Source organism: Xenopus tropicalis, chromosome 3 (genome assembly GCF_000004195.4).
Source record: "Xenopus tropicalis strain Nigerian chromosome 3, UCB_Xtro_10.0, whole genome shotgun sequence".
Lineage (NCBI taxonomy): Eukaryota > Metazoa > Chordata > Amphibia > Anura > Pipidae > Xenopus > Xenopus tropicalis.
The window spans coordinates 123897781-123969869 of record NC_030679.2 but is presented as its reverse complement, the minus strand read 5'-3'; the positions used below and the strand labels follow the sequence as shown (position 1 = coordinate 123969869).

General features: G+C 38.3%; 2 protein-coding genes across 2 annotated transcripts; both read right to left on the bottom strand.

Moving 5' to 3' along the window:
* Positions 1–30895: 30895 nt before the first annotated feature.
* LOC116409783 (protein spinster homolog 1-like) lies at positions 30896–57712 on the bottom strand. The gene is made up of 10 exons (XM_031899272.1): positions 57602–57712; positions 56794–56945; positions 56579–56648; positions 56073–56224; positions 55487–55639; positions 55052–55241; positions 54835–54900; positions 54527–54625; positions 54124–54316; positions 30896–31000 (listed from the first exon to the last, which is right to left on the bottom strand). The coding sequence occupies exons 2-9, from the start codon at positions 56901–56903 to the stop codon at positions 54143–54145; spliced, it is 1014 nt and encodes a 337-aa protein (XP_031755132.1). The 5' UTR covers positions 56904–56945; positions 57602–57712; the 3' UTR covers positions 30896–31000; positions 54124–54142.
* On the bottom strand, positions 31246–36040 carry LOC100487198 (protein spinster homolog 1). Its single transcript, XM_031899271.1, has 9 exons — positions 35649–36040; positions 35279–35344; positions 34404–34540; positions 33948–34099; positions 33733–33802; positions 33229–33380; positions 32634–32786; positions 31674–32388; positions 31246–31388 (listed from the first exon to the last, which is right to left on the bottom strand). Exons 1-8 carry the CDS (start codon positions 35764–35766, stop codon positions 32067–32069), a joined length of 1170 nt encoding a protein of 389 aa, XP_031755131.1. The 5' UTR covers positions 35767–36040; the 3' UTR covers positions 31246–31388; positions 31674–32066.
* Positions 57713–72089: the final 14377 nt, after the last annotated feature.

Here is a 72089-nt window from a genome sequence, read left to right as displayed (position 1 = left end):
CTTACATAGCAGATAACAAATAAAATACCATTGTATTCTGCAGAGCTTATCTGTTATCTGCTACATATATAACCTGTGTCTTTTCTCCTTTTGAATGGCTGCCCCCATGGCTACACAGCAGCTTATTTATATAAACTATAGTAGTCTTTCTGCAGCAAACACACCCATTTTACTGGGGCAGGGAAACTGTACATTATAGTTTAATTACTTTTATACATTTTCGTTTGTTGGTGTTACTGTTCCTTTAATGAAATCTACAGTAACCGAAAGAAAGAAACTGAGAGAATGGCTTGTAAGAACTATATTTAAGAACTTTATCCTGTTAAAACTATCCTATTTGCCTGTTTTATTAACGGTCATTATACTGTACAGTATGTCCTTTAGTGTGAACTTTCAAAAGCTGTAATTATACCGCTATATTTTCCCTGCACGTAGAATCATACTTTTGCTCTTGATCGCTGTATACAGTATGCTTTTAGGTACCAATACATACTACTTACATAGCTGGAATGTTCTAAGAGACTATGTTCAGAAACTGCAGGAGACTCAGGCTCAGAAAGAGTAAAGTTCCCTAGAAATGGCAGTGACTTCCTTTAGCCGCGAGTTCTCCCTGTATGGCCATGAATGAGGGTCACAGAAGGCCAAGCCAGGAACTCAAGACATGGATCGTTATTTCAATATTCCACACAAAAAGCCTGACAGAGGCTTATAAATGTTAACTTACTGCAAATATTGACAAGGGCTGTGATTGTTTTTGACTGGCATAAATAAAAGTAACCATTGTCAGCCTTTTGCTCTCCATATGACCCCATCAAACTAAATGGGAACTTCACAGCTCCTTGAAATTCTAGACTGAATTCTTGTCAGGAAAAGAATAGTAATGGGGGTGTGAGTAAGCTTTCTCATTGGTATAAGCCTCTGCAGTAATTATGGTTTTGGGATGAAGAAATAATTCAGGCCTGTGCTTGGAGATGGTTCTTGTAAAGAGTGTATTGGGTCTAATGTAACCAAATATTAAAGAATAATCCAACTGGATAATGATGTCAAGTTGGCATGGATTTCTGTGATTCTGAAGTCAGAAGCAGAATGAATAAAACTCCCTTGACTGCTACAAAATATAAGATTAGGGTAGGGCTGTCTGGAAGCCCATGGAGGTATACAGTATTTAGTTGCCCACAATTATTTGCCCCTTTATCACAGATGATTCTCTGCTTACATGTTACATACTCAAAGTGCAGTTACTGTACAGGTATGGGGCCTGTTATCCAGAATGCTTGGGACCTGGGGTTATACGGATAAGGGATTTTCCCATAATTTGAATCTCCATAACTGAAGTCTGCTAAAAATCATTTAAACATTAAATAAGCCCATTTTGCCTCTAGTAAGGAGTAATTATATCTTAGTTGGGATCAGGTACAAGGTACTATTTTGCTATCACAGAGAAAAAGGAAATAATTTGTAAAAATTAGAATTATTTGCTTATAATGGAGTCTATAGGAGATGGACTTTCCGTAATTCGGAACTTTCTGGATAATGGGTTTCTGGATAAGGGATCCCCTACCTGTACCAGCAAATAACTGAGCAGACCTGGGACCACATAAGTCAGTTACTTCATGGTAAGTGCAATCTTTGAATATCTTAGTGAAGTAAGAAAATGCAATAATAACACAATAACCAGAATCAGGGAATGAGGAAATGAAGAATGAAGCCAGAAATGGAGAGGAAAAGAGTAAGGAAAAGGAGGAGACCAAAATGGAAAGGGAGGGAGAAAAGAGATTAATAGGACATTGAGAGCTTCCATATTTATTTAGGATCTCGGCACAGTTGGTATTAACTCTGACCAACCCACATGAATTGGACATTAGACCCAGCATTGACCCTGAAATAGGTATGGGATCCATTATCTGGAAACCTGTTATCCAAAAAAAGCTTGGAATTACAGGAACGCCATCTCTTATAGGTTCCATTTTAATCAAATAATTCCGTTTTTTTTTAATTGACTTTCTTTTTCTCTGTAATAATAAAACAATAATTGTACTTGATCCCAATTCCTTATTGAAGGCTAAACAATCAAACTGGATTTATTTAAGGTTTAAATTATTTTTTAGTAGATTTTAGTACAGAGATCCAAATTACGAAAAAATACCTTATCCAGAAAACCAAACATCCAGGTCCCAAGCATTCTAGATAACAGGCCCTATTTCTGTACAAGTAAGGGACCTGTTATCAAGAATGCTCCGGACCTGGGGTTTTCTGTATAAGGGATATTTCCATAATTTGGATCTCCATACCTTAAGTCTACTAAAAAATCATTGAAGCATTAAGTAAACTCAATAAGATTGTTTTGCCTCCAATTAGGATTAATTATATCTTAGATGGGATCAAGTACAATGAACTGTTTAATTACTACAGAGAAATAGGAAATCATTCTCAAAAATTAGAATTATGTCATTAAAATAAAATGTAATTCAGAGCTTTCAGGATAATGGATCCCATATCTGATTTATCCGGTGTTTCTTGCTCCTACGGTCACACTCCTACATTTAGTTGTCAATCACATCCCTAGGTACTCAGGTAAATATTTTATTACCTACTGTATAATATTGATATTTGGAATGCATAATATCGGTTACCCAATTCCTTTCGTAGTTAACCAGATACTTGCTGAGTAAAAGTGCTCATCATGTATTCTTAGTGTAAACACTTCATTTATCCAGACTTTTCATTCCATCTCCTTAAGAGGGTTAATACATTTTAAATGAATATATTTTAGATAAAACTGGTTAGAAAAGGGGGGAAAAAAAAGAATGTTAATACACGCCTGAGAATAGCCTTATATTAGATTAGCTATATTCCCTGGTCTACATCATTCATCTACAACTTTAATTAACGGATCCGATGCCTGCTAGGCATCTTAATTAGTTCCCATAATGTCAGGATATTTTTACATGGCTAGCTAAAAAAGGACTGGGGTTACAAGTGGCAATATGAAGGGTGCACAGTGCGTACCAGCGTTTTGCCAGAAAGTAATTTGTGTTTTATGCCCATTTTCTTGGCAGTTGGTAGGGAACTGTCAGAGAAAGTTGAATAAATGATGGAAATCCAATGGTTTATTAATAATGTTTCCCTAACAGAAGGTAATTATAAGGAATATGTTGTGCCACAAAGCCAGCGTTAGATTAATGCTGCACTGTAAGGACACTTGAATCCTGTGTTTTTTAACCTGAAGGTCTGTTTGCCTTCTGCATATTTTTTTCTGTATATTTATATTCTGCATATTCTTTCTCTCTATATATTGATAAATGGAAACAGGGACTAATAATGAAAACAACACATAACGGCTGTCAGTTTCAAAGACATATCCGTCTATCATGCCTCTCTTTCTATTCAGGGCGGCAAGTAGATATCTTCTTCTTTTCAGAGCAGCCACTTACATGTCTATTGATACCCATGAATATCTAGGCTGGCATAGATGTATAATATCTCTGTAGAGGCTATGGGAAAAGCTAGTGAGATGTCCCTATTGTTTTTATGGCTGCCAGATCTCCTATGGACACATCTCTGGACTGCAAAGGAGGACTGTACAATGCATACTACAAAGTGAAGCTCAATGGCTTATCTTGAACAATGGCTTAAGGTTTGGTCAAACTGTAAAATACCAGGTAGTATATTTACTAAATCAGGATCTCAGTTAAGGTGCCCATACACGTTAAGATCCGCTCGCTTGGCGAGCTGAATCTTTTAACCTGCCTGATCGATATCTGGCCAATTTCAGGCCAGATATCGGTCGGGTATGGCCGTCATTTCTGCCCCTACACGGGCCAATAAGCTGCCGAATCAAAGGGACCGATATCGGCAGCTACAATCAGGCCGTGTATGGCCACCTTTAAAGTATTTACTAAATATCAAGGTGCAGTGAGCAAAGTACAAATGTCCATGTTTTTTCAAACAAAGCAGAATTTGTTTAAAGAATTCCAGCACAGTTGCAGTCTCCAGAATCTAAGCCTGATGCAATTGTAGCTGATGCATCAAAAGTAGTCCTGTAAATGGTATGAGAATAATGTATGTGCCTAATCCTTTAGGCGCAAATACACCACACCAATTGATGAGGGTGATAAGGAAGGTAGGTCTAGGGTTCTCCTACATCAATAGGTGCATCGGCATTTGGAACGGGACAGGAGAAGTGATGAGCAAATCTGTTCCGTTTCACTTTGCTGGAAAATTTGTGTGTTTTTCGTGTGACTTCCTTGTCACCCTCATCTTTTTTTTGTTGCTTGCGTCTTTTTTTTAAGCAACCGCACCTATTTTGAAGCGACTTATTTTTATGCGTGACTGATTTTTGCAAACCGAATTTTAGTGAACTGAATTTTAGCGAAACAGTTCGCCAATGGCGAAATGGGGAAATTTGCTGCAAATCCATGCCTGGTGAAAAAAATTGCTCATCGCTAGTCAGGAGGAAGACATCAGCTGTGAGCACAACTACATGGAAGTGCAAGGAGTGCATTATGATGCAATTATCTTTTATAAATGATGTTTTACATGCAACTGAAAACAACAAAAGTTTGGGCATACAGGTACTCAATGGATTCTTCAGGGGTCATATAGATAAAAAGTAAAAACAGGGGCACGTAATCATGGACTAAATCTGTACAACCGGAAGTAGTTATTTATAGGAAGCAACTGACTGGGGAAAAATTTGATTGAACACAACTACACTTGCAGTCGTCAATGACTCTTATTGTAACTGAATCATTGTGACCGAAAATACATTGCATAATTACTAATGTATTGTTCAAATGGCTAAAATAATTACAGTCATAGGAAAGCACTGCTAGTAAGGAATGTACCTTATAAATGTAATAGCTAATAATGCCGGCAAATAAATGCCATAAAACTATGATGTATGTGGGATATTAGCATGAAGGATATGACAAACAGTAGATAATAAGGTGCTAGTGTGACTGCACTGTCTTTATAATTGTAACTCGCTAGCCTGGACCTGACAAAATGACTTTTGCTGAAAAGCAGTGGTAAGACAGAACCAGTACTAGCACAAAATATTTCAAAAGTTTGTCAGTTGTCAGTGTCGAACTGGCCCACAGGGATACCAGGAAAAATCCTTGTTGGCCCAGGTGTCAGTGGGCCCTCCTGCTTCTAGTCATTTTGCCTAATTCATGGATATTCATTATTTTTCTATGGGAATAAAACAACTAAATATATAGAAGAATAGATAAAAGTTTACAAAGATAGAAAAAACTAGGAAAATATAGAGACTGAGTGGATGAAAAATAGTTTGGAGAGTGGGCCCATGGTCTGAGGTTTCCCGGGGGGCCCCTGGCATCCCAGTCCGACACTGGCAGTGGTGCAATTTGCTTTGGCAAAAAGACCTTTGCTTATCATTGTAAATTTCAAATATAGTTTATGTCTTACTTGCCCCTTAGTAAGTTACCGATGCCATAGTGGATTTTTGATTTTGGAGAAATTACATCATTTTTATTTTTTGAAAAGGAAAATGGGGCTTTGGCAACCTCTGGATATACAACTGGGTGTAGGGAAGGGTTGAGGCTGAAGGACAAATGTCTTTTTTTCATGCTATATAAAGCTGTAGGTAAGGGCCTGATGAGACACTCCTGAGCTCTGGTAGCACATACATTAAAATGCAGGATAGCACTAGGCACATATTAGTATTCAGCTCTGATTTGCATCATGTGCATGAATCTGATCGTGCGTAGCACTGACACATCCATAGATGCCATTAATATAGGTTGCTTGATTTGCTACAGTGTGTTCCTATGACATGATAATTAAATATTAGTCTACAGGATTGAGACTTGGGCTTCGGCCACAATTCTAGAGAGGTGCGCAATATAATGCACAATCAACTCAAAGCCACGCACCGGATCCAGCAATGTGAAATATTTCCAGAAGCTTCACTGGCGTTGAAATTAAATGTTCTGTAAAAGGATATCGGGATTTATGTCATTATCAACGTGATGCATTGTCCAAAGATTGTGAAGCATAATAATATTCACAGAACTCTACTTAAAAAATAAATTCCGGCAGCACTAGACACTCAAGGGAAGACATATGCTGTTTCTTTTGCTTTTGCATATCCACAGTGTAGCCGGGGCAACCAGTCAGCTAAGATTTAGCACACACTGAACCTTGAAATTCCAATGTGCATGAGGTTTTCTCTGCCTCAGATAAGAAGGGGGCATCAATTTGCTGGCAAGGTCTCAGAGGAGGAAAGCAAAAGAAGAAAGAGATTTACAAGTGATATCCAAAGAGCCTAGAAGCTCGGCCATACCAAGGTTAGCTGACACCAGCGCAAAAATGCAATAGCCATAAATTCAGCATCTACAGGATGTTACATCTCCGAAGAGAATCTATTTCATCTTCCAATAGAGAAATATCTGCCGGTATCATTAGATGCGCCTTGTGAACAGGACTTTGGGGAGGGAAGCAAGTCTAAAGGTCAGCATAGAGACAAAGGAATTAAGATATATTTCAATAAATATGATCTTCCCCTGTAGACAGTAGGTACCAAGAACATGGACCGGCGGAGACAAGTTAGCAAACCAAGCTAGGAGACTTTATACTCTTTATCAGGACATTTAAAGGGGTCTTTATGCTAAGTAAGAAAGAAAGTAAGTTTAAGAATGGAAGCTACAGCACATGACAGGGTAAGACTGTCTCTTCTGCTAATGTTTAAGGCTAGTGAGGTTTAGTATTAAGATGGGCAGGGCAGAGAAAAAAAGTGGATTTGGACCATTAACAGACAGGAAGGGCATCCATTTTTCAGAAGAGAAAATGAGTCCCACCCACCACCAGCCCCTATTCTTTATTTTCTAATGTATGTGAAGCCAGTTGTGTTAGTTATTACAAGCGTTTAATGGGGCAGTGGGTCACTAGCGGGAGGGTCCCTGGTAATAGAACAGGGGGTGCAAAAGTTGAGGATGTTCAGGTGAGTCATGAGGAGTTAATGGTAAGAGCAAAGGGGTCTCTGGGAAGTTGTGTGGTTACAGAGCACAGGCACAAAGCCGTGAGTACCCATCATGCTAGTAAAAAGAGAGTGACTGGTATGGTACTGTGCAACTTGGTGAGACATACTGTAATGCTCTTCCTTTCCCAGGGTGCCACAGCCATGTGACCTGTGCTCTGATAAACTTCAGTCACACTTTACTGTTGAGCTGCAATTTGGAGTGATATCATCCCCTCTCCCTTCCACACCCAGCAGCCATTTAGCAGAAGAATGGGAAGGTACTGTAGCAAGACAGCTGCCTGACACCTATATTGCTAAAATTGGTAGATATCAGAATAGCACTCAATAGTAAGAAATCCAAGTCCGGCTTGGGACTCCTCCAGTTACATGGGAGTAGGAGAAACAATAGGTTACATGAAAGCAGTTCTAATGTGTAGCGCTGGCTCCTTCTGAAAGCTCAGACTCGGGCACAATGCACTGAGATGGCGCCTACACACCAATATTACAGCTAAAAAAAAAATACATTTGTTGGTTTAAGAATAAAATTTTAAATGGTAGATTTTACATTTTAAATGATTAGCTATGTAAACACGGTAATTTAGAAGTAAAATGTACACCATCATGGCAGCATCCCTTTAATATTTTGTTATCAAGAAAAATGTTTATGTGACAGGAACTTAATGTTGTAATATAAATAAATATATTTATTTATATATATATATACGTTGTATATATATATATATATATATATATATATACAACGTATATATATATATATATATATATATATACAGTGGAGGAAATAATTATTTGACCCCTCACTGATTTTGTAAGTTTGTCCAATGACAAAGAAATGAAAAGTCTCAGAACAGTATCATTTCAATGGTAGGTTTATTTTAACAGTGGCAGATAGCACATCAAAAGGAAAATCGAAAAAATAACTTTAAATAAAAGATAGCAACTGATTTGCATTTCATTGAGTGAAATAAGTTTTTGAACCCTCTAACAAAAAAAGACTTAATACTTAGTGGAAAAACCCTTGTTTCAAGCACAGAGGTCAAACGTTTCTTGTAATTGATGACCAAGTTTGCGCACATTTTAGGAGGAATGTTGGTCCACTCCTCTTTGCAGATCATCTCTAAATCCCTAAGGTTTTGAGGCTGTCTCTGTGCAACTCTGAGCTTGAGCTCCCTCCATAGGTTTTCTATTGGATTAAGGTCCGGAGACTGACTAGGCCACTCCATGACCTTAATGTGCTTCTTCTTGAGCCACTCCTTTGTTGCCTTTGCTGTATGTTTTGGGTCATTGTCGTGCTGGAACACCCATCCACGACCCATTTTCAGTTTCCTGGCAGAGGGAAGGAGGTTGTCGTTCAGGATTTCACGATACATGGCTCCGTCCATTTTCCCGTTAATGCGAATAAGTTGTCCTGTGCCCTTAGCAGAAAAACACCCCCAAAGCAAAATGTTTCCACCCCCATGCTTGACGGTGGGGACGGTGTTTTGGGGGTCATAGGCAGCATTTTTCTTCCTCCAAACACAGCGAGTTGAGTTAATGCCAAAGAGCTCTATTTTGGTCTCATCAGACCACAGCACCTTCTCCCAGTCACTAACAGAATCATTCAGGTGTTCATTGGCAAACTTCAGACGGGCCTGCACATGTGCCTTCTTGAGCAGGGGGACCTTGCGAGCCCTGCAGGATTTTAATCCATTGCGGTGTAATGTGTTTCCAATGGTTTTCTTGGTGACTGTGGTCCCTGCTAATTTGAGGTCATTAACTAACTCCTCCCGTGTAGTTCTAGGATGCTTTTTCACCTTTCTCAGAATCATTGACACCCCACGAGGTGAGATCTTGCGTGGAGCCCCAGAGCGAGGTCGATTGATGGTCATTTTGTGCTCCTTCCATTTTCGAACAATCGCACCAACAGTTGTCACCTTCTCTCCCAGCTTCTTGCTAATGGTTTTGTAGCCCATTCCAGCCTTGTGCAGGTCTACAATTTTGTCTCTGACATCCTTGGACAGCTCTTTGGTCTTTCCCATGTTGGAGAGTTTGGAGTCTGCTTGATTGATTCTGTGGACAGGTGTCTTTTATACAGGTGACTAGCTAAGACAGGTGTCCTTAATGAGGTTGACTAATTGAGTAGAAGTGTCTAACCACTCTGTGGGAGCCAGAACTCTTAATGGTTGGTAGGGGTTCAAAAACTTATTTCACTCAATGAAATGCAAATCAGTTGCTATCTTTTATTTAAAGTTATTTTTTCGATTTTCCTTTTGATGTGCTATCTGCCACTGTTAAAATAAACCTACCATTGAAATGATACTGTCTGAGACTTTTCATTTCTTTGTCATTGGACAAAATCAGTGAGGGGTCAAATAATTATTTCCTCCACTGTATATATATATATATATATATATATATACGTTGTATATATATATATATATATATATATATATAGAGAGAGAGAGAGAGAGAGAGAGATTTATGTTACAGTTGTTGGATTGTTTGTATTTCAATAAAGCTGTGTCCAATAATTATTCCATTGAAATTTAATGTGTTTTTTTTGGAGAAGGTAAAAAAAGGATGGGTACTAGTCTCTGCCTATGTCATGTATTAGTAAGTACAAATAAATGTATCTATGTCAAAAATGTGGGAGGACGCAGGCGACTTTTCTTTGTCGTGCAGCGAATTTTCCTGCTGCAAATTTTTGTGCCCTTTTCGAGAATAAATCCGCCAATGGCAAAACAAATAATTTCACTCATCACTATAGGAGACACCATATCTAAAGGCACAAACATAGCAGTGCATAGCAATGTAGACCTTATATAGTAAATCACATAGTCAAAAACACAGTCAGGTCCATAAAGTTCAGCCTCTGCAAATAACTCCCAGTGCACACATAAACATTACACTTACTTATACAGACCTATGGATTTACTTACATATATACAATTATATATACACATACCTTTACTAAATGAACTGTAGATCTATAGATTACTTGCTCAAAATATAATCCAAGCCCCTCTTAATGGCATTAACAGAATCTGCCATCACAACATGACCCAGCAGGGTATTCCCCAACCTCACTGCCCTCACCATGAAGAACCATTTTTGGTGCTCCGAGTGAAAATTCAGTTCAGTCTAAACAGGGAACTTTTGTTCTTAATTCTTTGCTATGTGAAAAAAGACCCCCCCCCCCCCAATAAATAATAAAAAAACAAAACACTCCTACTGTTGATAACCTTGCATTGCCAGAGACATAGTACAAGGGGACATCAATGTGCCAGATGTTGCATTTTCCAAGATCTGCAGAGAGAAAAAAGTTGGCTCCATCACCGTTAGCTGTATTTATTTTATTCACAATAACCTTGAATATTTTCTTTCTCTCTCTCAGATAGAAGAGAAACATTATTGTGTTAATGAATGAGGATTACACTCCAGACAAGATGGTGCATTGATTAAAAGGTCAAGAAATGCTTAAAATCAACTTGCTCTGATCTGCTATAATAATGACTTCCCCCAAACAATAGATTTTTTGTTTTCTCAGTTAAAACTGTGGCCTGCTGTTTGCAGGTGAATATTTTTAAATGTTCATGTTATGTTCATGAGTTAACCCTAGTAAACAGGGAAAATGCAAGAGCCTTTTTTCCCTTCTATAGAAGTGCCTGTGTTTCATTTGCTCCAATGCCTGCCATAGGGCAGGTGGTATATATCACTGGTGATACACTGTGTCCGATATGAATAAAGAATAACTTTTCACAAAAACTGGAGTATGGGTCCATTACATTCCGATATAATTACTACTTTGACCAAGCACCCAGTGATTACAAGTATTAGAATTGAGTGCAGATACTTGGAACTGCTTATATATTTATATACATGTGAGTGTATTGATAGGTCTCTCTATGTATGTATGTGTGTATATACCGTTTTTCACCCGAATTAACAGTGTAACTATGAATAGACAGTGAACAAAGGTATCAAAGCTATGTAGAATTACTGTACAGTATATCAATGGCCACATCAATACTCACCACTGTTATAGACATTTACTGCCACTCTGGGTCACTCTTGGATCATCTTAGGGAAATACCTCTTCTCCAGTCTCAGTGGTCCTTGACCCATTGGCCCTGACAAAGAAGAACAAACACAAGTAATATCCTTGACAACAGGCCTCGATTTGTGGCGAGGTCACAAAGGCCGGGGCATAGGGCGGCACAAATTTTGCTCCCATACGGAGCAATGGGGACTTCTTAAATGTTTAAACGCCTGTGCTTGCGGCAGACGAGAGAACGGCGGGGGCGCGAATGGGGGGGCGGCCTCGGGTGCCCCGATTTGAAATCCGGCGCTGCTTGACAGTGCTGGGATACAGTGTATTTAGTGCACGAAGATTTTCTAGATTGTAGTCCTGCATAAGGTAATACTGACTGAGGCTCAGCTGACATTACCATTCCGTATGAGCATGTTACAAGACAGCTGGGTAAACTTCCTAAAGATCCCCCATACCTCCTTCTTAAGAAAAACAAATCCTGCAAGATGGTTTTTAAGGTGGCCATAAACAGGCCGATTCTAGCTGCCGATTTTGGCCCCTTCAGCAGCTTATCAGTCCTGAAATCGTCCAGATCTCATTTGGGCAGGTTTGGTTTTTCATCGGATCAGGGACCACATGGGTTCATGATGCAGTCTGTGAAGCAGGGGGTTCGTATACCTGCTGTTCTAATTCGATCATTTGGCCCCAGGGCCAAACGACCGAATTAGCCCAATATGACCCACCTGTAGATGGGGATATCGGGAGAAGATCGCCAAGCGAGCAGATTTTAGTGTGTATGGCCACCTTTACTCAACAACTTAGGTCCTTCTATTCTTATAGTTCAACTACTTTATACACTGGACAACACTTATATTAATATTGTAATTCCTTTAGACAAGCCAACAGACTACCCTGATATAAGAACTTCAAAGAAACATAATGCGAAAGTACTAAAAATCTTTTAAAGGACCAATGTTAGACTGGAGGCGCTTATTATCAGTGTACTTGCCTTTTAACTATTAATTCTGACCTTATAGTCAATTCAAATAATTCAGCCTAACCGAGCATTCTGCCTTTTCATTTCTGCATTATAATTTACATGACAAGATGTACCCTTAGATACAGAAAGCTTATGAAAAATGCATAGCATATAATTGTGCTAGTTGTTTAAATAATCTTTAAGGTAAAATCTGATCAACTGAACTACATTACAAAATGTTGATAACCAAACTTGAAAATGAGTTCTGTGTAATAAAATGACCTCGCTGGCTTTTTAAAGTCTGAGGACCCCCTGTTATGGATTGTAAATCTGTAGGAGAAACATTTTCACTGTTGTTTTCATCTCCTCAACATGGATATTTGTTGGAATTATTATTATTATTATTATTAACATTAATTTAATAATAAAGTTAAATAAAGTGCCAACATATTCTGCAGCACTGTACAATAAGTGGGTTTCATACATTGGACATACAGAGTAACATATAAAGCAATCAATAACCGATACAAGAGGTGAAGGGAGCCCTGCCCAAAAGAGCTTACAATCTACAAGGAGAAAGGGTTGAGACACAAGGTGTGGGAATGGGCATGACCAGAGTTGTGAGAGGTGGGGCACAGGGTGTTGCTAAACTAGATTAGGGTAAGCTTCTCTAAATAAATGCATTTTTAGAGATCTCTTGAAGATTGGGAGAAAGTCTGACAGTTTGTGGAAGCAAATTCCAGAGAACAAACTACAGTAATGGCCATTCAATCCAACATTTATGGACTTTTCTCCAGAAAGTGCTTTTTAAAAGTCTTAAATGTTGGGTGTCCTGCCATAGTGTCACCCACACTGGATACCAGTTTATCCTGGGAGACCTTCTAGGGGACCAAGGGGCAGTGAAATACTAGCATATGTCTTCATGGTCTGTAACCAGGCCCAGACTGGGATTCAAAATAGCCCCTGGCATTTCAAGTACACAGAGGCCCAAACAGCCCCCACCAGCCCAATAAATAGTGACTGTCTGTGGCATCTTACAGCAGCCCCTCTTGCATTTGCCAGAATCCATAGATTGCCAGTCCAATTCATAAAAAATGTACCCCTGTGTTTGTGTGTATGCCTTTTTAATTAAAAATTATAAAACAGGTATAACCTTTTATATGACCATGGAGCTATAATAATATGTTGTAAATTAAATACAATACAACTGTATCTGAAGCAGAAGCTAAATATAACAGGCATGGCAATGTTTAATTGGGATCTTGTAACCCATAGCAGCCAATCACGTTCGCTTTGATACAGCCAGCTTTCATTAAAAGCTGAAGCACCACAGATGGGCATCCTTGTGCTAATAGTCTAGAATACTCTTGGTCAAGTAGCTCCTTTATAAGAAAAATAATTGGTTTGCTCTCAAGTAAACAGTCTTTTCTAAGGGTGAATTTACAGAGCGTCATCAAAAAAACTACAAGAATTAGTAACAGAAATTATAGCTTGGTCAGGGATTTTTATTTTGAGTGTAGTCGGATTCAGTCTTCTAAGGAATGACACAAGACCTTGGAGGACACGTGCACAGTGATCCTTAGATCTGCTACAGGAACACTGCTGTCAGACGCACTCCGTGGACCGCGGATTAAATTACTTTCTGAGCAATAGGAGTTTGACCCAGTAATTCAGACATCATTAAAGGACACCTGTCAAACATATCATAAGCTGCTCTACTTTTTTCGAGACAGGGACTGCAATAATAAAAGCATTAGAACATCTCAACTATTTTCTATAAAAAAGTAGGCTTTACTTTTTTTAATTATTTGGGCAGCAAGATATGTTGGTAATAAAGCCACTCGAGGGATGTCAGGTTCGTGACCCAAGACCTGAAATAAATCTCTTTTTACTGTGATGTCCCTTGATTAATCAGTCGGTACCTGACCAGCTTCACGACTTAAACCAATAGATAAAGAAAGTTGAGTTACTATTTTTCTATAGGGGCAATGTAACAATAAAACAGACTTTGCAGTACCAGTCCGCCTAATTACACTAATGTCCTACTTCTTCTTATGGGACTATGTAGGCAAGGCCATATTAATAAATATAATAACAAGTGATGAGAAATTATTTTTGGCCAGGCATAGATTTCCTGCAAAATTCCGCATTTCTCCATTGGCAAATTTTTTTGCTCCAAATTTTGGGCAAAGTGAAATGGGAAAGATTCAGTCATCACTATATACAACATTAGTTTTAAACAGTGCACTAAATACACATTCACACATATATATTTTTTTTATTAGTAACCCCATGTTTCAATTACGCAAGTTCCATTCTAACACCAGACATGACTACATTAATGTGTCTCCTCGCTCTTTTTCTTTGTCTTTTATGTCACTTGAATAGAGAAATCAGAAGTCTATAATGACTGAAGTAGTCTGTAAGCTCCTATCCGCCTGCGACATTTCTCTTGACCTTTTCAGCATTCTGTATTTAGGCTGCCATCCAATTTCCCTTCCCCTACAGGTTGGGCTGACTGGGAGCTGGATTCTGGAAAGCTATGCTAAATTAGCCATATTAATAAGGTCAGGACTCTCTGGCACACTATGTGTGACTTCTCATATCAGAAAATGGATATCTTTTCATCTCAGACTTAACCTGGAGATATGAAAGCTGCCAAATGTATCCTTTATCCATTTTTATTCACATGCATCATAGATTTCCTGGTTTCTGAAGGGCACGTAGAACTAAGAATAACCATTTGTACCAAAGTAATGCTAACGCGAATATTTAATACCTGACATAAAATACTTGCCGTGGGTTGTGCAGTTAGTTATATAAAATCAAAAGAGACCTGACGGTTTGCCTGCGGCCAGTATTTTCTGCATTCTCCGGAGGGCTGGTGTGGAATACCATATTGTTAAATGCCACTTAGATGCTGCTCTGGTTTAGATGAATGCAGTTTAGGCTTATTTTACAATCCCACTATTAGGTGTCAAAACTAAACCTTAGTGCTATGTAAAAACACCATTAGCAATAAATATAAAATGAAATATGTTGTGAGGTCCCTTTTTGGGACTTACCACTGCTGTTGTTGTAGGTCTACAATATTAGGCTGTATTCTATACTATGATACACAAAAGGGGGTTGTGGGAGCACTCCAAGGCTAAATAAAATATACAAATACAATGGAAGTGCGACTGATCTGGCCAAATTAGCTACAAGCATACAAAAAAGAGAGGGGGATTGATCAATGCACATTCCCTGGTCCCCTGTTTCATAAGTAAATTATCAATGCTAGTGCATGTAAAAGAGGGGTTTTTAGTAATAAAATTATGATCATAAGATTGGTAAGCCACCATACCACGTCAAGGTAAACCCCGTATGGTGGTCCTATCTATTTACCTCTGGTCATATTTTTCAAAGGCTGGCACTTCTGTGCACTGCTGCCATTCTTGACCTGGGTGCTGGTTTGAGTCAGAGGGCTTATTCCACCCCCATGCCTTCAGCTTTTATAGAGAGAGATTGCCAGGACCACAGAATTGGTTCTACAGACTTCCTCCTCCCCCGCTCTGCCCATTAACCAACACCCATACTATACTAAAATTGTCACACGCGTAAAAAAAAGTTTCACGAATATTTCACCATTTTTTTTGACAGGCAACATTTACACCATTAAACATGAATTTCTCGCGAAGATTCGCGAAACGGTGAAAAATTAGTTTGCCACTATTTGCCAACTAAAACCTGGCAGAACTAAAGAAGTCAGTGGAAGGTGTAAAAGCTGAATTAAAAAAAAAAAAAAATCTCTTGTTTACTGAAGATGGAGTTATATTTGAACTCAAATTTGAATGAATCCTGCACCAGGTGTATACTGCCCCTTTAAATGTGCTGAGACTAGTAATATAATTAGCCCTATTAACACTTATCCTCCAAGTATTTGTGCATGCCTGTGTCTTCTAATGTGACGTCAAATATGAAAGTAATAATTGCTTTTACCTCTTATTGCTACTTGTCTACACGGTTTATTTTCTGTATTACACATACACACGGATATATATATTTGTTATATCGCTTTTTATTCAGATATTTATAGAATCCCTTGATTGCAGACATTTATGTCGATGTAGCCATGCAGGTAATAGTATTTTTAGGACATACTTTTCGAGGGCTGCATAAGTTTCTGATCGAATACGCAACCCCAAGCTCCCGAGCAAAAGGCCAGAAATTGGTCCATGTATTCCTACATTGCGCTGAACTTCAAAGAAAATCCAGTGCGGCAGCACATCAAAGGGATGAAGAATCGCCGTGCATTATTATCAGCTGGCTGCAAACTTCTCATGGAGAGCTGGAGGGATCCGGCATTAAGGAAAAATAGAATATATATATATATGTACAGAATGTGAAGAAATCTATTTTATAGGAACTTTGTATAATTATGCATTTACAACAAGTGATGAGCGAATCTGTCCCGCTTTGCTTCGCCAAAAAATTTGGGAAACAACAGAAAAACTTGCAAAACGCCAAAAAAAGGCGTAACGGTGAAATATCCATTATCGCGCCCACTTTGATGCAACTGTGTCTTTTTTTGATGCATGACTAATTTTTCAGCGGTGAGTTTTCGCAGGAATTATGTTGATAAATGGGCCTCAAAGTGTTCACTTGTGCCTGAAAACAACAGGGAAGATGTATGACTGCTCAAGCCTTTCTACTCAAGCCTTTCCACTCAAGCCTTTCAGCTCAAGCCTTTCCGCTCAAGCCTTTCCGCTGCTCAAGCCTTTCCACTCAAGCCTTTCCGCTGCTCAAGCCTTTCCACTCAAGCCTTTCCGCTGCTCAAGCCTTTCCACTCAAGCCTTTCCGCTGCTCAAGCCTTTCCACTCAAGCCTTTCCGCTGCTCAAGCCTTTCCACTCAAGCCTTTCCGCTGCTCAAGCCTTTCCACTCAAGCCTTTCCGCTGCTCAAGCCTTTCCACTCAAGCCTTTCCGCTGCTCAAGCCTTTCTACTCAAGCCTTTCCACTCAAGCCTTTCCGCTCAAGCCTTTCAGCTCAAGCCTTTCCACTGCTCAAGCCTTTCCGCTGCTCAAGCCTTTCCGCTGCTCAAGCCTTTCCGCTGCTCAAGCCTTTCCGCTGCTCAAGCCTTTCCGCTGCTCAAGCCTTTCCACTCAAGCCTTTCCACTCAAGCCTTTCCGCTCAAGCCTTTCCGCTGCTCAAGCCTTTCCGCTGCTCAAGCCTTTCCGCTGCTCAAGCCTTTCCGCTGCTCAAGCCTTTCCACTCAAGCCTTTCCGCTCAAGCCTTTCCGCTGCTCAAGCCTTTCTGCTGCTCAAGCCTTTCCGCTGCTCAAGCCTTTCCACTCAAGCCTTTCCGCTCAAGCCTTTCCACTGCTCAAGCCTTTCTGCTGCTCAAGCAATCATAAAGAAGACCCCATGTGAGTTAAAGAACTAAAGTTTGGTCTCGGGCAAAAAAACTTTGTTAGTTGAGGATTTTCCCCATGCTTGCTTTTTTTAAATAATAAAGTGTTTGTCAAGATTAGGCAAGTTATATCATCTTTTCTGGACATGCCCCCATATCTCTCTATTTTGGGAGTAGGTGAAGAAGGTGCTTGAGCAGGTCACATGCAAGGATGTGCCTAAAGATCCACTAACATTTTTACTGGGGGAACCAATGAAAGGCTTCTCAAGGACCTCAAAATAATTGATAAATCATATCCTAATGGCTGCCTGCATAGTGATAGCAGTGAATTGGCAAAGACCCCAACAAGAATGGAATTAATCAACAAATATGAACATTGAAGGGACAATAGCATAAGTGCAAAAGAAAGTGCCTGCGGATATAGACACTTGGACACCCTATGAACATTTGGAGAAACCCTCTAGCTCCTCCTCTCTCTCTCAGTCTGACTTGACTCCCAATACCTATGCTTGATGACCATTATGACTTCTAATGCAAATGGGTGCTACATGACACCATGAGGCTCTTGTAATATCAAAAACATTCCTTTTGTACCTTTTCAGCTTCTAGGTGCCAAACTCGCATGTATGGGAAAAAACAGTTCAACTTTTTACCCAAAACCCTGCATGAGTTTCTTAATCTGCCCCAATGTAATTGTGTATAAAGTAGTATCATTTGAGGTAAAATGCTTTTATTTTATTGATGGTAGAGCTTTTGGCTTGCCAGTCTTGGATGGGGGATACATTTACTGGTACACATGTAACATTTTAATTTCCCAGTCTTGTTTATGGCAGGGATTCTGAATATAGTAGCAAGATCAGAATTTATTTTGAGACAAAGCTGGATCAAGTATCTAAAAAGGCTTATTAAAATGTACAAAACTGCTGCTTGATGGGTTAGTGACCTTTCCAGTACAGGCAGTATGACGTATTTCCCAATTGTATAAAGATCTGGGATAGAGCTCTACTCAGTCTCTTGGCTTCCCCTCAGTAGGGAGAGTGGCATCAAAGCTGAGGGCAAAAATTTGGTTTTGTTCTCTGAAGTGTTCAGAAGGATGGGACAGTGAAGGCTAGAGGCTAGTGAGCCTGCCCAAGTCTCATAAAGTGGGTTACCACCAAAGTGTTAAGCATATTGTAATGGTTATTTCCTTTAAACAGTTTCAGCAGACCCCGCTGTGGACCATGGCCACAGTGTGGCGATCTCTTTTTTTATGCACGCAACAAATTTTACGCATGCACAACAATTTTTTTATGTGTGTTACTTTGTTCTCACTCCAAATACATTAAAGGCAATTTTTTTGTTGCGCCACAAATAAGTAGCATATTTGGGAACAATTGTGTCACCAATATCTTTTCAGTTCCCAACATTACATCAAGAGTTTGAGTTATTGTACCTGAAGCTAAAACCTAACTAAAGATGTAAAACAGATGATTTGGTTGCTATAGATTTTGTCCAGGCTTTCAAATGAGCAGGTGTGATTTTTCTTTCTTTCTTTAGTCTTGAACTTAACTAGCACCTAAATATGTGCTAGTGATGGTGCTCACTGCCAGGATATTACCTAGAAACATCCATGCTAAGTCAAAAAATTATATACAAGACAGGGGACATTAATAAAAAAAATACAAAACTTTATTAGATCAAAAGCATAACTCAATGTGTCTCGACCATTAAGGCCATCATAAGGGGCACAGTTTTACAAAAAACAAGACTCCGACTTCTCCTGAGCAGCTCTGGACTGAAATACAAAATAGGCCCTGAAATTTCAAGTACACAGAGACCCAAACAGCCCCCCCCCACCTGCCCAATAAATAGTGACTGTCTATGGCATCTTACAGCAGCCCCTCTGGCATTTGCCAGAAACCACAGATTGCCAGTTCTGGCCTGCTGTTTTTTTTATAGAGTAATATTTAGATTTCTACATAGCACATAAATACATTAAACTGCCCTCCGTGTGAAACTGAGATACAAATGGTATAGCACAAGTTGAATAGAAGTGCAGTTTATCTGAAGGAACTCTGGACTGAGTTAACCAACAGGATACCTTGGTTCTGCTAGTTAAAAGAATAGAGATAATCCTTTCCCATAAAGTAGTCAAATAATAGATACCGGTATGCTAGAGCTTATGGACGCAGTAATGGGCACTGCTAGTCAACTAGATTTAATATTTAGGCATCCAGTTACAATTAGGTTACATCAGTTTTAGTCCTCGATAAAAGATCCTAGCAGTGTCCTACGTACAAACTAATCATCAACAAAATGAGAGAGTTGGAAAATTTGTTTGCTTGACATGGCGCTGCCTTTTATGTAATTCATCATATAATTTTCTATACCATTAAACCCATTGAATCCCACTGCAAGACACTTCTACTGACTGTGCTGAATATTATAAAGAGTTTTAATTTTCTTTCCCTTGTGCCTTATCACAGATTATGAACATCCCACTGGTTAAAAAAAACATATGTAAGTATCTAATTACCTGCTGGGCTCCCTGGCTCTCCTGCTGTCCATCTACCTGCTTACACCTGTTTTTTACATATTTCACAGAGGAAGGTATAAAACTCCCAGACAGAACAGTTGATAACTTCAATCCAATTATCTCTAACCTTTAAACTGTAATCCAGCTCACAGGGAATTCATTTTTTCACTTTGCTGAACTACAGTTCTCTTATCTCTATTGCTCGTATCAAGCTATTTCAATGATTTCTCCTTTCTCTAGAGAAATAAAGCGGCAGGCAAGAACAGCTTAAGCTGGCCATACACAGGCAGAGGCACTTTTGTTTCAAAACCATCGAACGAGTGGATTTGTACTGAGTTCGGCCACCAATGTGTTGGGCCAATTGGGCTGATTCAGTCAGATCATACAGAAGGGCCTACAGAGACCTGCTGAACAAAGAATGTATCAATGTGCCAATGAACGCCTCTTCTGAAGGGATTTACAAACCTGCCCAATTGATATCTGTCCAATTTTTAGCCAGAAATCAGTCTAAAAGGTCCCATACAATAAACTTCCAACTTGGTGTGGAGGAACAGAGTCTGCAGATTTTATCGGCCTTATCTGCTTCAGTTTGGCAATGAAGTGCACCAATACCGTAAGCCCAGCACAACTTGTGTTAAGATGTCCATACACATTTAATTAACATTTTATTTAACTTTTTCATTAATGACTTAGGGGTATTATAAGTAATGTATCAGTGATTGCAGATGACACACAACTCTGCAGCACCAATCAATTATATGCAGGATGTAGCATCCTTGCACCAGGATCTTGACCAACTGGCAATCTGGGCGGCTAAATGGCAGATGAGATTTAATGTGGATAAATGTAAGGTCATGCACCTGGGATGTAAAAATATGCAGCCACTTATACCCTTAATGGGACTGCGCTGGGCAAATCCATAATGGAGAAGGACCTTGGAGTCCTTGTAGATAATAAACTTGTCTGTAGCAAGCAATGCCAGGCAGCAGCTGCAAGGGCAAACAAGGTTTTGAGCTGTATCAAAAGGGGTATAGATTCACGGGAGGAGGGGGTTATTCTTCCCCTTTACAGAGCACTGGTAAGGCCCCATCAAACGGGACATTATTGAGTTAGAGAGGGTCCAGAGAAGGACTAACTGGTAAAGGGTATGGAAAGTCTCAGTTATGGAAAAAGAATGGGCAAGTTGGGTCTGTTTACACTGGAGAAGAGGCGCTTAAGGGGTGATATGATAACATTATATATATATATATATATATATATAAGGGATCATATAATAATCTCTCTAAAGCTTTATTTACCAGTAGGTCCTTCCAGCAGCCACAAGGGCACCCACTCCGATTAGAAGAAAGGAGGTTCCATCTAAATATTCGGAAGAGGTTTTTTTACAGTGAGAGCTGTGAAGTTGTGGAGTTCTCGCCCTGAATCAGTCGTACTGGCAGATACATTAGATAGCTTCAAGAAGGGGTTGGATGGCTTTTTAGCAAGTGAGGAAATACAGGGTTATTGACCTATTACTACAAGTTGATCCAGGGACTGGTCCAATTGCTATATTGGAAGAATTCTTTCCTCCTCTGTGGAAAATTAGAGCGGCTTCAGATGTTTTGTTTTGCCTTCCTCTGGATCAACAGTAAGGCTGGTTTTACAGGTATATAGGCATGTAAGGTTGAACTTGAGGAACATATGTCTTTTATCAAACTAACTTACTATGTTACATAATAATAAAATCATATGCATTTGCAACAACTGATTATGACCACTCCAAGTTAAACAGTTTGCACTGTACTATGAATAGTGACACAATGCTTGTGCTGCTCCTACAGCCTGTCTGGGACATGAACAGGTGAACAATGTGGTACTTACAGTCTGAGTCTGAGGTCCCATAGGTGTAAACAATGCAGGAGCTTACAGAATGAATCTGAGCTGTGAATATTGCAGGGGGGGCAGATAATCTCAGTACTGATACCATTTAAAGCTTACAGAAGGTAAGCAGTCACAGCAGCCAGACAGATGGGGGGCCACACGAGAAGGGGCTGCATGCCAGATGTGGGCCCATGGGCCGCAAGTTGGACATCACTGGTCTAATGTACTTGAAAAGGGTAAGCATGTCCCCTTGCAAGCTCCTTTTCTCCAGAGGAAGCAACACTAACCTTGACAGTCTTCCCACAAGGCAGTGCTCAGCATGCACATTGAACATATTATGTCCAATTTACATTAATCTGTCCAGTTGCAGGGCCACTATACCATAAGTTTTTATTTTCCCAATAGATTTGACTAATAGAAAATGTAAAGAAAATGTAGAAAAAATCCAATTTACTGGAAGACCATATCCTAAACTAATATGTACTACATAATTCACTCCCCCTCCCATCAGAATGTGTGATCTGAGCTACCAGCCACTAGAGCTACAGCACGGAAGCTACTGAGACCAAACCAAAATAGCAGCTGCTATCTTAAACAAACAGAGGGAGCTTCTAGGGCTGTCAAAATGCCTTTCCTTCTCCTTTAAAGTAAGATTGTAAACAATACACAACAATATACTGATGCACTCTGAATTTAGTATAAAAAAATGTATCTTATGTTTAAGTCAATATTTCAATGTCACAAAAATATGCATATGCTCACGGTTCCCTCAAGGATCCACCCCATGGGGCAGGTTCAGGTTCCAAATTTACCACTACAAAAACTTCCCATCAATCACACAGATAATTAGTAAAAACAATATATACATATATATATATATATATATATATACACAAAGGATGGCACACCGCTACATAACATACCTCGGGTGCTCGGTAAAGGGTTCCGGGAACTCCGGGATTTCTTGTGAAAAATCAAAACATATATTCAAAGTAGCATAAACAGCCGACGTAATGTTTCGGTCCCCATCGGGACCTTTCTCAGGGCATCCATGCCTTGTAACACACATCTTTAAATCACCAAAAACCAGTAAACCAATAGCAAGTGACATCACAGTGTACTGCCATAAAGTGGCTGAAGCCATAAAGCAAGTGAAAGTGCTGAAAAGTGTTGTAAAGTGTTCAGTGCTAGGCAACATCAGCCTAATAAAGTGTTAAGCAGCATTAACATAATAAAGTGACTTAGTGAAGACTGTTAGTCCAAAAATTACAGGTATGCATAATATCATATACAAATTCATATAAAATTTCATACAGTAAACATTTACAGTGAGAGGTTAATGTGCAACATAAAGTACTTTTTCAACCATATATCGACATATATACAGTGCATATAAAGTGCAAGTGCAAAACCTGTTGCTACATTAGAATCCAAAGTTAAATACATCCTTTATTACACTGCGCAAGCTGATCAACTAACCTCACTATCCTGGCAATTGGGGCCCCCAATTTAATATAGTTCAACTACTTAGTCTACACTAGTTGACACATATCTTAATATGCCAGGTACTAAATGACACTTATAAAGCAAGAAAATATTAATACGAAAAAACATACAATGCAAGTAGTTTAAAACAAACAGACCTAAAATCCATGCTCATCTTAAACGTTTGTAGGACTAATTGGTTCACAAAAAACAGCTTAAAGGACCCAGCAGCAGAGACCAGCACAGCGCCCGTGACTTTTTTAGAGAGCGAGCAACCAGGAGGGGCTGGAGCCGAGCGAAGCACCAACGTGGTGGCCGGAAACCCAGGAAGAGAGAGGACCCATGGCAGGCCACCCCACCGGGGCAGGTTACCTCAGGGCAAACGGTTATAAACCAAATACCAGCTAACAGCATGTGAGGTAAAGGTTGTCTCCAAGGGTCTATCCTATGTTCCATCTGCTATAACAAATAATTTTAATGTTATTACGGACAATTATAAGTTTTCCCACAACTTAAGACTAAAGGAACATATTAAACAAAATGTTACGAGTAGAGCTCCAACTAAAAGTGGCAACCATGCGCAGTTGAAAGCAAGGAGTGATTTTGACCCAGTTAACCCTAATATATCTTTATGCACGTTTTCACGAATGCTTGATGCATCAGTAGCTGATTTTCCCAGACACTTACAACACAGGGGTAACCTTACAAAGGAGCAATGGGATACCCTTAGGGGTTTACGTGATAACCGGAATATAATCATTAAACCTGCGGATAAGGGTGGTACGGTGGTCATCCTGGATTATGAGTATTATAAATCGGAACTGTTAGTTCAATTATCCCAAATTGACCTTTGACCCTATCTCTAAATTTCAGTTGCAACTCAAAAAACTGCTGGGTGAGGCCTGTTTACAAGGATGGATTACAGAGACTCTGAGAGATGGACTTTACGTGGAGCATCCAGTAAGACCAGTGATTTATTCCCTTTCAAAAATACATAAGGATTTGTTGCATCCCCCGGGTAGGCCAATTATATCGGCTAGGGGGTCATTAGCTGAAAAAATAGCTAGATATGTAGATGGGCTACTGCAACTGCTGGTTAAGGAATTGGGAACTTACCTGCAGGATACAATGGACTTTTTGAGGTTGATTTTGTTTTTATTCGTGACCATGGATATCCGCAGCCTGTATACGTGTATTCCACACGAAATGGGGGTCCATGCGGTAAGGGTCCTTCTAAGTAACAATTCCATGTATGAGGGCCCACCTACAGAATTTGTTTTATCTCTCCTGGAATTTGTATTATATAACAATTACTTCAAATTTGAGAACAATTTTTACTTACAGCTGGCAGGAACGGCGATGGGTTCTAATGTAGCGCCCACATATGCCAATACTTTTATGTATTGGTATGAGACATTGAATTTACTAAGCCATCCACTTTTTCGTAAACATGGCGGCTACTATAGGCACTATATAGATGATCTTTCTGTTTTTTCTGTGGTACGGCTCTGAGGGTGACCTTACAGCTTTTGTGGATGATCTGAACAGGTAGCCATCCACGATCAGGTTCACAGTACATAGAGATTTTCACAGTGTTAACTTCCTGGATGTCACAGTGTATAAGGATTTGACATTGCGGCAATTGCACACAAAGATTTATCAGAAGCCAACGGACAGAAATACGTTGCTACATTATACTAGTAGCCATCCCCGGCACCTGTTGGACTCTTTGCCTAAATCCCAGATGCTTCTGGGGTTTGGTTAACAAGTGAAAGGGATGAGAGAATGGAAGCTCTAGATATAATGGCAACATGATTTCTGGAAAGGGGGTATCCAAACAAGCTGATCACGGATACTAAAATTTGGGCCAAATCCCTGGACAGGGAAGCATTGATGAGTAATACAAGTAAAGCTCAGGATAGCAGGAATGATGACTTTGTCTGACATTGAGTTAACAGCAATTAATCGTAAAAGGATCAAGTTTGGTTACAGGAGGAATAGGAACCTCAAGGAACTCCTCTCCCCAGCTAACCCTGTGAGTAAATATAAAATGGGGGTTTATAAATGTGGCAATTGTGTCATGTGCAACACACTGATTACTGGGGACAAGTTCTTTCACCCGCATACGGGAAAGAGCTATTCCATTAGACATAGGCTGACATGTACCTCCCGTAACGTAGTGTACATTATTAAATGCCCATGTGGACTTCTCTACTGTGGTAAGACATGCAGGCAATTAAGAGAGAGGGTCAGTATGCATCGTGCAACAATTAGGGCGGCCCTGGACCCCAATTTAAAGAAGAGTGAGAAAAAAGAGGGTAAACAAGATATCTCTAAGCAGCCAGTTGCACAACATTGGCTTCAAGCCAAACATCCGGCCTCCGCATTTAAGTGTATGCCTATTGACTGTGTTGCAGATCTACCGAGAGGTGGGGACCTAGATCGGATTTTACTACAAAAGGAATCCTTTTGGACATATGAACTGAACTGTGTGGCCCCTAAAGGTTTAAATTGCTCATTATTTTTAAGCTGTTTTTTGTGAACCAATTTGTCCTACAAACGTTTAAGATGAGCATGGATTTTAGGTCTGTTTGTTGTAAACTACTTGCATTGTATGTTTTTTCGTATTAATATTTTCTTGCTTTATAAGTGTCATTTAGTACCTGGCATATTAAGATATGTGTCAACTAGTGTAGACTAAGTAGTTGAACTATATTAAATTGGGGGCTCCCAATTGCCAGGATAGTGAGGTTAGTTGATCAGCTTGCGCAGTGTAATAAAGGATGTATTTAACTTTGGATTCTAATGTAGCAACAGGTTTTGCACGTGCACTTTCTGTATATATGTCGATATATGGTTGAAAAAGTACTTTATGTTGCACATTAACCTCTCACTGTAAATGTTTACTGTATGGAATTTTATATGAATTTTTATATGATATTATGCATACCTGTAATTTTTGGACTAACAGTCTTCACTAAGTCACTTTATTATGTTAACACTTTATTAGGCTGATGTTGCCCAGCACTGAACACTTTACAGCACTTTTCAGCACTTTCACTTGCTTTATGGCTTCAGCCACTTTATGGCAGTACACTGTGATGTCACTTCCTATTGGTTTACTGGTTTTTGGTGATTTAAAGATGTGTGTTACAAGGCATGGATGCCCTGAGGAAGGTCCCGATGGGGACCGAAACATTACGTCGGCTGTTTATGCTACTTTGAATATATGTTTTGCTTTTTCACAAGAAAATCCTAAAGTTGCAGGTCTTTTTTATACTATATATATATATATATATATATATATATATATATATATATATATATATATATAAGGACAGAGAGCCGCACACACAAGGACTTAACAATAAAGTGAAAAAAATTATTTAAAAAGGATTTTTTTCAATAAATTTTTTCACTCTATTGTTAAGTCCTTGTGTGTGCGGCTCTCTGTCCTTATATGTCCTTATTTTGGCCAGCACCCAAGGCATTTAAACCTCTATAGGGTGTGCTCCACTCTTCCTTGTATATATAAATATATATATATATATATATATATATATATATATATATATATACTCTACGATGTCTGGTGGAAATTTCCCTACAGTAATATTTGTGCAGGGACATTTAAGCATATACACACAAAAATCAGTGTAGCATGTGTATATCTACCACTATACACCAGGATATGGATGTGAAAACCTGTCCCCCTCAATCATTGAAAACAATGAACACCTTGTCCTTTACCTGCCAGATCCAGAAGAACAATATTTGGCTGTATCTGCGAATACCAGTAAATCTCTCAAACCCCTTGGTTCTATATAAATCATCATTGGTTTTGTCTGATAACATTACATAATGTTATATTACTCTCAGTAATTTCCCAAATTTCCACTACTTGTTTCATGATATAAAAAAAGGGTTAATAAAGACTGAATAAAGGGAACCCCTTTGGACCTCCCCCTGGTCTCTGATTCCCACAGTAAATATTAAGTTTTGCTCTTTCCAAGCCAGAGCTGGCCCAATGCATAATAGCCCCCTGTGCAAACCCCATCATCACATGCCCCCCCATTTCCCAGCCTGCCCCACACGCTTGCAGCTTGACACTTCTCCTTGGACCAAAAACCATGCTTTTTTATTACCCAATGCAATGAGAATATATATATTTCATTACCACCTTCACTCCTGACAAGAAACAGCTTATTAACTCTATTTATATAATAACTATTTTATATCACTGGTCTGTTGTGGAAAAAGATAGGACTCTCCCTCCCATCTTTAGGACACCTCCATGGATCGCATACAGAAGAGGGAGGAGTCTACGTGACCTCCTTGTATACATGGCTCTCAAATACATGGCTCCCTCAGATGAAACTTGGTTGCTACAAGTGTCCTAATTGTACCACTTGCAATTCTCTCATGAAGGGCCCTTCTTTTAATCACCCACATACATATACCAACATCTGCATTTTACACAGACTGACTTGTACTTCTGAGTTTGTAATTTACTTCATTAAGTGCCCTTGTGGCTCTTCATTGGGAAGACCATAACTACTTTTAGGGATCTTATGGCAAACCACAGGTCTGCAATCTGTTCGGCATTAGCAACAGGCAAAGCTCATTTTCTACTACATGAACATACTTTGGCAAGTTTACGCTGTATGGTCATTGACTATATATCCCCCCCTGTCAGGGGTGGGGACCGTGAGACTACTTCTCAGAAGAGAACTGAAATGGATGCACAGATTGAATACTGTTAACCCATATGGACTGAATGAAAGTGTGTCTTACTCATCCTTTTATTTGCCATGATCCACTAGCAGTGGTTCAGATTTTCTTAATATGCTCTTGCCAAGCATTCCCTGATAACCTTTTATATTAAACTTGGACAACCGTATGGTTGAGAGTGATAGGACTATGAGAGGGTTGCTGTTAATTGTTAAACTCTGTAATTACTACCCTGTGTTTAAATATGTTACGCCCAGGCAGTGTATCGGCTTTGTGACATAATGTTTTTTTTTTTTTGCTACATTATTTTCTCTACTCTGCTATTTTTTAGTAACATTGTATTACCGGTTGCTACAGCCCCATAACCTAAGGCCGACTTAGCCGTTCTCCAACAGGCCATATATACACTTTACCAGTATATAATATGGTCAAACTTGATCTTACTGTTTATTTTGTTGTCTTTATACTTTTCCTGTATATTTCTTTCACTATTCCCTGCTTTCTCTCCTGGACTGTGATTCCACAACTGGACAACCTAGCTGTAGGCAACATCTGCAAATGTGACCCACCACTAATGAATTTGATAACCAGATTGTTCATTAATTCCCGGCCAGTTTTAGTATACAAATCCACAAAAAAATATTTTAATAGACAGATTTATTCCTGTACCTCACGGGGTAATGACAGGGGCACAGTACCAGGATGATAGCTACACCACAGCATACTAGTGAACACTAACTGGTCTATGGGTCCGCTGGTATGGACGGATTCTGCGATCTTTAAAGTGAACCAGCCATGACACGCTCCCTGGATGAGTAATTATGATGCCAAAGTTGGCTGCATATGTACATTTAAATACACTCTTTTGATTTGCACAGAAATCCCAGTGTTGCTGGTCTTTTTTATATGAGATATATATATATATATATATATATATATATATATATATATAAAAATGGCACCTACAGATTCTATTGTTTTTCATGAATAACAGGTTAATCAGGGTTAATTCTTGGGTTTATCCTTGAGGGAATACTGAGTATATATGCTATAAATGTTTGTTGAGGAAGACAACCCATTTGTGAATCAGCAAAGTGTTGACTTATAAACGTAAGATGCATTTCTGATATTAAATCCAGTGTGTAAGTAATTTTTTTAAAATGTTTAACTGGAATATTTTGGGAAATGTTGTGGGTTTTCCTATCAGACTTGCATCTGGAGAGTAAAGCATAACAAGTGGAGTCTGATTGTAATGAGGTAAATCTCTACTCTTTATTTCCCATATTATAGATACCTCTCTAATTGCCACATACTCAAATGTAGTAGTAGGAGAATTGTCAATTACTGGAATAATTATACTAGGCTTCTTAAAAGCTACATAAACATTATTCTGCCCATGGTTAGGATTATCTATAAAATGCATTTTGAGCTTTAACCTTGTAGTTAATCAGAATTTACAAACACAAACTTCCCATTAAGTGTTATGATAATAGAATATAAATGAGTATAAAACAGGGTTCACATAAAAGATTTTTTTTAAATTTTATTTTAAATAGTAAATTTTATACAAAAATAGAATATACAAAAATATATCTCTATACATTTTTTTTACAAATAATATCATAAAAACTACATACAATATAAAAATATAAAATTTTCTAGAAAAATAAAATACAAAAATAAACCTATAAGATTTTCTAGAAAAATATTAAAATAAAGATATAAGATTTTTTTTAAAAAAATAAATACATAAGATTTTCTAGTAAAATACAAAAATAAACCTATAAGATTTTCTAGAAAAATATAAAAAAATAAACAAATTTTTTTAGAAAAATAAAAATTCAATATTTTCTAGAAAAATATAAAAATAAACATAAGATTTTTTTTAGAAAAATAAAAAATAAGATTTTATAGAAAAATATAAAAATAAACAAGATTTTTTTAGAAAAATAAAATACAAAAATAAAAATAAAAGATTTTCTAGAAAAATATAAAAATAAACATATAAGATTTTCTAGAAAAATATTAAAATAAACATATAAGATTTTTTTAAAAAAAATAAATACATAAGATTTTATAGTAAAATACAAAAATAAAACTATAAGATTTTCTAGAAAAATATAAAAATAAACAAAAATTTTTAGAAAAATAAAAATTCAATATTTTCTAGAAAAATATAAAAATAAACATAAGATTTTTTTAGAAAAATAAAAATATAAGATTTTATAGAAAAATATAAAAATAAACAAGATTTTTTAGAAAAATAAAATAAAAAAATAAAAATAAAAGATTTTCTAGAAAAATATAAAAATAAACAAGATTTTTTTTTAGAAAAATAAAAATTAAGATTTTATAGAAAAATAAAATGCAAAAATAAAACTATAATATTTTATAGAAAAATATAAAAATAAACAAGATTTTTTTAGAAAAATAAAATACAAAAATAAAAATATAAGATTTTATAGAAAAATATAAAAATAAACAAGATTTTTTTAGAAAAATAAAATATAAAAATAAACAAAAGATTTATTTTTTTTTTAGAAAAATACATACATAAGATTTTGTAGAAAAATAAAATACAAAAATAAAACTATAAGATTTTCTAGAAAAATTTAAAAATAAACTTTTTTTTAAAAATAAAAATTCAAGATTTTCTAGAAAAATATAAAAATAAACAAGATTTTTTTTAGAAAAATAAAATAGAAAAATAAAAATATAAGATTTTATATAAAAATAGAATATACAAATGTATATCTGTATCATATTTTTTTTACAAAAATACATTAAATAAAGAAATAAGACTCTAAAATAATAAAAATCAAATTATAAGTATAAAATGTTATTTTAAAAAATATTTCATAATTGTATATATATAATTTTATCATAAAAATAAAATATTATCTATATATATATATGATTCTTCGGGTGCCCGATGCCCTGTCATTATCCGTGGCAGGTAGAAGCATTTCAATTGGAGTAGACAAGATCAACACTTTGTATATATAGCCCTGTATGTTTGTCCAACAGGCCTGCAAAAAAAGTAAAATGGTATTGCTTTAACAATAAAATATACAGGGCACATAGTACAGAGCCACTATAATACAGAATAATGTATAAAATATGTATTGTTTAAAAGTATAAATAGATGCAGTGATATATCTATTAGAAACAAAAATAGTATAAATGTGGATGATTTAGTATCAGCACTTCAAGCACACCCCTACCTGTTTCCTGGGATGGGAGTTATTTCTGGCTGATAACAGCTTCAGGGCCTGGTTTTGCTGCCATTTTCTGTTTTAGGAGATATACAGTAAAAAATACTATCCCTCCAATCATTGCCACTAATGGAGCCAATGTCAACGCAAACTGCACACTACTGAGCCGAGTATAATTGTGCTTTAGGATTGCTTCAGAAATCTGTATGACAGAAAAAGGCAGAGATAAAATTTTGCTGCAGATTATGCAGGAACATTTAAAGTAAAAACCAATGATTTTAAAGTAGCAACCTGAGGAATTCTGATGCAGAAACCACACGTGGGTTTAGGAACTCATATGTGGTTCAAGAAACAAAATTCTGGAGCCCAGAGGCTCAAGCATTAATACATTAACCCCCCTTCGATTCAAGGTTTAAATATCTTGTTAAAAATAGAAAATAAAGGTTTACTAGACATTACAATAGAAAGGATAAAATATTCTACTTACCAACATTATAAAGTATATGCTCCCTACTTTTCCTATCAGCTTAGCAAATAACATTTGAATAGAACTAGCTGTCCCACGTAGTCCTGGGCTCACTAAGTTCTAAAGAGAGAAGACAAAGGGTTAGGATCACCCATCTACCACTGATTATTTTCAGAAGTACTTCAAGGCACATAAGGCTAGAAAGACACATTTTCTAGAATCTGCAGAGCTCTTAATTCACTTCTATAGGAACTAATAGACAAGAAGCATTTGCTGTACAGGGGGTAAATAGTTTGGGGGTAAATAAAGCACAGTAAAGGTTACACTACCAGTTTCATGTTAACCATCGGGACTTGGCATATTGCTTGTAATATCCTAGAGATGGCAATGAATCCCTGAAAAAATAAAGAATTATTAACTATTATTTGCAGAGCAATCAAAGTGGGGGAATATACAGTCTACATTATTACTATTATATGTTAGGTGTTGCAAATCTGTGCCATAAATCCTACTAATTATATTGTGTGCTAGATTAATAGTACTTACATAGGCAGCAGGCAGATTGATTTCTACAAAGAATATAAAGAGCACAAAGAAAGGTGCACAGAAGAAAAGCCCTATTCCGCACAACAGTGCGTCGACATTAGGATTCTTCTTCTGGTAACGCTTGCTGATTTCCGTGCCAATAACAATTCCAATTAGGTCAGAAGCGCATTTGATGATTCCAAAAATCAGGCTAGAAATGGAAACAGTAAATAAATATGGTGTCAGAAGGAAAGAAGAAAATCCAGCACAAATCAAGGACAGCTAAATTCTTTTTTTAAATGGCCCGTATGTTGCTACATGGTCTGCAATAATGGTTTGTGTGTACCTGTGTTGGAGAGAAATGTCTCTATTGGCGATGTTATACACATGAAACATCTACATGCAATATGTAGAGCAGTCTGGATCAGAAGTTTAGTTTAATAAAGTGGAACTTACTTATCATCATAGCTGCAGTCTGTGGTCCAACAATATACCTCGATAGGTACATCTTTCCGGGCTTGTCGAATTATTCTAGGGACCCAAAAATATTTCGCACCAAGCACATAAGCATAGCATAATATGCCAGCTGTGAAGGTGAGAAAGTGACAACTGAAAGAGGAAAGCTGAAGTTAGTGCCAACATTTTCTAAATCTTCCTGGTTAATATTTATCTCATATTAAAGGACCAGTTAGAATAGTTAGAATAAGGCCAGATAAAAAATATAATTAGCAGTAAAATACCAGTTTTGATTCTTATTTCAGTGTGTTTTCTGCAATGCTAACAAAACTACAGCATTCAGGGTCATGTACAAAATACTACAGTGGGGGCACCTGGGGCATTTGGAAGCCATCACACACTCTTCATTAATTCTCTAAAGTACACTGGCTTCCCTGGTATTGGTTATGCATTGCTTTTATTACTGGCCTTTTTTTCTCTAATTGGCATTGTGACTAAATGGGTTTACTAAACTAAATATCTCCTGCTGGAGCTGCCAAGGATTAAAACGCCATTCCTTGTCTCTGATTGCTAGAGAGGTAGAAGATACACTTACCTTTTCAGCAGTTGTTTCAGGTTAGTATAGCAGGAACAATTTAATTTAGTTCCTTCATCCCCATTTTTGTCATCTTCCATTCCTCCTCGTTCAGGTTCCTTCATAACAATTATTGCCAGTAATAGGCCAAAAAGGCCAAACCCTGGGGTTATCTGTATTAGAATTAAGATACTTGATATTAGTTTTTATGGTTGTACAGAGTTATTATTTTAGCTGACATCTTACTATGTACTCCTACCAAATGAAACAGGCCAAAAGAGGTGTGATATTTCTGGTCTGTTTCAGAGATTTCCGTAGATGAATTTAATGATCACTTTAGCTCTCAACAATAGAAACTTTTTTCTATGTATTTGTGCTTTTAACTATCATTTTTATAATGTATACAAAACTAAAACCTATTATTCCATATACATATTATATGATATATATATACTTTGTGTTCAGATATTTGTAGCTCCACTACCAAAAAAAGTATTTTTAAAAATCAAGTTGTGTGTCACTTACCCGCAGTGCATTGCGCCAGTTCAAACCTGCCAGGTTAATTACTGGTGTTCCAAAGCAGCTAGCAATGATACTGTAATAAAAAGATAACAATTAAAAACCAGACATATGTATCACTGTTTATCTCATAGTTATTACATCAGTGGGGTAATGGCCTACACATGCATTCATGAGAGGAGCCTTTGGAAATAAACACAAAGTTATGATCTACTACATACCAGAACACTGCCTTAGTGCACATGTATAAAGCTAGGATGCGTGTCCTCTTCTCAGGACCGAAAAGATCCGCAATCAGCGAAGGTACTGGGGTCAAGCAGCTTTCCGCCATGGCTGAAACAGCTAGTCGCGCAAGCAGGAAGATCCAGAACCCCTAATGTTGGAAAAGACATTAATAAGACAAAACTCTATTAAGTACCAGACTGAATGACAATGAAGAATGTTACTGTAGAGGAAAGATTATGAGTAAAATCAAGCTAAACCTAAACCTACTCCTAAATGGCTCAGCCAGGAGAGTGTCTGGCCCATCTGAGCCAGTAGAGCCCACACCTCTCCCTGCTGGAAAGGATAGTGCAAAAAGTGCAATTGCACTCTAAACTAGATAAGAAAACAACTGAAAACTGTCTAATTACAAAATGTAAGATGGGTTGAATGAATAACAAATAAGCAACAGTTACCTGCTTGGGAATGTATGTGCATCCAAAGGCGAAAAGGGAATAGAAGAATAATCCAATGCATATGACCTTCTTACGGTTATAACGATCTGAAGCACAGCCGAAAAATGGTGCTAAGATCGCTCTAGTGCATATAAACACTGTTGGGGAATAAAGAAGATTGTGAGAGAAGATAGTGACACAGAAATTGTCAAACTTACATGTAAAAGATGTTTGCTTTTAAAGGAAAACTAAACCCCCAAACAGTGTAGGTCTCTTTAAAAATATATTGCATAAACAAGCTCATATGTAAAAGCCTGTTTCATCTAAATCAACCATTTTCATAAAAATATACTTTTAAAGTACTATGTGCTATTGGGTATTCCTAAATAGAAAATTGCCAATTGGCTGCCCCCTGGGATCACAGGATTCAAGCAAAGACACACATACATGCTAGGCCCCATCAGCCAATTAATAGACAGAGTTCTGTCTTTTACTCCCACACTACTTCCTGTCACAGTTAAAACTGCATTATTTCCTGTCAGCTGATCTCTGAGGGAGCACACAGTCCATCACTAAATGGTGGCTCAAGGGAAAGGATGTCAAAAGGGCAATATTTACTGATATATATATATATATATATTCCAGTTTGGCAATATTCTTTAATAGGCCACTTAACAAAATATAAATATCTGTTGGCTAAGTATTCATTCTGGGGGTATAGTTTTCCTTTAAAAAGGTGACCAGTAAATTCTACCTGCTGACTTTTGCTATGAGTTACTGCGTCTGGGCAAATATTATTTTTTTATTACATATGGGTTAAGTTCAAAGGAAAGAAAAATTACAGGGAGTGGGCTTATAGACAGACAAAGAGAACAAAAAAAAAAGTTTTGCCATACCTATAGTTATTACTCCTATTGTGATAGTTGCTACCTGGAACTCCTTTTTTATAATAGGTAAAAGTCCTGTAAAAAGAGAAAAAATACATTTTTAATACAGATACTGAGGGCCACTTTGGCCATAATGCAGCCTGTCCATGACCTCTCCTACCACTAACACATGAAAATGGGGGATGCAGATAGTGTAGCTAGTGCTTTCCTACATTAAAAACCCATAATTAGTGTTGCGGTGACGTTTCAGGGGTAATCGCCCCATAGAGTAAAGCAGTAGAACATGCACACAAACTAACTGGATAATGCAGGAATCTACTTGTGTCAGTAGGTTTGTCCTAATACACACATTGAGCACTAAATTGGATGAACTGCTTACCTATGAAAATGAACTGGTCCATAAAGTCAACAAAACTCAGGTAGATATATAAGAAGACTGTAAATAAAGCACGCCTAAAGGAGATCTGAGGTGGAGCATTCTTCTCTACACTCATCATGTCTGTCTTCTCTTCATTGTCAATGTTTCTCTCAATGTCCCTTTCTTCAGGACATTGTTGAGAGTTTTTAGAACGAAAAAATAAGTTGAATAAAATTTTGAATACACTGAAATGACAAGAGAGGTGATAATTATTAGTTTTATCATTTTGAAATATGACATTTGATATGTTGAGGGTATGTTAAGGGTTAAGGCACTTTATAAACACATTATTAATAATAATAAATAGAAAGGGAAGTTTGAGAACAAACTTCATGTTAGGTTGAAAAACATGACGTCACTGAATGGGCTCTGCCCACTTTCTCTGATCTTGTCCCACAGTTATATAGTAAAAACCACTGTGCAAAGTTGGGGACCCTGGTTTTAATAGTGTCTGAATGGCAGCAACTTAAATTTCCCCACTGAAAGTCAACAAGTGACATCTGATTGGCGGTTGGTGGCTCCACCCCCTTTTTCTAACCTGGAACTGCAGTTACCCAGTGACTAACTTTGCAAAGTTTAGGGACCCTAGGATTAATAGTTAAAGAACGGCAGCATTTTAAATTTAAACCAATAAAATTCAATGGATGAAATCTGATTGGCTGTTAGTGGCCCAACTCACTTTTCCTATTTTTGAACTGCAGTCTCCCAGTGACCAACTTCGCAAATTTTGGGGACTCAGGCATAAAAATTGTGAGACTGACAGCATTTTAAACTTCACCATTGAAAGTAAATAGATGAAATGTTATTGGCTGTTGTGGCTCTGCCCACTTTTTTGGAATTTTGAACGGCAAATACCCAGTGACTAACTCTGGAAACGTTAACAACCCTGGAATTAATATTTAAATAATGGAATCAGTTTAAATATAAACCAATGAAATCTAATGGGTGGAAATGGATTTGCTGTTGTTGGCTCCTCCCACTTGTTCTAGCCCTGAATATGTAGTCATCCAGTGACTGACTTTGCAAAGTTTGGGAACTTTGACATAAATAGTGTGAGAAAGGCAGCATTTTAAATTTAAACAAAAAAAATAGGTGAAATCTGATTGGTTGTTGTTGACCCCGCCCACTTTTCTAAACTTGGAACGTAGTCACCCAGTGACAAACTGTGCAAAGTTTGGGGACCCTAACATTAAACATGTGAGAATGGCAGCAGTTAAAATTTCCCCAATGAAAGAAATGTGATTGGCTTTTGGCGGCCCCGCCAACTTTTTCTAACCTTGAGTACGAAGTCACGCAGTGACTGAATGTGCAAAGTTTGGGAACCCTGGCATCAATAAAATGCAATAGGTGAAATCTGATTGGCTGTTGGTGATCCCGCCCACTTTTTCAAAACTAAAACTGCAGTCCTCTAGTGACCAACTGTGAAAAGTTTGGGGACCCTGTTGTTAATACTGTGAGAATGGCAGCAGGTTGAATTTTCCCATTGAAAGTCAATAGGTAAAATCTGATTGGCTGTTGGTGGCTCCACCCACTTACAAAAATACAAAAAACCTTAAATGCGTAAAGTAGTCACCCAATGTCTGACTATGCAAAGTTTGGGAACCCTGGCAACAAACCAATAAAAATCAATAAGTGAAATCTGATTGGTTGTTAGTGGCTCCGCCCACTTTTCAAAACTAAAACTGCAGTCCCCTAGTGACCAAGTGTAAAAAGTTTGGGGACCCCGGTGTTAATTTTGTGAGAATGGCAGCAGATTAAATTTCCCCATTGAAAGTCAATAGGTAAACTCTGATTGGCTGTTGGTGGCCCCACCCACTTTTTCTTACCTTGAACCACAGTTACCTGGTGCCTAACCCTGCAAAGTTTGGGGACCCTGATGTTATTACTGTGAGAATGGCAGCAGGTTGGATTTCCACAAGTCCATAGGTAAAATCTGATTGGCTGTTCACAGCTCCACCCACTTTTGGGCATTCAACAATCATCATATTTTCATTCAGGCTGACCCCATGACTATGTGATTCAAGTTTGGGGAGTGTAGCCTCAAAGCTGTAAGATTGGCAGCAGTTTCAATTTTCCCATAAAAGTCAATGGGATTGGCTGTTGTTGGCTCCTCCCACTGTGCGGGTTTTTATAAAAAACTTGAATGCGTCGTCACCCAGTGACTGACTGTGCAAAGTTTGGGAACTCTGGCATCAAACCAATAAAAATCAATAGGTAAAATTTGATTGGATGTTGGTGGCTCCGCCCACTTTTCAAATCTAAAACTGCAGTCCCCTAGTGACCAAGTGTAAAAAGTTTGGGGACCCCGGTGTTATTACTGTGAGAATGGCATGAATGGAATGGTTGGATTTCCGCCAAATCAATAGGTAAAATCTGATTGGCTGTTCACAGCTCCGCCCACTTGTGGGCATCCAGCAATCATCATATTTTCATTCAGGCTGACCCCATGACTGTGTGATTCAAGTTTGGGGACTGTGGCCTCAAAGCTGTAAGTTGGCAGAAGTTTCAATTTCCCCATTAAAGTCAATGGGTGAAATTTGATTGGCTGTTGCTGGCCCCTCCCACTTTGGGGTCATCCAACAAATGTTGCTGTTTCATTCGGGGTGACCCCATTATTATGTTATTCAAGTTTGGGGGGTGTAGCTTCAAAGCTGTAAGAGTGACAGCAGATTGAAAATCTTCCCTGTCAAAGTCAATGGGAAAATTGACAAATTGTTTGGTGAAGCAAAATGGGGCAGATTCACTCATCACTAGTTTTTAATAATAAGGAATGGCGCGGTGTTCCACTAAAGGTGCTAGCCTGACATAGTGCTGGCATATTCTGCAGCGCTGTTATAGAGATTACACATCAGTCCCTGTGTCAGTGGAGCTTACAATCTAAGGATCACATTCACACACATGGGGAGTATTTATTTTTTTACAGCAGTAATAATAATAATAATAATAATACTAATGAATTCAAATTTTGGTTAAAAAAAACATGAATTTCCATTATTTATTAAGCAAAAAAAAAAAAACCCCATGGTCACGCAGAAGTCAATGGGAGCTGCCCCAGGCACAATGTAAACTATTTAACCAGAGTATTTAAAAAAAAAATGTAACTTGTAATGAGTAAGTTACGAATTGTGGTTAGAGTTTTTTGTGACGGTTTCTTTTGCATTTATTTGAAGCGGAAAATTGAACAAATATGAAGTTTGACAAATCAGTTATAATAACCCCTGTAACTCTATAACTGAGAATCTTCCAACAGAGAAAATATTCTTACAATGGGGAATCATAGGGCAAATTCCCTACAAGGTAGAGCAAGGAATATATTATATAATTAGCCGTCATATCTCTCACTTACCTGCAAGACATCGTGTGCCTCACAGTATGGCTGCTAAAGTGCAACTGATCTGTTGTTGATAAGCTGTGTCAACAACCTCAGCACACTTTGTGACATCACTGTGATGTCACAATGCAAGCAGTGGAAAGAGCACTCAGTGCAGTGATCAGTAATGAGCAAATGAGCACTGTGAGAAAGCAATGACTATTGTGATGTTATATAGTGAAGTGACCAGTAATGAGCATTGTGTGAAAACAAGGACTATTGTGATGTTATATAAGAAATCTCCACCCATATAAATAAGACAAAATTACATTTTTTTAAATAAAATATAATGTAATTCTATAATCTTAATATAATAAATCAGCCTGATAAACGCTATAACTCTATAACTAAAGGTCCCCATACACTATAAGATCCGCTCGCTTGGCGATGTCACCAAGCGAGCGGATCTTCACCCGATATCCCCACCTACGGGTGGGCGATATTGGGTAGCGAGTGGCTTTTAAAAAAAATAATCCGATCGTTTGGCCCTGGGGCCAAACGATCGGATTACATTTGCAGCCATGGGGCAGTCGGTTCGGGGACCGCATCAACGAGCCGATGCGGTCCCCGATCCGACTGGATTTTCTAACCTGGCCAATCGAGATCTGGACAATTTCAGGCCAGATATCGGTCGGCCAGGCTGCTCTGTTCTGCCCATACACGGGCCGATTAGCTGCCGAATCAGTCTAAGGGACCGATATCGGCATCTATAGTCGGCCCGTGTATGGGGACCTTTAGAATCTTCCAACAGAGAAAATATTCTTACAATGGGGAATCACAGGGCAATTTCCCTACAAGGTAGAGCAAGGAATATATTATATAATTAGCCGTCATATCTCTCACTTACCTGCAAGACATCGTGTGCCTCACAGTATGGCTGCTAAAGTGCAACTGATCTGTTGTTGATAAGCTGTGTCAACAACCTCAGCACCCTTTGTGACATCACTGTGATGTCACAATGCAAGCAGTGGAAAGAGCACTCAGTGCAGTGACCAGTAATGAGCAAATGAGCACTGTGAGAAAGCAATGACTTTTGTGTTGTTATAAAGTGAAGTGACCAGTAATGAGCAAATGAGCATTATGTAGGGGACCTCCACCCATATAATAAAGATAAAATTACATTTTTCAGAATCAAATATAATGTAATTCTATAATTTCAGTATAACCCCTTCAGTCCTGATAACCCCTATAACTAATAATCTTCTAATAGCGATGAGCGAATCTGTCCCATTTCGCTTGCCCAAAAAATTTGCGAGACCGCGAAAAAATTAATAAAACACGAAAAATGAACAGTGTAAAAAAAAAACAAAAAACATTTTTTTATCGCTTGCATCCCACTACAATTTTTTTTACAGGTGTCACTTTTTTGACGCACGCACCTTTTTTGTCATTTGTCAATTTTTTTCCACAGTGAATTTTTGTGCCCTTTTTGCGAAAAAATCTGGCAATGACAAAATACAGATATTTGTTGCAAATCTATGGCTGGTAAAAATTTTGCTCATCGCTATGTTCCAACAGTAATGAGCAAAGCACAGAAAACAGTTACTTACAGAAATAAGAATAGAAATGATATCAATGTCCATATAATAAAGACAAATTGACAAGTTGCATCATGAAATATCCAATGTAATTCTGAGTAACTTTACAATATCCATTCATTTCATGTTTGAACAGATTTATAATAAGAGCAGTGTGTCTGTTCTACTCTGCCCCTTTGCACACTTGCGCCTAAAGAATCATGCACAGACACCGTTATGATGCAGAGTGGCCATCATATTGAAAACATACATTTTAGGAAAAAATTGGGACAAAAATGTCAAAAGTGCCAATGTGCACTGTTAGAAAATAGTAGGTTATATAAATGTGAATCACAGCACTGGGAGAAAAGCAGCACTTGAACCACAAAAAAGAACCCCCAACCATGCTGTACAAAGGCTGGGGGGGAGGCCCAATAAGCTGCACCCCTGCTTCAATCCCCAGTATCCTGACATCTTTGGCCTCATTTTAATCCAAAAAACAGGAGCACCAAAAATGTGGTGGCGGGAGGGGGGGTGGGATTGATTTTTAATGAAAATCTTGGCTCAAAATGTATTACATGCATCAAATTTCTCCTTTTTTTTTTGCAATGTAGCACTCTTCTTGAGTGCACTAATTAAACATGCCCTTCTAAATACCAAAACTAAAGCTCCATGCAACTTCAAATGTGACCCCAGGAAATATGAATAAATGTATGGATATATATACAGTTTAAAATAATACAAAAGAAAGGGAGTTAATGTGCATCAGGCCATAGGTCATTAATGTATAATGTCTTGGGTATCTATTTCCACTCCCCCTGTAGAGGTCACTGATAAGCCCATCCCAGGATGTAGTTTAAACACAGAGAGCTGTTTTCTTTCAGTTGACAAGAAGCAGCAAACCAGTAACTGTGACTCTGTGTCTCAATTTATCTTCTTAATCAGGTATGTACCTTACTGCCTGTTCAGCACCAAAATATATTGGTACAGGTATGGGACCCATTATCCAGAATACTCGGGACCTGGGGTTTTCCGGATAAGGTTTTTTTTCGTAATTTCGATCTCCAAACTTTAAGTCCACTGAATTTAAACATTATTAAACCCAATAATTAATTATATTTTAGTTATATCTTAGTTGGGATCAAGTACAATGTTCTGTTTTATTATTACAGAAGAAAGGAAATCATTTTTAAAAATCAAAATTATTTGTTTATAATTGAGTCTATGGGAGATGGCCTTTCTGTAATTCGGAACTTTCTGGATAACGTGTTTCCGGATAACGGATCCCATACCTGTACAATATGCTTATATAAAGCATAGGTTACTTTAGAGGCAGCAAGTGCCTTAAAATGCTCTTCTATGTTATCTTAACATGGTAACTGAAACAAATGACAAAATGGTGGCTAAAGCAACACACATATGTGAATATATGTATGAACATATATGAATGCTTATGTACATTCTTAGATTAGGGAACTTTGGTTGTGGGATATGTTTTACAAACCAAAACAAAGTTTCTGTTAATCAGTCTGTTGCTAGTTAAACAGATTGGCATGCTGGAGCCATTTTGTCTTTTAAGACAGCATCAGCCTGTCTGCCTGCTTTATTTTGATTCTATACTAGTGTAGGGACCCATAGGGTTAAGCTCCCTATGGCTTTACCCCTACCTTTCACATCTTTGCTGTTATTGGGCAGAGCCCTCTATACTCAGGTTACAGTTAAAACACTATTCCCTATAGGTTTAGTCTGGTTGTACACTCCCCCTGCAGACTGATATAGTGTCTAACAGGAGGGAGTGTCTTCTTCTTTTGGCTGCATGCTGTGTCCTAGGCAGAGCTCCAACTGAGCCTGGGACCCAGACATAGGCCCAGAAGCCAATTTGTACCCTAGGGGACTTCATACCCTAGTGAAAGTCGGGGACAGGGCCCCGTGAATGAGAAGTAAGTCAGCACAGTCAGATTTCTGTTACTAGCACTTCCTAGGAAAGTGAGCTCAGCCAGCTTTAGCTAGAAAGGGCAGCCATAAGCCCCACCAAAGGAGTGATTAGGGCCAGGAGTAGTCTCCTATCTGACAATGTTGCCTCAGTGCAGGGCCACAGAGTAGAAGTAGGACAGGCAAGTATAATCCCTGATCCACTCACCTGTATGACTCATCCACTAGAGGTTATCAACTGTACAGAGTACTCACTACCTGGACTACCTCCTCAGGGCACTGGTTGTATACACCTATTAACTTGATGTGGCACTACCTGCTGAATTAATCTGGTTGGCGCTTCCAGGAGTCCTGAGCCCCGCTGACTATGGGGGAAGCAGGGATTTCTTGGATAATTGGCGTGCCTCCACCCAGGGCTCCGTTATGGGAGAACTAAAACTCCCTCCCTGGGACGTGATGCTTTGGTGTAGTGCTGCCTGAGACCTCACACAACCCCCAAAGGGAATCCCCTCCCTGGGGTATCCACTTACTGGTAGGTAGGTGCTCCTTGAGGCAGACACGGTGAACACACAGTTGTGATGAAACAGTTGGTTGTTTATTTAGGCAGGACCTCTCCAGGAGTGGCAATACAAATACAGTGCAGGGGACACTCTCCTTCCTTAACCCTTCAGAGTACCTACCCCTGTTGGGTATCTTATCGGTACTCCCGCCAGGATGATCCCTTATAGATGTCCTCCCGGTACTACACGCCAAGAGACCCTCTCCAAGGGCTCTCCCCGGTACTCTCGCCAAGACGGACCACCTCCAGGACTCATCCCCGGTACTCACGACTAAGTACCCTCAGAGTAGTACCCTTCTAGCGGCAGCCTAACCACCTACCTAGACTCTTGGGTCCCTACACTCCAGCTGATGTAATGCTGGGGGAGCCTACTCCCTCTACCACTCCTGGAGGGGCTATTTCTGCCTATTCTAACTGTGCCCTAACTACATAGCACTCCTAGAGTGACCTGACACATGAAATCTACTAACTACCTATGGGGAGGATACCTCTGCTCTCTGGCCTACAGCACATGGCTGCATTCCCCTTATATGGGCCTATGCACCACCCTGTGGCCATAACCCGAACTGTTAACAAAATGTTAACTATAACTATACCAGCTCTACCCACTATCCCATGACCAGCACCACCCAGGGGTCTGCATAGAAAGGGTCTCTATCCTAAGGGCCCAGATTTGGTAAACCCCTACATGTGTTTCCTGGCCCAGACTCTACCAAGAGGTGGGAGAGACTGGTGCACAACTTCCCTTCTGCTAATGGGCATTCTGTCATTTGTATCTAATCCATCTGCTGTGAGTATAATACCCTGATAACATCTGTGTCTTGGACAATAAACAAGTTACTATTTCATCGCAAGAACCTTTCTGGCATCCATTAATATCTATTGCACCACACAATCTAAGATAATTGTAGTTTAACTACACCCTCGCTCCATAGTAAATCTCCCACTTAGCGGAGGCCCATGCCTAAGTATTAAGTGTTGCATGTAACACATGCTGTATACCATTTACTAGCCCGGGTTTTGCCATATCCTAGCCAAACAAGTGTTACACTAGGTTAAACATTTAAAGGAGACATTTCATATCACCTTCATATTCAGTTATATGATTCATCTTTCTTCAATCAATGAAATCTTGCACACAAAAAACCGGTTTGAATGCATTTTATATCCTAAAATCGTTTTTATATCAGAGCTGCAGAGAGATCTTCACTCTTCTAAAGCTAAACTGAAATGAGAGGTGGGAGTGTCTCTTCATTCTCCCACAGGAAATGATCACAGCACTGACTGACAGGCTGAACTCCGCTGTAGCAGGGAAAACCCCTCCCACCTCCCTGCCTGTATCTGTTACCAGTCTGCACATAGCTGTCCTGTGCTGCTGCCTGAGCTTTACTTTTGGAGTTGTTGCAGGAGAAAATACCAAAAAAACCCAGTTTAGGTGTCAAAGTACAAGTTACAGGCAGTTGCGTGTAAAAAACTCTCATATCGAGGTTTTTTGGTATTTTCTCCTGCAACAACTCCCTGCATCCAATCCTACAGTGTCCCGAAAAACCCAGTTTAGGTGTCAAAGTACAAGATGCAGGGAGTTGCTTGTAAAAAACCCTCATAGCGATTGCAGAACATAATACTGATGGGCAGGGACACTGTAGGATTGGGTGCAGGGAGTTGTTGCAGGAGTAAATGCCAAAAAAACCCAGTTTAGGTGTCAAAGTACAAGTTGCAGGGAGTTGCATGTAAAAAACTCAGCGATTGCAGAACTTAATATTGATGGGCGGGGACACTGTAGGATTGGGTGCAGGGAGTTGTTGCAGGAGTAAATGCCAAAAAACCCCAGTTTAGGTGTCAAAGTACAAGTTGCAGGGAGTTGCTTGTAAAAAACCCTCATAGCGATTGCAGAACATAATACTGATGGGCAGGGACACTGTAGGATTGGGTGCAGGGAGTTGTTGCAGGAGTAAATGCCAAAAAAAACCCAGTTTCGGTGTCAAAGTACAAGTTGCAGGGAGTTGCATGTAAAAAACTCAGCGATTGCAGAACTTAATATTGATGGGCGGGGACACTGTAGGATTGGGTGCAGGGAGTTGTTGCAGGAGTAAATGCCAAAAAACCCAAGTTTAGGTGTCAAAGTACAAGTTGCATGGAGTTACTTGTAAAAAACCCTCATAGCGATTGCAGAACGTAATACTGATGGGCAGGGACACTGTAGGATTGGGTGCAGGGAGTTGTTGCAGGAGATAATGCCAAAAAAACCCAGTTTAGGTGTCAAAGTACAAGTTGCAGGGAGTTGCATGTAAAAAACCCTCATAGCGATTGCAGAACATAATTCTGATGGGCAGTGACACTGTAGGATTGGGTGCAGGGAGTTGTTGCAGGAGAAAATGCCAAAAAACCCGGTTTAGGTGTCAAAGTACAAGTTGCAGGGAGTTGCATGTAAAAAACCCTCATAGCGATTGCAGAACATAACACTGATGGGCAGGGATACTGTAGGATTGGGTGCAGGGAGTTGTTGCAGGAGAAAATGCCAAAAAAACCCAGTTTAGGTGTCAAACTACAAGTTGCAGGGAGTTGCATGTAAAAAACTCAGCGATTGCAGAACGTAATATTGATGGGCAGGGACACTGTAGGATTGGGTGCAGGGAGTTGTTGCAGGAGTAAATGCCAAAAACCCCCAGTTTAGGTGTCAAAGTACAAGTTGCAGGGAGTTGCTTGTAAAAAACCCTCATAGCGATTGCAGAACATAATACTGATGGGCAGGGACACTGTAGGATTGGGTGCAGGGAGTTGTTGCAGGAGTAAATGCCAAAAAAACCCAGTTTCGGTGTCAAAGTACAAGTTGCAGGGAGTTGCATGTAAAAAACTCAGCGATTGCAGAACTTAATATTGATGGGCGGGGACACTGTAGGATTGGGTGCAGGGAGTTGTTGCAGGAGTAAATGCCAAAAAAACCCCAGTTTAGGTGTCAAAGTACAAGTTGCAGGGAGTTGCTTGTAAAAAACCCTCATAGCGATTGCAGAACGTAATACTGATGGGCAGGGACACTGTAGGATTGGGTGCAGGGAGTTGTTGCAGGAGAAAATGCCAAAAAAACCCAGTTTAGGTGTCAAAGTACAAGTTGCAGGGAGTTGCGTGTAAAAAACTCTCATAGTGATTGCAGAACATAATACTGATGGGCAGGGATACTGTAGGATTGGGTGCAGGGAGTTGTTGCAGGAGAAAATGCCAAAAAACCCAGTTTAGGTGTCAAAGTACAAGTTGCAGGGAGTTGCGTGTAAAAAACTCAGCGATTGCAGAACATAATACTGATGGGCAGGGACACTGTAGGATTGGGTGCAGGGAGTTGTTGCAGGAGAAAATGCCAAAAAATCCCAGTTTAGGTGTCAAAGTACAAGTTGCAGGGAGTTGCGTGTAAAAAACTCCGATTGCAGAACGTAATATTGATGGGTAGGGACACTGTAGGATTGGGTTCAGGGAGTTGTTGCAGGAGAAAATGCCAAAAAAAACCCAGTTTCGGTGTCAAAGTACAAGTTGCAGGGAGTTGCATGTAAAAAACTCAGCGATTGCAGAACTTAATATTGATGGGCGGGGACACTGTAGGATTGGGTGCAGGGAGTTGTTGCAGGAGTAAATGCCAAAAAACCCAAGTTTAGGTGTCAAAGTACAAGTTGCATGGAGTTGCTTGTAAAAAACCCTCATAGCGATTGCAGAACGTAATACTGATGGGCAGGGACACTGTAGGATTGGGTGCAGGGAGTTGTTGCAGGAGATAATGCCAAAAAAAACCAGTTTAGGTGTCAAAGTACAAGTTGCAGGGAGTTGCATGTAAAAAACCCTCATAGCGATTGCAGAACATAACACTGATGGGCAGGGATACTGTAGGATTGGGTGCAGGGAGTTGTTGCAGGAGAAAATGCCAAAAAAACCCAGTTTAGGTGTAAAACTACAAGTTGCAGGGAGTTGCATGTAAAAAACTCAGCGATTGCAGAACGTAATATTGATGGGCAGGGACACTGTAGGATTGGGTGCAGGGAGTTGTTGCAGGAGTAAATGCCAAAAAACCCCAGTTTAGGTGTCAAAGTACAAGTTGCAGGGAGTTGCTTGTAAAAAACCCTCATAGCGATTGCAGAACATAATACTGATGGGCAGGGACACTGTAGGATTGGGTGCAGGGAGTTGTTGCAGGAGTAAATGGCAAAAAAACCCAGTTTCGGTGTCAAAGTACAAGTTGCAGGGAGTTGCATGTAAAAAACTCAGCGATTGCAGAACTTAATATTGATGGGCGGGGACACTGTAGGATTGGGTGCAGGGAGTTGTTGCAGGAGTAAATGCCAAAAAACCCCAGTTTAGGTGTCAAAGTACAAGTTGCAGGGAGTTGCTTGTAAAAAACCCTCATAGCGATTGCAGAACGTAATACTGATGGGCAGGGACACTGTAGGATTGGGTGCAGGGAGTTGTTGCAGGAGAAAATGCCAAAAAAACCCAGTTTAGGTGTCAAAGTACAAGTTGCAGGGAGTTGCGTGTAAAAAACTCTCATAGTGATTGCAGAACATAATACTGATGGGCAGGGATACTGTAGGATTGGGTGCAGGGAGTTGTTGCAGGAGAAAATGCCAAAAAACCCAGTTTAGGTGTCAAAGTACAAGTTGCAGGGAGTTGCGTGTAAAAAACTCAGCGATTGCAGAACATAATACTGATGGGCAGGGACACTGTAGGATTGGGTGCAGGGAGTTGTTGCAGGAGAAAATGCCAAAAAATCCCAGTTTAGGTGTCAAAGTACAAGTTGCAGGGAGTTGCGTGTAAAAAACTCCGATTGCAGAACGTAATATTGATGGGTAGGGACACTGTAGGATTGGGTTCAGGGAGTTGTTGCAGGAGAAAATGCCAAAAAAACCCAGTTTAGGTGTCAAAGTACAAGTTGCAGGGAGTTGCGTGTAAAAAACTCTCATAGCGATTGCAGAACGTAATATTGATGGGCAGGGACACTGTAGGATTGGGTGCAGGGAGTTGTTGCAGGAGTAAATGCCAAAAAAACCCAGTTTAGGTGTCAAAGTACAAGTTGCAGGGAGTTTCAAGCAAAAAACATATTTTTTATCATTAGGTACAGTTTATAGAATAAACAGATTTGACTCCTTTAATATAAATAACGTTTTTTTTTATTTGGTAAATTATTATTATTATTTTTTTAATAAAGAGATTAAAGATTACAAGACTACCTTACTTTGCAGGATCGCAGCGAACTGAACTGCTTCACAGACGCAGCGAACTGAGCTGCTAGTCAGGAGGGCTAGGCGGGCCGGGAGCTGCACAACTGAGATGGACCCCAGCATGACTGACGTGGGCGACAACATGACGTCACCAAAGTCGCCGCCCACGTCTCACGCCCAGTCCTCTCTCAGTGGCTGCAGCGTCTCTATGGGAAAGAAGCTAGGGCCGGCGGCCCTAGCTAAAGACAGGAACTTTCTTCTGGCCGGAAGCCCTGTGAATGGGAGGGGCTTCAGGGTTTCTGCAGGGATTAAACAGCCTTCTTGAACAGTAGGTAGAAAATAAACTTTGTTTTATTCAATTTTACAGTGTTAGCTGCATTTTAAGATAAAGTTAAAAATGATTGTATATGTCTCCTTTAACTGGACTACTGCTACAACTATATTGTGAATCAATTAGATATCAATAGATATCATGTAGTGTGTTTTGAGTTTACTAAATTTCTTCTATTAGCCTATAAATTACATTACTGTAAAGTGCAGTACACCCATGTGTGTAAATACTGTACCACCTTTATAGTGTGAAACTGTCATGTGACATATATGCTGATTTGTCCTGAATGTGAAATAAAAGGAGAATTTAGGCACAAGTAAAATGCTGTTTAGATGGCATCTCTGAGAAAGCATGATGTATATTAGCACATAAGCCAGCTGATAAAGTATAACATATGAGTTGTGTATGACATTATGTAATTAACAGTATATTGTAAATTATCTATGTAATAAACAGTTTACAAGAAGCAGCAAACCAATAACTGTGGCTCTGTGTCTCAATTTATTTTCTTTATCAGAATAACTGTTGCTACGGCCTCACCGTGGGCCTGTAACACAAAGGTCTTTTCTACTGTACATAGTAAGTTAGGTTGAAAAAAGACATATGTCCATCAACTTTAACCTGTATGAGCTCCTACCCCAGCACTGCTTTGCTCCTATTTCTGAATTATTTACTCCTGTCTCGCACTGCTTTGCCCCTATCCCTATATACAGTAGTTACATAGTTAAGATCAGTTGCAAAAAAGACCATTGTCCATCAAGTTCAACCCCTCTAACCAAACCCCAGTGCACATATATATATATATATATATATACACACACACATCTCATCTATATGTACTAATATATATACTAGTTGTAGATTTTAGCATCACAATAGCATTGGATATTATACTTGCTCATAAAAATCATCCAAGCCCCTATTATTGGCATTAACAGAACTGCCATCACAACATCACTAGGAAGGGCATTCCCCAAACCACTGCCCTCACCGTGAAAAACCCCTACACTGCTTCACATAAAAATCCCATTCCTCTAATCTGAGGAGGTGGCCTCTGGTACATTGGTTCCCCCATGTCTATAATGTCCTCTAGACCATTAAATGAATTATCAGTTCATGTACAGGTAGCATATTGATGACGTATACTTTTAGATATTATCAGTTTAAAATGTACCCACCCAGTAATAAAAAATGCTGCCTGTTTTGTAATGGATTAGCCAGTCTTTCTGGGTCAGTGCAGATGTTAGGGCTATTTGGATGACAATAAACCAATATGAATAAAATATGTTTTATGGGAATTCACTAAAATGGTGGTCCAGAACAATGGACCAAATGTTTTGTTTAAATTGTTTAAAATAAATGTAGTGATTTGTGAAGGTGACTTTAGGTTGGCTTCTAGCTATGGTCCCACATACAACTTCTTCCTAATTCAGAGCCTAGGCAATTTTCTCCTATGCATTTTTAAAATAATTAGAAATGCAGCACCACTGCTGTAAAGCAAATATTGACATTTTTCAAATAATTTCATTAGTCTTATTGTTGTTCTTTATTATGTGTTTATGTCAGTCACTGTTTATTAGGACTTAGGCCCGAAGAACTAAATATTCTCTAAGCATTCACTAGATCATAGAACAGACACCCAGCCTTTAGTGTTTACACAGCATGACACACCGCGTTGATGGGCATAACTAGAGTACTGTTTAATTATTAAAGAAAAATAAAATGAATTTTAAAAAAACATATACTGTATATACTCGAGTATAAGCCGAGTTTTTCAGCACTAAAAATGTGCTGAAATAGATTTGCTGGTGTAACATGCTTGATGCACGCATCCCCCCCCCCCCCCGGTGGACGGACGTGTGTGCGTACGTACCTGTGCGCACGCGATAATGCGACGCGCCATTGAGTGCGTCCTTGCGAGAACAACTACAGATATTATATAAAATGCCTTCTTGTGCCATAATGTGACGCGCCAATAAGGGAGGCGCACACAGGACTGTAGTGAGCGCGTCCTTGCACGAACAACTACAGATATAATATGCCTTCTTGTGCCAGGTGAGACACTGTGTTTCTGTTATGCTCTGTTATGTTCCTGTATGAAGCTATAGCTATCTCGGGGCATTTTGTGGGCATTTATGGGCACAGCACTCATAGTGGTTGCTAGTCAGCTTGGGGAATGTAAGTGGTAGAATAACTTGTCTTGAGAAGAACATGAGCTAGACAGCTTGAAGAATCTTATCAGTGGCTCCGAGACAGAAAGCAGACTAGGTTGGCATGCTGAAGGGCTTGGAAGGAGTAAAAGTATATTCAGATATCAGTAATGGTCTGTGAGTATCTATCAGTTAGTAAAGTCACCATAATGACTTTGTCATGCTTCCAATGCGACACGCCATAATGGGATGCGCACACAGCACTAATATGATGGGAGCGCACACAGCACACAGATACGATGGGACAAGCACAAAGCACTAATATGATGGGAGCGCACACAGCATATGAGTGAAGCACACGATTGATACGATGGAAGTGCACACAGGGGAGTGCACACAGCAGGACGGGAGCGCACACAGCAGGATGGCAAGTACTTGATAATTAGTATGGCCCCTTCCTTAGCCTTCCCAAACTTGCTTTTGTCTGCTGCTGTAGCATTTTTCTTTCCCTACAGTTATCTATTATTTATTTATCTATTATTCATTTGATTATTGAAACTTAGCAGTAGCGGCTGCTTTTCCCACCCTAGGCTTATACTCGAGTCAATAATTTTTTCAGTTTTCTTAGGTAAAGTTAAGTTCCTCGGCTTATATTCAGATTGTCTTATATTCAAGTATATATGGTAATTAAAATTGAGTCTATGCGAGATGTCCTTTTCTTTATTCGGAACTTTCTGGATAACACATCCTATACCTGTACCCTGTGAACAAGGGTAATATACTTAATCACATTCTTATTGACCCTTGGTGAATTAGAGGTGGCTAATAGTGATGGGCAAATTAATTCATCAGGCATGGATTTGCGGCGAATTTCCGTGTTCTGCCATTGATGGATCTTGACGGATTGATCTTTTTAAAAATTTGCTGTGCGACAAATAATTGTCGCCCATGTAAATAAAAATGTTACACGCATAAAAAAAAGGAGAAGCAGAATGGGACAGATTCGCTCATCACTAGTGAATAATAGTGATGTGCAAAATTTTTCAGTAGGCATGGATTTGCAGTGAAATTCCACATTTTGCCACTGGTGTATTCTTTCACGAAACGGGCGCAAAAATTCACTGTCACTTTTATGTCAAATACATTGCGGTTGCTTAAAAAAAAGTTGTGGTTACATCAAAAAAGTCGCACGGTAACTGTGTTTCCAGAACTTTTCCGTAGTTTCGCACATTTTTGCCCAAAGTAGAACAAGACACATTCGCTCATGGTGTTTAAACATTAAATGTTTAATGTTTTTTTACATTAGATAAGATAGAATATATATATATATATATATGTATATATATCAAAATAAAACAGCCAGCACCAAGGGTCTTTGTGTTTATATATGGCACCTACAGGTTCTATTGTTTTTTATGAATAAAAAGTTTAACACGTTAATCAGGGTTGAATCTACTGAGTATATGCGCCATGAATGTTTGCTGTATATGTTTGTTGAGGAACACAACCCATTTGTGAAGTGGAAGTGTTGAGTTATAAACATAAGTACGTTTCTAATATTAAATCCAGTGTGTAAGAGATTTTATTTTTTTTTTTAAATGTTTAACTGCAATATTTTGAGAAATGTGGAGTTTTCCTATTGGACTTGCATCTGGGAGTAAAGCATAACAAGTCGAGTCCGATTGTAATGAGGTAGGTCTCTAGTCTTTATGTCCCATAATATAGATACCTCTCTAATTACCACATTCTCAAATGTAGTAGTAGGAGAATTGTCAATTACTAGAATGATTATACTAGGCTTCTTAAAAGCTACATAAACATTATTCTGCCCATGGTTAGGATTATCCATAAAATGCATTTTGAGCTTTAACCTTGTATTTAATCAGAATTTACAAACACAAACTTCCCATTAAGTCTTATGATAATAGAATATAAATGAGTATAAAACAGGGTTCACATAAAAGAATTTTTAAAAATTTTATTTTAAATAGTAAATTTTATACAAAAATAGAATATACAAAAATATATCTCTATACATTTTTTTATAAATAATATCATAAAAATTACATACAATATAAAAATATAAGATTTTATAGAAAAATAAAATACAAAAATAAATCTATAAGATTTTCTAGAAAAATATGAAATAAACATTAATTTTTTAGAAAAATTTTTTCAAGATTTTCTAGAAAAATATAAAACTAAATATCAGATTTTTTTAGAAAAATAAAAATATAAGATTTTATAGAAAAATATAAAAATATACATAAGATTTTTTTAGAAAAATAAAAATATAAGATTTTATAGAAAAATATAAAAATATACATAAGATTTTTTTAGAAAAATAAAATACAAAAATAAAAAAATAAGATTTTATAGAAAAATATAAAAATATACATAAGATTTTTTTTAGAAAAATAAAAATATAAGATTTTCTATAAAAATATAAACATAAACAAGATTTTTTTAGAAAAATAAAATACAAAAATAAAAATATAAGATTTTATAGAAAAATATAAAAATAAACATAAGATTTATTTAGAAAAATAAAAATATAAGATTTTATAGAAAGATATAAAAATAAACATAAGATTTTTTTAGAAAAATAAAAATATAAGATTTTATAGAAAAATATACATACGATTTTTTTAGAAAAATAAAATTTAAGATTTTATAGAAAAATAAAAATATAAGATTTTATAGAAAAATATAAAAATAAACATGTTTTTTTTAGAAAAATAAAAATATAAGATTTTCTATAAAAATATAAACATAAACAAGATTTTTTTAGAAAAATAAAATATAAAAATAAAAATATAAGATTTTATAAAAAAATATAAAAATAAACAAGATTTTTTTAGAAAAATAAAATAGAAAAATAAAAATATAAGATTTTATATAAAAATAGAATATACAAATGTATATCTGTATCATATTTTTTTTTTTTTTACAAATAATATAACAAAAATACATGAAATAAAGAAATAAAACTCTAAAATAATAAAAATTAAATTATAAGTATAAAATGTTATAAAAATATTTCATAATTGTATATATATAATTTTATCATAAAAATAAAATATTATATATATATATGATTCTTCGGGTGCCCGATGCCCTGTCATTATCCGTGGCAGGTAGAAACAATTGGAGTAGACAAGATCAACACTTTGTATATGTTTGTCCTGCAAAAAAAGTAAAATGGTATTGCTTTAACAATAAAATATACAGGGCACATAGTACAGAGCCACTATAATACAGAATAATGTATAAAATATGTATGTTTAAAAGTATAAATAGATGCAGTGATATATCTATTAGAAACAAAAAAAGTATAAATGTGGATGATTTAGTATCAGCACTTCAAGCACACCCCTACCTGTATCCTGGGATGGGAGTTATTTCTGGCTGATAACAGCTTCCGGACCTGGTTTTGCTGCCCTTTTCTGTTTTAGGAGATATACGGTAAAAAATACTATCCCTCCAATCATTGCCACTAATGGAGCCAATGTCAACGCAAACTGCACACTACTGAGCCGAGTATAGTTGTGCTTTAGGATTGCTTCAGAAATCTGTATGACAGAAAAAGGCAGAGATAAAATTTTGCTGCAGATTATGCAGGAACATTTAAAGTAAAAACCAATGATTTTAAAGTAGCAACCTGAGGAATTCTGATGCATTAACCCCCCTTCGATTCAAGGTTTAAATATCTTGTTAAAAATAGAAAATAAAGGTCCTATTTACTAGACATTACAATAGAAAGGATAAAATATTCTACTTACCAACATTATAAAGTATATGCTCCCTACTTTTCCTATCAGCTTAGCAAATAACATTTGAATAGAACTAGCTGTCCCACGTAGTCCTGGGCTCACTAGGTTCTAAAGAGAGAAGACAAAGGGTTAGGATCACCCATCTACCACTGATTATTTTCAGAAGTACTTCAAGGCACATAAGGCTAGAAAGACACATTTTCTAGAATCTGCAGAGCTCTTAATTCACTTCTATAGGAACTAATAGACAAGATGCATTTGCTGTACAGGGGGTAAATAGTTTGGGGGTAAATAAAGCACAGTAAAGGTTACACTACCAGTTTCATGTTAACCATCGGGACTTGGCATATTGCTTGTAATATCCTAGAGATGGCAATGAATCCCTGAAAAAATAAAGAATTATTAACTATTATTTGCAGAGCAATCAAAGTGGGGGAATATACAGTCTACATTATTACTATTATATGTTAGGTGTTGCAAATCTATGCCATAAAACCTACTAATTATATTGTGTGCTAGATTAATAGTACTTACATAGGCAGCAGGCAGATTGATTTCTACAAAGAATATAAAGAGCACAAAGAAAGGTGCACAGAAGAAAAGCCCTATTCCGCACAACAGTGCGTCGACATTAGGATTCTTCTTCTGGTAACGCTTGCTGATTTCCGTGCCAATAAGAATTCCAATTAGGTCAGAAGCGCATTTGATGATTCCAAAAATCAGGCTAGAAATGGAAACAGTAAATAAATATGGTGTCAGAAGGAAAGAAGAAAATCCAGCACAAATCAATGACAGCTAAATTCTTTGTTTAAATGGCCCGTATGTTGCTACATGGTCTGCAATAATGGTTTGTGTGTACCTGTGTTGGAGAGAAATGTCTCTATTGGCGATGTTATACACATGAAACATCTACATGTAATATGTAGAGCAGTCTGGATCAGAAGTTTAGTTTAATTAAGTGGAACTTACTTATCATCATAGCTGCAGTCTGTGGTCCAACAATATACCTCGATAGGTACATCTTTCCGGGCTTGTCGAATTATTCTAGGGACCCAAAAATATTTCGCACCAAGCACATAAGCATAGCATAATATGCCAGCTGTGAAGGTGAGAAAGTGACAACTGAAAGAGGAAAGCTGAAGTTAGTGCCAACATTTTCTAAATCTTCCTGGTTAATATTTATCTCATATTAAAGGACCAGTTAGAATAAGGCCAGATAAAAAATATAATTAGCAGTAAAATACCAGTTTTGATTCTTATTTCAGTGTGTTTTCTGCACTGCTAACAAAACTACAGCATTCAGGGTCATGTACAAAATACTACAGTGGGGGCACCTGGGGCATTTGGAAGCCATCACACACTCTTCATTAGTTCTCTAAAGTACACTGGCTTCCCTGGTATTGCTTATGCATTGCTTTTATTACTGGCCTTTTTTTCTCTAATTGGCATTGTGACTAAATGGGTTTACTAAACTAAATATCTCCTGCTGGAGCTGCCAAGGATTAAAACGCCATTCCTTGTCTCTGATTGCTAGAGAGGTAGAAGATACACTTACCTTTTCAGCAGTTGTTTCAGGTTAGTATAGCAGGAACAATTTAATTTAGTTCCTTCATCCCCATTTTTGTCATCTTCCATTCCTCCTCGTTGAGGTTCCTTCATAACGATTACTGCCAGTAATAGGCCAAAAAGGCCAAACCCTGGGGTTATCTGTATTAGAATTAAGATACTTGATATTAGTTTTTATGGTTGTACAGAGTTATTATTTTAGCTGACATCTTACTATGTACTCCTACCAAATGAAACAGGCCAAAAGAGGTGTGATATTTCTGGTCTGTTTCAGAGATTTCCGTAGATGAATTTAATGATCACTTTAGCTCTCAACAATTGAAACTTTTTTCTATGTATTTGTGCTTTTAACTATCATTTTTATAATGTATACAAAACTAAAACCTATTATTCCATATACATATTATATGATATATATATATACTTTGTGTTCAGATATTTGTAGCTCCACTACCAAAAAAAGTATTTTTAAAAATCAAGTTGTGTGTCACTTACCCGCAGTGCATTGCGCCAGTTCAAACCTGCCAGGTTAATTACTGGTGTTCCAAAGCAGCTAGCAATGATACTGTAATAAAAAGATAACAATTAAAAAACAGACACATGTATCACTGTTTATCTCATAGTTATTACATCAGTGGGGTAATGGCCTACACATGCATTCATGAGAGGAGCCTTTGGAAATAAACACAAAGTTATGATCTAGTACATACCAGAACACTGCCTTAGTGCACATGTATAAAGCTAGGATGCGTGTCCTCTTCTCAGGACCGAAAAGATCCGCAATCAGCGAAGGTACTGGGGTCAAGCAGCTTTCCGCCATGGCTGAAACAGCTAGTCGCGCAAGCAGGAAGATCCAGAACCCCTAATGTTGGAAAAGACATTAAATAAGACAAAACTCTATTAAGTACCAGACTGAATGACAACGAAGAATGTTACTGTAGAGCAGGGGTAGGGAACCTATGGCTCGGGAGCCAGATGTGGCTCTTCAGATGGCTGCATCTGGCTCGCTGCCAAATCTTTAATAAAAAAAATAACAGGGGGCATGGCCTACGCTTGGCGGATAGAAGGCGTGTTCTAAGCCTTAAAACACGTCTTCTATACGCCGAGCGCAGGCCACGACCTCCTCTGCATCGCATCCGGCATCCTTGGGACCCACCCTACCTTGCCCCACAGCATCCGCGGCCAAACATATTGTATGGCTCTCACAGAATTACATTTTAAAATATGTGGTGTTTATGGCTCTCTCAGCCAAAAAGATTCCCGACCCCTGCTGTAGAGGAAAGATTATGAGTAAAATCAAGTTAAACCTAAACCTTTCATCATTTCATTCTATTCCTAAATGGCTCAGCCAGGAGAGTGTCTGGCCCATCTGAGCCAGTAGAGCCCACACCTCTCCCTGCTGGAAAGGATAGTGCAAAAAGTGCAATTGCACTCTAAACTAGATAAGAAAACAACTGAAAACTGTCTAATTACAAAATGTAAGATGGGTTGAATGAATAACAAATAAGCAACAGTTACCTGCTTGGGAATGTATGTGCATCCAAAGGCGAAAAGGGAATAGAAGAATAATCCAATGCATATGACCTTCTTACGGTTATAACGATCTGAAGCACAGCCGAAAAATGGTGCTAAGATTGCTCTAGTGCATATAAACACTGTTGGGGAATAAAGAAGATTGTGAGAGAAGATAGTGACACAGAAATTGTCAAACTTACATGTAAAAGATGTTTGCTTTTAAAGGAAAACTAAACCCCCAGTGTAGGTCTCTTTAAAAATATATTGCATAAACAAGCTCATATGTAAAAGCCTGCTTCATCTAAATCAAACATTTTCGTAAAAATATACTTTTAAAGTACTATGTGCTATTGGGTATTCCTAAATAGAAAATTGCCAATTGGCCGCCTCCTGGGATCACAGGATTTAAGCAAAGGCACACATACATGCTAGGCCCCATCAGCCAATTAATAGACAGAGTTCTGTCTTTTACTCCCACACTACTTCCTGTTACAGTTAAAACTGCATTATTTCCTGTCAGCTGATCTCTGATGGAGCATACAGCCCATCACTAAATGGTGGCTCAAGGGAAAGGATGTCAAAAGGGCAATATTTACTGATATATATATATATATATATATTCCAGTTTGGCAATATTCTTTAATAGGCCACTTAACAAAATATAAATATCTGTTGGCTAAGTATTCATTCTGGGGGTATAGTTTTCCTTTAAAAAGGTGACCAGTAAATTCTACCTGCTGACTTTTGCTATGAGTTACTGCGTCTGGGCAAATATTATTTTTTTATTACATATGGGTTAAGTTCAAAGGAAAGAAAAATTACAGGGAGTGGGCTTATAGACAGACAAAGAGAACAAAAAAAAAAGTTTTGCCATACCTATAGTTATTACTCCTATTGTGATAGTTGCTACCTGGAACTCCTTTTTTATAATAGGTAAAAGTCCTGTAAAAAGAGAAAAAATACATTTTTAATACAGATACTGAGGGCCACTTTGGCCATAATGCAGTCTGTCCATGACCTCTCCTACCACTAACACATGAAAATGGGGGATGCAGATAGTGTAGCTAGTGCTTTCCTACATTAAAAACCCATAATTAGTGTTGCGGTGACGTTTCAGGGGTAATCGCCCCAAAGAGTAAAGCAGTAGAACATGCACACAAACTAACTGGATGATGCAGGAATCTACTAGTGTCAGTAGGTTTGTCCTAATACACACATTGAGCACTAAATTGGATGAACTGCTTACCTATGAAAATGAACTGGTCCATAAAGTCAACAAAACTCAGGTAGATATATAAGAAGACTGTAAATAAAGCACGCCTAAAGGAGATCTGAGGTGGAGCATTCTTCTCTACACTCATCATGTCTGTCTTCTCTTCATTGTCAATGTTTCTCTCAATGTCCCTTTCTTCAGGACATTGTTGAGAGTTTTTAGAACGAAAAAATAAGTTGAATAAAATTTTGAATATACTGAAATGACAAGAGAGGTGATAATTATTAGTTTTATCATTTTGAAATATGACGTGTTGAGGGTATGTTAAGGGTTAAGGCACTTTATAAACACGTTATTAATAATAATACTAATAATAACTAGAAAGGGAAGTTTGAGAACAAACTTCATGTTGGGTTGAAAAACATGACGTCACTAAATGGGCTCTGCCCACTTTCTCTGACCTTGGACAACAGTTATATAGTAAAAACCACTGTGCAAAGTTGGGGACCCTGGTTTTAATAGTGTCTGAATGGCAGCAACTTAAATTTCCCCACTGAAAGTCAACAAGTGACATCTGATTGGCGGTTGGTGGCTCCCCCCCCCCCCCTTTTTTCTAACCTGGAACTGCAGTTACCCAGTGACTAACTCTGCAAAGTTTAGGGACCCTAGGATTAATAGTTAAAGAACGGCAGCATTTTAAATTTAAACCAATAAAATTCAATGGATGAAATCTGATTGGCTGTTAGTGGCCCAACCCACTTTTCCCATTTTTGAACTGCAGTCTCCCAGTGACCAACTTTGCAAATTTGAGGGCATAAAAATTGTGAGACTGACAGCATTTTACACTTCACCATTGAAAGTAAATAGATGAAATGTTATTGGCTGTTGTGGCTCTGCCCACTTTTTTTTTTAATTTTGAACGGCAAATACCCAGTGATTAACTCTGGAAACTTTAACAACCCTGGAATTAATATTTAAAAAATGGAATCAATTTAAATATAAACCAATGAAATCTAATGGGTGGAAATGGATTTGCTGTTGTTGGCTCCTCCCACTTGTTCTACCCCTGAATATGTAGTCATCCAGTGACTGACTTTGCAAAGTTTGGGAACTTTGACATAAATAGTGTGAGAAAGGCAGCATTTTAAATTTAAACAAAAAAAAAATCAATAGGTGAAATCTGATTGGTTGTTGTTGACCCCGCCCATTTTTCTAAACTTGGAACGTAGTCACCCAGTGACAAACTGTGCAAAGTTTGGGGACCCTGACATTAAAGATGTGAGAATGGCAGCAGTTAAAATTTCCCCAATGAAAGAAATGTGATTGGCTTTTGGCGGCCCCGCCCACTTTTTCTAACCTTGAGTACGAAGTCACGCAGTGACTGAATGTGCAAAGTTTGGGAACCCTGGCATCAATAAAATGCAATAGGTGAAATCTGATTTGCTGTTGGTGGCCCCGACCACTTTTCAAAACTAAAACTGCAGTCCTATAGTGACCAACTGTGAAAAGTTTGGGGACCCTGTTGTTAATACTGTGAGAATGGCAGCAGGTTGAATTTTCCCATTGAAAGTCAATAGGTAAAATCTGATTGGCTGTTGGTGGCTCCACCCACTTAAAAAAATACAAAAAACCTTAAATGCCTAAAGTAGCCACCCAGTGTCTGACTATGCAAAGTTTGGGAACCCTGGCAACAAACCAATAAAAATCAATAAGTGAAATCTGATTGGTTGTTGGTGGCTCCGCCCACTTTTCAAAACTAAAACTGCAGTCCCCTAGTGACCAACTGTGAAAAGTTTGGGGACCCCGGTGTTAATTCTGTGAGAATGGCAGCAGATTGAATTTCCCATTGAAAGTCAATAGGTAAACTCTGATTGGCTGTTGGTGGCCCCACCCACTTTTTCTTACCTTGAACCACAGTTACCTGGTGCCTAACCCTGCAAAGTTTGGGGACCCTGATGTTATTACTGTGAGAATGGCAGCAGGTTGGATTTCCACAAGTCCATAGGTAAAATCTGATTGGCTGTTCACAGCTCCACCCACTTTTGGGCATTCAACAATCATCATATTTTCATTCAGGCTGACCCCATGACTATGTGATTCAAGTTTGGGGAGTGTAGCCTCAAAGCTGTAAGATTGGCAGCAGTTTCAATTTTCCCATAAAAGTCAATGGGATTGGCTGTTGTTGGCTCCTCCCACTGTGCGGGTTTTTATAAAAAACTTGAATGCGTCGTCACCCAGTGACTGACTGTGCAAAGTTTGGGAACTCTGGCATCAAACCAATAAAAATCAATAGGTAAAATTTGATTGGATGTTGGTGGCTCCGCCCACTTTTCAAATCTAAAACTGCAGTCCCCTAGTGACCAAGTGTAAAAAGTTTGGGGACCCCGGTGTTATTACTGTGAGAATGGCATGAATGGAATGGTTGGATTTCCGCCAAATCAATAGGTAAAATCTGATTGGCTGTTCACAGCTCCGCCCACTTGTGGGCATCCAGCAATCATCATATTTTCATTCAGCCTGACCCCATGACTGTGTGATTCAAGTTTGGGGAGTGTAGCCTCAAAGCTGTAAGTTGGCAGCAGTTTCAATTTCCCCATTAAAGTCAATGAGTGAAATTTGATTGGCTGTTGCTGGCCCCTCCCACTTTGGGGTCATCCAACAAATGTTGCTGTTTCATTCGGGGTGACCCCATTATTATGTTATTCAAGTTTGGGGGGTGTAGCTTCAAAGCTGTAAGAGTGACAGCAGTTTGAAAATCTTCCCTGTTAAAGTCAATGAGAAAATTGGGGGGTTTGGAGCGGCGCCACAAAAAGACAGGGGGCGGGATCACTTAGAAAAGCACAAGCAACCTGCTCCGTTATAGGAGCGAAGAAGTGTGGAGAGTTTGGGTGTTGTACCATTAAAACTGTAGGAGGAGTAGCATTTAGAAAATGGGGGGCTCTAAGAATAAGAAGAAGCCAAAGTCGAAGAACTTGTGTGTTGGGGTTTTCAACCCAACATAATAATAACAAATCAGAAAGCATTTAGTACCTGATTGTAATAAAAAATGACAAAAGAACAAAAAAAGCAGCAAAAAAAGACCCACGCAACAAAAAAGATGAGCGACAAACGCCCTTTGCGGATTTTTTGCCGTTTCACAAATTGACAAATTGGTGAAGCAAAATGGGGCAGATTCACTCATCACTAGTTTTTAATAATAAGGAATGGCGCGGTGTTCCACTAAAGGTGCTAGCCTGACATAGTGCTGGCATATTCTGCAGCGCTGTTATAGAGATTACACATCAGTCCCTGTGTCAGTGGAGCTTACAATCTAAGGATCACATTCACACACATGGGGAGTATTTATTTTTTTACAGCAGTAATAATAATAATAATAATGAATTCAAATTTTGGTTAAAAAAAACATGAATTTTCAATATTTATTAAGCAAAAAAAACACCCCATGGTCACGCAGAAGTCAATGGGAGCTGCCCCAGGCACAATGTAAACTATTTAACCAATTAGAGTATTTAAAAAAAAAATTTAACTTGTAACGAATTGTGGTTAGAGTTTTTTGTTATTATTTCATTTGCATTTATTTGAAGTGAAAATTGAACAAATATGAAGTTTGACAAATCAGTTATAATAACCCCTATAACTCTATAACTGAGAATCTTCCAACAGAGAAAATATTCTTACAATGGGGAATCATAGGGCAAATTCACTACAAGGTAAAGCAAGGAATATATTATATAATTAGCCGTCATATCTCTCACTTACCTGCAAGACATCGTGTGCCTCACAGTATGGCTGCTAAAGTGCAACTGATCTGTTGTTGATAAGCTGTGTCAGCAACCTCAGCACCCTTTGTGACAGCACTGTGATGTCACAATGCAAGCAGTGGAAAGAGCACTCAGTGCAGTGATCAGTAATGAGCAAATGAGCATTAACAGAAAGCAATGACTTTTGTGATGTTATATAGTGAAGTGACCAGTAATGAGCATTGTGTGAAAACAAGGACTATTGTGATGTTATATAAGAAATCTCCACCCATATAAATAAGACAAAATTACATTTTTTTAAATAAAATATAACGTAATTCTATAATCTTAATATAATAAATCAGCCTGATAAACCCTATAACTCTATAACTAAGAATCTTCCAACAGAGAAAATATTCTTACAATGGGGAAACAAGGGGCAAATTCCCTACAAGGTAAAGAAAGGAATATATTATATAATTAGCCGTCATATCTCTCACTTACCTGCAAGACATCGTGTGCCTCACAGTATGGCTGCTAAAGTGCAACTGATCTGTTGTTGATAAGCTGTGTCAACAACCTCAGCACCCTTTATGACAGCACTGTGATGTCACAATGCAAGCAGTGGAAAGAGCACTCAGTGCAGTGAACAATACTGAGTATTGTGCAAAAACAATGAATATTGTGATGTTATATAGGAGAACTCCACCCATATGATAAAAACAAAATTACATTTTTCAGCATAAAATATAATGTAATTCTATAATTTCAATATAAGAAATCAGCCCCTCAGTCCTGATAACACCTATAACTCTATAACTGAGAATCTTCCAACAGAGAAAATATTCTTACAATGGGGAATCATAGGGCAATTTCCCTACAAGGTAGAGCAAGGAATATATGATATAATAGCCGTCATATCTCTCACTTACCTGCAAGACATCGTGTGCCTCACAGTATGGCTGCTAAAGTGCAACTGATCTGTTGTTGATAAGCTGTGTCAGCAACCTCAGCACCCTTTATGACATCACTGTGATGTCACAATGCAAGCAGTGGAAAGAGCACTCAGTGCAGTGACCAGTAATGAGCAAATGAGCATTAACAGAAAGCAATGACTTTTGTGTTGTTATATAGAGAAGTGACCAGTAATGAGAAAATGAGCATTGTGAAAAAACAAAGACTATTGTGATGTTATATAGGAAACCTCCACCCATATAATAAAAACAAAAGCCCCTCAGCTTGAAAAAACGCACAGCGTAAAAAGACATTTTTTTAACGCTTGCGTCACACTACAATTTTTTTTACAGGTGTCGTTTCTTTGACGCACATCTCTATCTTGCAACAGACAGTAATGAGCAAAGCACAGAACACAGTTACTATACAGAAATAAGAAAATAAATGAGATCTATGTCCACCCATTTAATAAAGACAAAATGACATCTTGCATAATGAAATATCCAATATAATTCTGAGTAACGTTACAATATCCATTCATTTAAATGTTTGAACAGATTTATAATAAGAGCAGACACCGTTATGATGCAGAGTGGCCACCACATTGAAAACCTATATTTTAGGAAAAAATTGAGAACAAAATGACAAAAGTACTGCAAATAATAGGTTTTGTAAATGTAAACTCCCCTTTTAAGTGAGACAGAGCTAGAATCACATCACTGGGAGAAAAGCAGCACTTGAACCTTAAAAAAAGAACCCCCAAGCATGCTGTACAAAGGCTGGGGGGGGGGGGGGAGGCCCAATAAGCTGCACCCTTGCATCAAGCCCCAGTATCCTGACATTTTTGGCCTCATTTTAATCCAAAAAACAGGAGCAACAAAAATGTGGTGGTGGTGGGGGGGAGGGGGGGTTGATCTCTAATGAAAATCTTGGATCAAAATGTGTTACATGCATCATGTTTCCCCTTTTCTTTGCAATGAAAAGCGGACACTTAATTTACAGTCTTCTTGAGTGCACTAATTCAACATTCCCTTCTAAATACCAAAACTAAAGCTCCATGCAACTGCACAGGCCTTTTCTACATAGTAAGGTAGGTCGAAAAAAGACACATCAAGTTCAACCTGTATGAGCTCCGATCCCAGCACTGCTTTGCTCCTATTTCTGAATGACTTTACTCCTGTTTTGCATGCTTTGCCCCTATCCCTATATAGTTACATAGTTAAGACCATATAGTTAAAAAAGACCATTCTCCATCAAGTTCAGCCCCTCTAACCAAACCCCAGTGCACATATATATATATATATATATATATATATATATATATATATATATATATATATATATATATATATATATATATATATATACATATATATACACACACACATCTCATCTATATGTACTAATATATATACTAGTTGTAGATTTTAGTTTCACAATAGCATTGGATATTATACTTGCTCATAAAAATCATCCAGGCCCCTCATATTGGCATTAACAGAACTGCCATCACTAGGAAGGGCATTCCCCAACCCACTGCCCTCACCCTGAAAAAACTGCTTCACATAAAAATCCCATTCCTCTAATCTGAGTGGGTGGCCTCTGGTGCATTTGGAAAAAAAGTTCCCCCATGTCTATAATGCCCTCTAGACCATTAGATGAATTACCAGTTCATCGACAGGTAGCATATTGATGATGTATACTTTTAGATATTATTAGTTTAAAATGTACCCACCCAGTAATAAAAAATGCTGCCTATTTTGTAATGGATTAGCCAGTCTTTCTGGGTCAGTGCAGATGTTAGGGCTATTTGGATGACAATAAACCAATGTGGATAAAATATGTTTTATGGGAATTCACTGAAATGGTGGTCCAGAACAATGGACCTAATGTTTTGTTTAAATTGTTTAAAATAAATGTAGTGATTTGTGAATGTGATTTCAGGTTGGTAGCTATGGTCCCACATACAATTTCTTCCTAATTCAGAGCCTAGGCAATTTTCTCCTGTGCATTTTTAAAATAATTAGAAATGCAGCACCACTGCTGTAAAGCAAATATTGACATTTTCCAAATCATTTAATTAGTCTCACTGTTGTTCTTTATTATGTGTTTATGTCAGTCACTGTTTATTAGGACTTGGGCCCGAAGAACTAAAGATTCTCTAAACATTCCCTAGATCCTAGAACAGACACCCAGCCTTTAGTCTTTACACAGCGTGACACACTGTGTAGACGGGTATAACTAGAGTACTGTTTTATTATTATAGAAAAGAAATACATTTTAAAATATTGAGTTATTTATTTGAAATTGTGTCTATGGGAGATGGCCTTTTCTTTATTTGGAACTTTCTGGATAACAGGTTTCTGGATAACACATCCTATACCTGTGAAAAAGGGTAATATCCCTAACCACTTACATTCTTATTGACCCTTGGTGAATTAGAGGTGGCTAATTGTGATGGGCAAATTAATTTGGAGGCATGGATTCGCTGCGAATTTCCGCGTTCCGCCATTGATGGTTTTTTTTTAAAAATCTGCTGTGCGACAAATACTTGTTGCCCGTGTAAAAAAAAAAAATTTGTTGCACGCATAAAAAAAGTTGCTGCAAAAAAATGATACACACCAAATACTTGTCAAATACATTGCAGTTGCTTCAAAAAAGTTGGGGTTGTTTAAAAAAAGTTTCCCCAATTTTCAGCCATTTTACAAATTTTTCCACAGTTTCGCTCATCACTAGTGGCTAAACCATGGCTGCGGTGCAAGTTATCTTTACAGAAAGTACATGCTGAGCACCAGAATTCATAAATAATTTCTAGCTTTTAATAAACCAAGAACAATGTTAATGATCTTCAGCCTGATATTTTAAATATAAATTAAATTATATACTACCTTAAATGTTTCTACTTCATACAGAAACCTTGTTTTTAGCTACATTTTGTTTTCTTGATTACACTGACCTTTCCTTTGTCCCCCTCAGTGATTATGTTATAAACAAACCCCCAGAAAAGACATTTCCAGCAGCTACAAAACAATAGTATATTTCAACCTTTCTCTAATTGTGCCTGATTTTTTTTTTTAACACATTCTCATTGTCTAGCAGGATAAAAGCTAGAATGCCATTGCAAGAAGGAAGCAGATAAGTACAACAAATAATTCCCCGGAAAGGTACCCTGCAGTGCAAGCGCAAAATCTCTCTAAGTGTTTTAAAAAGAAAGAAACTCTCATCAAACTGGCTGTGTTAGACACAAACATAATCCCCTTAATTCATAACTTATGAACAATTACAACTATAACAATGATGCCAACACAACCAATTCATTTATATGTGTGTTTGGTTGGGTTTGGTATCTACCCACCAGTCTTACCACTTATGCCAGAACTGAGATGTAAAAAAAAAGCCCTGGCAGTTTAAGCATATCCCACCCAAGCATGTCCCACCCAAGCATATCCCATCCAAGCATGTCCCACCCATGCATGTCCCACCCCAGCATGTCCCACCCAGGCCCAAATTCAAAGTGTTAGTGTATGACAGATACCACCGACCCTCTGTCCAGCACACCCTGATTAGCAATATGGGGCCTGTATCACCTTTCTGATTAGTCCCTTCTCTTGCTCATAATTTTGGAGAACATCTGTTCTTCTCAGGTTAAAGGACCCATCCCACCTCTTGTCTACTTTGCCACACTACTTACCTAGGGAACAGCTAAGTGTAAGTTTCACAAAATTGAAATTACTCACCCTCGAAAGTTACACCCTAATCACCAATTTGAGGTGCTGGGGATTGCATGGGCAATGGTCAGTACTGAGTGCTCTTTTGTAAGGTTTCCCTATCCTTTAAGGTGGCCATAAGTTAACAGATTTGTTAAGCTGAGCAGATCTTTGCACATTATATCCACCCATGTGCAGGGCCAAATCAAACTAATTGAGGCCTATTGGGCCAATGATCAGAACTTAACATGGGCCTATGCAGACCCAGTGGAAGGGGACGTTATCAGTGCATTGCAAAGGTCCACATCCAACAAGATTTTTAGATCTGTCTGACACATATCAAGCTTTTTAAGCCAGATATAAGCTTCCCAGGACACTGAAAGGGGCACATACATGGACTTTTTAGCTGCTGAAAAGAGGGCGAGTCTGCAGGCTTCAGTTCTTTCTTGTTAAAGGAAAACTATACCCCCAAACAATGTAGGTCTCTAAAAAAAAAAAGATTATGCCCCATCAGCCAATGAACGGACAGAGTTCTGCCTTTTAATCCCACACTACTTCCTGTTACAGTTAAAGGCGCATTATTTTTGGTCATGTGATCTCTGAGGGGGCACACAGCCCATCACTAAATGGCGGCTCAAGGGAAAGGATGTAAAAGGGCAATATTTACTGATATATATATCCCAGTTTGGCGAGATTCTTTAATAGGTCACTTAAGGGCTGTGACAGACGGGGAGATTAGTCGCCCACGACAAATCTCCCTTGTCGCGAGCAACTAATCTCCCCGAAATGCAATCCCACTGGCTAGAATGTAAATCGCCGGTGGGATGGCACACGCGGCACCGCGATTTCTCGGTCGCGGAGGTTGCCTTGAGAGGAAACTTCGGGAAATCACAGTGGCGCGTATGCCATCCCAGCAGCGATTTATATTCTAGCCAGTGGGATGGCATTTCGGGGAGATTAGTCGCGTGGTGACTAATCTCCCCGTCTGTCACAGCCCTAACATAATATAAACTGTTGGTTAAGTATTCATTCTTGGGGTATAGTTTTCCTTTAATAGACTGTACCAGGTTTCAACTGTACAATGCAATTTGAGCTTTCTATCAGAAAGATTTACAATGAGGATCCCTTTGTAGTAACTAGATATTGGCTTGAACTAGGATAAACCCTGACTGCTACCTTCTTCATTTCCTTGCAGCTTTACACATGGAAGAGTTAATCCATTTCAAGCTGTCCTCCCATCCCAAAGCACATTGCCAGCAAAAGGTCGTGTCACTATCACAGTCCCTCTAGATTCAAACCCCCATCCAGAAATTGCTCAAAAGGTTAAGACAAGAGAAACATATTGCCTTAAATGTCACTAAGAATATTCCCATCTCTTGTATTTTTATGCCACTGGGATTGTTTGGGAAGGATACAGATATTTTATATACATATATTCAACAGACATAAAGGAAATGTATTGTTACTGTTCTTGATCAAGTTGAAATTGCTTTTAAATGTTTAAAATCAAAGGTAAAATGTTTTTTTTTTCACGGCTTGGTTAATCATTATACCATTATCGGAATACCTAATAAATTAAGTAGCAAATTACACGAATAAAAGATCAATAAAATTGTTGACAAGTAATATAAGCAACTGAATTTATGTGGAGTAATTAAATGTAGCTCCTCTTCCTTCTTGGTTTCATAAATGACTTTGTAAGCCATATTTTTTTTTTATTTTGTAATGAGCTGGTTGTATAATTTATTAAAAATGTAAATATGCCCACGCTATGTGCCTCAGGCTGAAGTGTTTGTATATAACTGGGCTGAGACAAGAAAGAGCTCAATATATACTAATGTCAGCTGGTGATTACAACAAGGTTCAAAATATGCAACCACCCACACAACCACTTAGACTGTAAGCTCTACGGGGCAGGGACCGCCTTCCTACTGTGTCTTATACCACATGGCACTTATTCCCTGTGCATTTATACTTATTTATTGTATTCATTTATTATAACACTTCCCTGTGTGTAATTTTGTATTTTGTAAGATTGTACAGCGCTGCGTACCCTTGTGGCGCTTTATAAATAAAGTTATACATACATACGACTTAAATGGCATTCATGTACTTGGTAAAAAAAACTAATTACACAACAAAGGAATTCCATTCTTCAATGTAGTTGGGTTGCATGGAAAGATTTAACCCTACTGCTACCATGTTGCTGATTAATCAGTACATTTATGGGGGCATTCTGGGAATAAAATGGGGATCTTGCAGGGCAGGCAATATATACTACTGACCTTACTGTTCAGCCATCAGTTTGTCTATGACTGCCTTAGGATTGGTGTGTCAGGGCAGGCAATATATACTACAGACCTTACTGCCCAGCCATCAGTTTGTCTATGACTACCTTAGGACTGGTGTGTCAGGGCAGGCAATATATACTACTGACCTTATTGCCCAGCCATCAGTTTGTCTATGACTACCTTAGGATTGGTGTGTCAGGGCAGGCAATATATACTACTGACCTTACTGCCCAGCCATCAGTTTGTCTATGACTACCTTAGGATTGGTGTGTCAGGGCAGGCAATATATACTACTGACCTTACTGCCCAGCCATCAGTTTGTCTATGACTACTTTAGGATTGGTGTGTCAGGGCAGGCAATATATACTACTGACCTTACTGTTCAGCCATTAGTTCTTCTATGCGTACCTTAAGGTGGGGGAATGAAGGGAAGGAAACTGATATAGGCCTTACTACTCAGCCATTAGTTCATTTATGGGCACCATGGGGTTTGAGGGTAGGAGGAAAGCAATACAGGTAAACCTTAGTCTTCAGCCATCAGTTCACCTATGACCACCTTAAAGTGGCGGTTCACCTTTAAGCTAACTTTTAGGGGCTGATTTACTTACCCACGAACGGGTCGAATGGAGTCCGATTGCGTTTTTTTCGTAATGATCGGTACTTTGCGATTTTTTCGTATGTTTTGCGATTTTTTCGGATTCTTTACGAATTTTTCGGATCCAATACGATTTTTGCGTAAAAACGCGAGTTTTCCTATCCTTTACGAAAGTTGCGTAAAAAGTTGCGCATTTTGCGTAGCGTTAAAACTTACGCGAAAAGTTGCGCATTTTTCGCGTAAGTTTTAACGCTACGCAAAATGCGCAACTTTTTACGCAACTTTCGTAATGGATACGAAAAACTCGCGTTTTTACGCAAAAATCGTATTGGTAACGAAAAATTCGTACAGAATCCGAAAAAATCGCAAAACATACGAAAAAGTCGCAAAATGTTCGTTTTCAAGTCGGAACTTTTCCAATTCGGGTCGGATTCGTGGGTTAGTAAATCAGCCCCTTAGTATGCTATAGAATGACCTTTTCTAAGTAACTTTTTAATTGGTCTTCAGTTTTTATTTGTTATAGTTTTTTAAAAATTTTAGCAGATTTTAAATTGGGGGTCACTGACACTGGCAGCTAAAAACTATTGCTCTGTGAGGCTACAGTTTTATTGTTATTGTTACTTTTTATAACTTTCTATTCAGGCCCTCTCCAATTCATCTCTCATCCTAACCACTCCCTCGTTGCTAAGGTAACGTGGACCCCAGCAACCAAATAACTACTAAAACTCCAGACTGGAGAGCTCCTGGATGGAAAATGAAATATCTAAAATACTACAGATAATAAAAAATGAAGACCAATTGCAAATTGCATCAGAATATTACTCTCTACATGATACTAAAAGTTAAAGCAAAGGTGAACAGGAAAAGGAAACTGATATAGGCCTTAACGCTCAGCCATCAGGTGCTATGGGCACCTTGGGTAATTAAAAGTGGGGGTAAGGCATTTTAGATAAATCTTAGTCTTCAGCCATCAGTTCATCTATGGGAACAAGAATGGGCATAAGATAAAAATATTCAATGCACACCTACTGAAAGAACATATAATACTCTATTTATAGAGCAAATATATATTAACAGACAAGAATTTCACAATTCAGTGCATAATATACATACCACAAATTAACCCTGACACAAAAGAATACACATGTAGATCGAGAAAACACCTACGTTTCGGAACCAAGTCTTTTATCGGATATGCGGATAAGACATTTTAGTCAGACCATGGTGCAGTCCCATGAAATCAAAGTCAGTTTCTATCAATGCAGGATACGAGTTCTGTATTTGGCATCAGCAGATCTGAAAGTGAGAATGCATAATGATAATATGGAGGGTTAATATTTCTCATTTCATTAAATGTTTCCATTTGTTGACCGTAGTCACCTATAACTGCAAGTAAAATGAATGTCCATAACTGCGGCGCCACATTTCTAATGACGGTCCCCAAAGGCTGCCCCCATTTACCGCCAACCACGTGGATCACACCTGAACATTTATTTAGCTCACATACGGAGCACTGGGGACAGGACGCACTGAAATTTTCTGCATATTCTGTCACAAGTGCTCCGTATGAGAGCAAAGTTTGTGGTGCCCTAGGCCTGGCCCTTTGTGGCATGGCCACAAACCTGTCCATTGACTAAAATACCCCAGCAGAAAATATGTGCATGTGTCAAAGACCTTCATTCACAACTTCTTCTAACCAGTCCCTCTAGGGTGATGTGGCACAAACAAATTAATAGCTGCTAGTTGCACTTGGCTAGATTTATAAATCTTCCCCCACCCAGATATGGGTATAGATCTAATCTAATCTTACACAAGGGGGCACATTTACAAAAGCACGAATGCTCCGAGCGTATTTACGCCGATTTTTTCGGGCGTCCGCACGACTTTTTCATATGGCGCATGACTTTTTCGGACGTTTGCACGAAAAAATCGAAAAGGTTTTACCGCTGTTAACAATTGTTAGGTAGGAAAATTTTGTGACTTTCGGATCG

What these genes read in the sequence shown, in the direction of transcription:
- LOC116409783 (XM_031899272.1), bottom strand. Translation starts at nt 56,903, where the DNA reads ATGGCGGAAAGCTGCTTGACCCCAGTACCTTCGCTGATTGCGGATCTT. An exon ending in CGATGGTTAACATGAAACTG is followed by an intron (nt 54,626 to 54,834) that starts GTAGTGTAACCT and finishes TTCTCTCTTTAG; the next exon opens with AACCTAGTGAGCCCAGGACT. An exon ending in GCATATACTTTATAATGTTG is followed by an intron (nt 54,317 to 54,526) that starts GTAAGTAGAATA and finishes TCTGTCATACAG; the next exon opens with ATTTCTGAAGCAATCCTAAA.
- LOC100487198 (XM_031899271.1), bottom strand. Translation starts at nt 35,766, where the DNA reads ATGATGAGTGTAGAGAAGAATGCTCCACCTCAGATCTCCTTTAGGCGT. An exon ending in TGCACTAAGGCAGTGTTCTG is followed by an intron (nt 33,803 to 33,947) that starts GTATGTAGTAGA and finishes TTTTTATTACAG; the next exon opens with TATCATTGCTAGCTGCTTTG. An exon ending in ACTGGCGCAATGCACTGCGG is followed by an intron (nt 33,381 to 33,732) that starts GTAAGTGACACA and finishes ATTCTAATACAG; the next exon opens with ATAACCCCAGGGTTTGGCCT.